At 41.7% G+C, this 71,876-nt stretch overlaps 3 protein-coding genes and 2 pseudogenes across 5 annotated transcripts in view; 2 read left to right on the top strand and 3 right to left on the bottom strand.

Moving 5' to 3' along the window:
* The window catches only part of LOC112392230 (zinc finger protein 585A), a 33,037-nt gene extending 30,829 nt beyond the window's left edge, over positions 1-2,208 (top strand). The window contains exon 6 of the mRNA XM_024733827.1: positions 2,182-2,208. Within this exon, the coding sequence (XP_024589595.1) occupies positions 2,182-2,198 (17 nt within the window). The 3' untranslated portion in view covers positions 2,199-2,208. The remainder of the gene's footprint in view (positions 1-2,181) is intronic.
* Positions 2,209-12,157: 9,949 nt separating this feature from the next.
* Positions 12,158-38,883, top strand: ZNF793 (zinc finger protein 793). Of its 3 annotated transcripts, none has more exons than XM_024733926.1 (7): positions 12,158-12,255; positions 13,582-13,723; positions 20,815-20,936; positions 25,597-25,642; positions 31,971-32,100; positions 32,621-32,716; positions 35,923-38,883. In XM_024733926.1, exons 4-7 carry the CDS (start codon positions 25,628-25,630, stop codon positions 36,903-36,905), a joined length of 1,224 nt encoding a protein of 407 aa, XP_024589694.1. In that variant the 5' UTR covers positions 12,158-12,255; positions 13,582-13,723; positions 20,815-20,936; positions 25,597-25,627; the 3' UTR covers positions 36,906-38,883. The 3 variants fall into 3 exon arrangements, with proteins under 3 accessions (XP_024589694.1, XP_024589693.1, XP_024589695.1); XM_024733925.1 differs by having other exon boundaries at positions 12,189-12,328; XM_024733927.1 differs by lacking the exon at positions 12,158-12,255 and adding an exon at positions 12,344-12,513.
* A 12,957-nt stretch (positions 38,884-51,840) lies between these two features.
* On the bottom strand, positions 51,841-54,294 carry LOC112392231 (heterogeneous nuclear ribonucleoprotein U-like protein 1 pseudogene; annotated as a pseudogene).
* A 5,124-nt stretch (positions 54,295-59,418) lies between these two features.
* The window catches only part of ZNF829 (zinc finger protein 829), an 18,377-nt gene continuing 5,919 nt past the window's right edge, over positions 59,419-71,876 (bottom strand). The window contains exons 4-5 of the mRNA XM_024733924.1: positions 71,610-71,705; positions 59,419-61,634 (exon numbers count right to left, since the gene is read on the bottom strand). Coding sequence (XP_024589692.1) covers positions 60,655-61,634; positions 71,610-71,705 — 1,076 coding nt within the window. The 3' untranslated portion in view covers positions 59,419-60,654. The remainder of the gene's footprint in view (positions 61,635-71,609; positions 71,706-71,876) is intronic.
* LOC112392332 (cytochrome b5 type B pseudogene) lies at positions 67,396-68,084 on the bottom strand (annotated as a pseudogene).

Raw genomic sequence — 71,876 nt, 5'->3', positions numbered from 1 at the left:
TACATCCTCTCTCTCCTCCCCAGCTTGTCAGAATTGAAGCCCACCCTCCAACAGCCCATATGTGGGATGTAAGCCAGATTGCAGCTGGCTTCACAATGATAAGCACTATTGTTGCTATGCACCCAGTCCCCTATGCTCTGGGCGTGTGCTAGGTGCAGACAAAGGCTGTGACCTGTGTCTTCCAATGGTCCAGCGGATAGATGGAAGGATAAATGATGGATAAATGGAAAGATAGATGAATCGATGGATGTCCTGGGATGTCAGTAACCTGAGGAGAAGGCCAGCACACCTTCCCTTCTTCCCACCATATCTTCCTTCTGTCCTCTCTCTCCTCCCTACTGACAACCCACCTTGCCACAGTTGAACCCGCCCTCCAACTGCGCAAAATGGACCAAGCGCCGCTGGCTTCACAATGACATTGCCACTGCAATGCGAAGCTCCGATAAGCTCCGATGGAGCGAGAGCGCCGTTTGACGGTTGGCAGGGTTAGTGTTCCGTGCTCTTTTTTTTTTTTTTTTTCCTGTGCTCTTTTAAAGGCCCCTGGCCTGCGTCTGCCAGTTGTCCAGTGCATAGATGGAGGGATAAATGGATGGATCGATGAATAGAAAGATGGATCGTTGGGCTCCCGAGAGTGGAGGAAAGCCCTGCTTTCCAAGGCTTTCCAGGTTTACCAAGTAGGATTAAAAGGGGTGGAAGAGGTTGGGGCTGGAGAGGAAGAATGGCAGGGATGAGGGGCTTTCAACAGATGCCTGGAAGGCACTGCGAGAGGCAGGGACCCTTGCCCCGTGTGGCGCCAAGACGTGGGCCTTTTCTGTCCATGTCTAGGAGAGATGCAGCTCTTGAGGGTCAATTAATTTTCGGGCGACAAGGACCAACACTTCAAGCGGGGACTAGGGATCCTCATCGCTTTCTGCCGCAACAGATTTCATTCGCCCCACCCCCACGCCCCGTTCCTTCCATTTGACACCATAACCGCGCACTCCAGTCCGGATCTGGGTCCACAGAGCGTCTCACCACCAAGTCCAGCCACCACCCTACCTCCCACCGCCTCCCCTCTGTCCTCTCCCTGCTAGCCTCTGCAAATGAGTTGTTGAAACTCAAGGGTCTTCATCTCTGTCTGCCGATGAGATTGCATCTCCCCTTCTTTTTTCATTTGACTCCATTACTACCCACTTAGATTCAGATTTGGGTCCACAGAGCCTCTCATCACAAGGTCCAGGCGCCACCGTGGCATCGGCGTCGTGGAAGATGACGGCACAGACTCAGAGATCTGAGATGTCGGTAACCTAAGGAGAGGAAGGCTGGCACACCCTCCCTACTTCCCACCACGTCCCCTCTGTCCTCTCACCCTTACCCTCTGACAAACCAGCTTGCAAGTGGTGAAGCCCGTTCTCCCACTGCGCATGCGCGGGACATGAGCGTGGCTGGCTTCACAATGACAAGCAGTTGCTATCGAACTGGTCCACTAGGCTCTGGGGGAGCGTGAGCGCCTTTTGGCTGTTGGCAGGTGCAGGGGAAGGTTGTGTCCGTGCTCTGTTAAGAGCCTGTGGCCTATGCCTTCTAGTGGTCCAGCAGATAGATGGAAGGATAAATGGATGGATGGATAAATGGAAAGATGGATGGATGAATAGATGGATGGACTGTTGAGGCTCCCGGCCAGGCCAGGCTTACCAAGCAGGATGAAAGGGGATGGGGGAGAGATGCTGAGGGGTGGGGGAGAAGGAACGGCTGGGAGGAGGGGCTTTCAACAGATTCCTGGAAGGTACTGGGAAAGGCAGGGACTCCTGCCCCGTGTGGCACAAGGGCATAGGCCTCCTCTGCGTATGTCTAGGGGAGGTACCGCTCTCAGGGTCAATAGATTTTTGGGCGACAGGGGTCATCACTTCGAGCGGGGACATGGGGACCTTTTTTTGCCGTGCTCAGTACTAGATTTCATGACAACTCCCCCCACACACACATTTCCGCCCATCTGACAGCATTCCCTGGATTTGGGTCTACACAGCATCTCGCCACCAGGTGCAGCTGCCATTGTGGCGGTGGCGGTGCCAGCGCAGGCCGTGTCAAAGATGGCGACATAGATACAGAGATCTGGGATGTCGGTAACGTGGGAAGAGGAAGGCTGGCATACATTCCCTACCTCCCACCAACTCCTCTCATTTCTCCTGTCTCCTCTCGCCTCAGACTACCCAGATTGCTAGAGTTGAAGGCCGCCTTCCAACCGCTGGTGCCGAGGACTGAAACACAACAAGGCCAGTTGCTATGCGACGGGTTGGCTAGGCTCTGGGAGAGCGCCACCGTGGCTTCGTGGAACAGACTCAGAGATCTCGGCAATTGGCAGGCCTAGGCGAAGGCTGTGTCTGGTGCTCTATGAAGGGCCTGTGGCCTATGTCTTCCAGTGGTCCAGGGCACGGATGGATGGATAAATGGAAAGGTGGATGGATCGACGGATGGATGAATAGATCGATGGATTTTTGGGCCTCCTGAGAGTGGAGGAAAGCCAGGTCTGGCTTATCAAGCAGGATTAAAAGAGTGGCGGAATGAAGTTAGGGGGCTGGGGAGGAAGAATGGCGGGGAGAAGGGGCTTTCAACAGATTCCTAGAAGGCACTGGGAGAGGCAGAGTCCCGCGCCCCATTTGGTGCTAGGGCATGGGCATCCTCTGCCCACGTCTAGTGGAGGGAACCACTCTCGAGGCCAACGGATTTTCAGGCTACACGACCATAATTTTGAGCAGGGACTTGGGGATCTTTATCGCCGCCCCCCACACCAGATTTCATCCTCCCTCTCCCCAACCCCAATTGACTCCATTATCATTCATCTAGATCCAGAATTAGGTAGACTTTGCGTCTCGCCACCAGGTCCAGCAGCTACCGCGGTGGCGGCGGTGTCAAAGATGGCAGCGCATACTCAGAGATCCGGGATATTGGTAACCCAAGGAGAGAAAGGCTGGCACACCCTCCCTACCTCCTATCATCTCCCGTATGTCCTCTCCCTCTTACTCTCTGACAACCCGGCTTGCCAGGGTTGAAGCCCGCCCTCCCACTGCGCATGCGCGGGACACGATGACAGCTAGCTTCGGAAGGACAGGCACAGTTGTCATTGGAAGGGTAAGCTAGGCTGTCGGGAAGCCGGCGCGCCGTTAGGCTGTTGACAGGGCCAGGTGAAGGCTGTGGCCTGTGCTTTCTCAAGGGCCTGTGGCCTGTGTCTTCTAGTGGTCCAGCGGATAGATGGAAGGATATGGATGGATAGAAAAATGGATGGATAAATGGATAGTTGGCTGGATGAATAGATTTTATGGATTGTTGGGGCCCCAGAGAGCGGAGGAAAGCCCGGCCAGGCTAGGCTTACCAAGCAGGATTAAAGGGGGTGGGAGAGAGAGGTTGGGGGAGGGGCTGGGGTGGAAGAATGGCGGGGAGAAGGGGCTTTTAACAGATTCCTAGAAGGCACTGCGAAAGGCAGGACATGGGCTTCCTCTGCCCATGGGGACGTGCTGCCTTTGAGGTCGATGGATTTTCGCCTTACAAGACCATCACTTTTGCACTAATGTCTTTTTAAATTTCTGATCCAGGATCCACTTTGCATTCAGCTGTTATTTCTCCTTAGCCTTTTGCCATCTTCCACATTTCCTCAATCTCTCCTTATCTTTCATGACCTTTATGCATGTTTATTTTGTGTAAGTTGTAGAAAAAATAAAATGAAATTATAATAGAATTCTTTATTGTCATTTAAATCATTTTTTCTCACCAACATATATTTGTTTCTTCTGGGACATGCTATTGTCATATACGTCTCTGTTGACATGCTGTCTTTATACAGAATTAATTTTTGTTTCGATGCAAAATCCCATTTCAGCTTGCTTCACATATCAATACAATGGGATGAAGCCATGAATTCATGGTTCTTCTTGGCCTTTTTATTCCTGTTGTCCAGTGATTTCATTTTCAATACGACCATTTTTCATTCTTAGATATATCCAATTGTGTTTAACTCTTTGCTTTTTCTTATTAGCACTTTATCTCATGGCTTCTACTATTTTTCATTAAGCCCATCTTAGGGAATTCCCTGGCAGTCCAGTGGTTAAGACTGGGTGCTTTCAGTGACGGGTTCAATACCTGGTAGGGGAACTAAGACGTGGCAACGCAAAAAAAAAAAGTCCAATGCAATGGACTTGGTGCAATGTTTGCTCCTTTGAAGGCCATTCTTATTTTTCTGGAAGCTTCTACGATCTTGTTTTTTGCCTTTAGCAAATTTCCTTTTTACGATCCTAGTTAGGATTTTTTGTTGTTGCTAGTCCTCTTGGGGTTCTAAGTGCATCTTAAAATTGTGCCTTGTTGTCATCTGTCAATTTTGGAATCTCCAAAAGTCTGAACTTTCTCTGTCTTTTTACCTTCTAGTATCCCAATTTCACAAATGTGAGACTTTTACAAGGTACTGTATACCTTGTGCTTGTATTAGGTCTTAATTCTCTATCATTTTCTCCTCATACTCTATTCTGGAATTCATGTCATCTCTTCCACTTGGCTAACATTTTCCTCCCCCATGTCTAATCTCTGTTCAACCTATCTGTTGAGTCCTTTCTTTCAGTTATTTGAATGCCATGAAAATCCCCATTTGGATAATTTTCCTTCTATAACAGCTTTCTTTGCCAAAACTCAAATTGTCTATATCTTTTTATATATTAGGTATAGTTACTTTTGTATCCAGGCTGTATGCTTTAAATTAGCTTTATTGTGGTATGACTTGCATAAAATAAAAATAAGTAAATACACTCATTTTAAGTATGAAGTGTGATGATTTTGGACAAACATAACTGGAAGTGGGGTATGGCCATAATAAAAACCTAAAATGTGGGAGTGGGCAGGCTTTAAGGATCTTTCTTTTTCATTTTGTTAACATACTTAATAACTGTCAATTTAATTATTATAACCATTTTAAAGATGCTGAAACTATGGCACAGAAAATTTAAGAAGATTCCCATGTGCTCAAATAGTTTGTTTTTTTAAAAAAATATTTATTTAGGGCTTCCCTGGTGGCGCAGTTGTTGAGAGTCCGCCTGCCGATGCAGGGGACACAGGTTCGTGTCCCGGTCCGGGAAGATCCCACATGCTGTGGAGCGGCTGGGCCCGTGAGCCATGGCCGCTGAGCCTGTGCTCCGCAACAGGAGAGGCCACAACAGTGAGAGGCCCGCGTACCGAAAAAAAAAAAAAATTTATTCATTTTGGCTGCGCCGGATTTTAGTTGCAGCACACAGGGTCTTCATGTGGCACGTGGGATCTTTAGTTACGGCACATGGGATCTTTATTTGCAGCATGCAGGCTTCTTAGTTGCGGCATGCACGTGGGATCTAGTTCCCTAACCAGGGATCGAACCCACGCCCCCTGCATTGGGAGCATGGAGTCTTACCCACTGGACCACGAGGGAAGCCCCTCAAATAGTTTCTTATTTACTGTTTCCTGGGCCCTTGGCCATATGGATGGAACCTGAGAGTGGCCTCTAGTTGCTGAGAGTGGCTCCTGGCTAACAGCCAGCAAGGAAACAGAGATCTCTGTCCTGCAACCATAAGGACTAAACTCTGTCTACAACAAGAATGAGTTTGGAAGTGGGTTTTCTCTCAGACCCTTCAAAATGGGAACTCAGCCTGGCCACCACCTTGATTTCAGCTTTTTTTTTTTTTTTTTTTTTTGCGGTCGGTACGCGGGCCTCTCACTGTTGCGGCCTCTCCCGTTGCGGAGCACAGGCGCCGGACGCGCAGGCTCAGCGGCCATGGCTCACGGGCCCAGCCGCTCCGCGGCATGTGGGATCTTCCGGGACTGGGGCATGAACCTGTGTCCCCTGCATCGGCAGGCGGACTCTTAACCACTGCGCCACCAGGGAAGCCCCTGATTTCAGCCTTTTGATACCCAGAGCAGAGAACCAAGCATGCCATGCCAGACTTCTGACCTACAGAATTGTGAGCTAATATATGGATATGCTCTTGAGCTGTTAAGTTTTTGGTCTGTTACGCAACAATAAAAAATGAATACAGCTTTTGGTGGTGGCTTGCCTTCCAGTTAATTAATTATGCCTTGGCTCCCATTTGATCAAAGAGATCACATTTTTCATTGGTTTGGTCCAATCAGTTATCATCTAAATGTTCCCTAAGATAATTTTGTTTCAGAATCATGTAAGTAATTTCAGTTTTAAAATTTTTATTTTTTTATTTAAGTATAGTTGATTTACAATGTATTAGTTTCAGGTGTACATCAAAGTAATTCAGTTTTTCATATATATATATATATATATATGTACGTATACACACACAGAGACATATACACTCATACATATAGATAGATAGATGTTCTTTTTCAGATTCCTTTCCCATATATGTTATTGCAAGATATTGAATATATTTCCCTGTGCTATACAGTAGATCCTTGTTTATCTATTTTATATATAGTAGTGTATACCTGTTAACCCCAAACTTCTAATTTATCCCTCCCCCCCTTCCCCTTTGGTAACCATAAGATTGTTTTCTATGTCTGTGTGTTGTTTCTGTTTTATAAATACGTTTATTTGTATCATTTTTTTAGATTCTGCATATAAGTGATATCATATGATATTTGTCTTTCTCTATCTGACTTACTTCATTTAGCATTGTAATAGGGGCAGGCCGGGCACACAGCCTAGAGTAGATGGAACTGCTTATACTGACTATTGTTTCTGCAGGCTCTCACTCATGTGGTTCTGTTCCCTTGCATGACTGATTGTCTGTGACAGCTTGCTGGTCACTGTCCCTGAGAACATTATGTGTGGAGGCATAGGTGTAATATAGGTATGCCCTCCTTCAGAGTGTATTCTCATTTGCCCTGCAAAATACTACCCATCAAGGTACAAGCCCACCTCAAATCAAGTTCATAGTGTGAAGTTCCTGAATTGACTGATTCAGGTTGTGAGTCCATAATGTCCCATATCTGATAAACTTCACAAAGGATAAAAAAAGAAAAAAAGAAACTTACCCCAGGAAAAGCAAGCCAGAATTGCTGAGAGTGGATCCCGATCATTAGAATTTTTAAAATCTGGGTGAATTTAAGATGTAGCTAGAATTGACAGCCCCTGGACTTGGGAGATGTGCAGGGTAAAGGAACCAAGTCATAAAAGAGAAACATATTTAAACTTAAATATTATGTCTAAACATGAGCTTTAGCTGTGGTCACTGGTACATGGCACTGACCATAAGCAAAAGACCAGAATCTACTGTTTTTTTCTTTTTACCTTTTAATATAGAAAAGAAAAAAAAAAGCAAACATACACAAAAATAGAGAGAAAAGATTAATCACCATGTATTCATTACCCAGATCCAACAATTATCAGCATTTCCCCAATTTTGTGTTAAAAATTATCAAAGGAAACTATCCTGTGTGCCTTTTCAAAGTCATGCTAGAGCATGGTCTAACAAACCCACCCAAAGTCTAACAAATCATTTTAGAGAAAAGTTCCCTAAACTCAGCACTGTTCACATTTTGGACCAGATAACTCTTTGTTGTGCAAGGTCGTCCTCTGTATGGTGGAAAGCATCCCTGGCCTCTATGCACCACGTGACAGTAGCACTTCCCCTCCCACTAAGTCATCTCCAGAGATTGCCTAATGTGCCCTGGGGATTAAAACTGCACCAGTTTGAGAACCCACTGCTCTAGCAGAACGTAACTTTGTTTGATGGGCTTTTTACTACTAATTAGGATGCAGACTATATAGATAAATGTTAACTTGGAGACAACTGGTACATTTCATATATTTGTCTGTTATAGATGCAAACTGATTCTGTGAAGAGAAGATAACCTTAAAGGTTATGGTTTTACTGCCGTGTAGGACGTTATTTTGTATCTAACATTGCAGTCTTATTCCAAGATTCTTTACTCCACTGACTAAATACCTATTTACTTTGAACCAAATTTCCAATCCTGCTAGTTCCCTCATTAGTAAGTTAAGTATATCTCTGAATACCTGTAAGAACTCTAATTTTCAACTTTTTGAAAATTATACTTTGAGACTTGTATCGCCAGTTACCACCAGCACCACCACCCCTGGCTCCAGACAGCACAGGATGGGGTGCAGCCTCAGCTCATGCCAGGCTACTCTCAAGATCTATCTTGATCCAGGGGACAGTCACATCCATCACATCCTATTTAGATCTGGAACAGTCTTCACTCATGCAAGGGCAAAGCCCTGTTCCTACTCAGGTCAGGGCACAGTCCTTTCTGCTTCAGAACAGGGAAGAGCTATGCCTCCTTTTAGGCCACATTTGGGGCCCGGTATCCCTTTAAATGATGACAGTGTAGAGGGCCACCACATCTGGTTCAACAGGCTGAGATCTATTAGCTGAGGGAATAAATAAGAGCTGATGGTCAGTGCAGGCTGGGTTAGCCCAGAGCCTTTAATTTGCCAAACCACAAATCCTTGGAGGCTCCTTCCTCTAATTCCTCTGCTTAGAGGGGGCACTGCCATAAGCCATAAGTGTTCATGATGGTCTTGCCAGGGTCTCATCTTTCCACAGACTACAGTAAAGTGCTGTCAGTTCTTCTTCCATGCCTCTCTCTTTTCCCTAGACCACACGATCACTCAATACCCTGAACACTCTTTTTCTTCAAAAATTTAAGGTACAGTTTACATATGATAAATGCACAAATCATAAGTGTTTACTTTGATGAGTCTTGACAACTCTTGAAACCACCACCCAAAACAATATATAGAACATTTTCATCACCCCAGGAAATTCTCTTCAGAGAATTCAACAGTCACTAGAGTCAACTGCGTTCTGATTTATAACTCAACAGATTTGTTTTGCCTGTTCTTGAGCTTCACATAAATTGAATCCTACAGTGTATACTCGTTTGTAAACACTCTCCTTTTACCCATTTTCTCTTTCCTTGTGTACTCCGCCCCCCACCAGACCTCAACATCTTGAGTATCCTTTATTTTTATTGGAGACCTCAGTCTTCTCTTTGTTCCCTAATTCAGTGCCTTAAATATACTGAAGTAAAAAATTTAACAATAATGGTAATGATCCTTTACCTTCGTATAAAATAGACATACCTGGCTCAGAGTCCTTCTTTTTTACTTTCTAGCTGAGTGATTATGGATTGGTCACCTCACCTCTATAGTGCATTTTCTTTAGGATGGTGATGATAACATTGTTCTCATAGTGTTTGTGGACGTTTTTAAGGTTGTTCCTTAAATATTTCTAGCTCTCCCCATTCCAAGCTTATGGTAAGATTGTATTTCTATCATGTGGTTGGGTGACTACTCAGTGAGCAGTGAGAGGAAATGATATGTGTCATTTCTGAAGCAGAGCATTTAATTCCCAGCATAAGACATTCCAAGGCTCTCTTTCCTTCTGCCTTTATGACTGGTGCTAGAATGAGGGTAGCCCTTGAAGTGAGAAGGCCAGCAACAGGCCAGGCATGTAACGGGCACTCTCTAAATGGTCGTTTTTGTTAATTACTATAATCACTTCAAAGCACTGTCACATAAACCACTTGTATTAATTCAAGTGAAGCAAGACTCTTAAACTCTTCGCTAAATTTTAAGTATGTAGCAGAGCCATAGGCCTTTAATTTCTCTATCATGCAGGAGAAGAGGAAATTGCTAATAATCCCCTCTGATTTGATAGAACAATCTCACAAGTTTAGGAACTTGTTTAAGGAATCCAGAGATGTCAATTATAGCATTTTTACCACAGCATCTAAGTTACCGATTGCTGCATAACAAGTTACTCCCAAACTCAGCAGCTAAAAACAAATATTTAATAGCTTACACATTATATGAAGGTCAAGGATCTGCTAGCTGGGTGGTTCTGAGTCCCTCATGTGGTTGCAGTCATCTCAAGGTTTAACTAGGGTACAGGATCTGCTTTCAAGATGACCCCTTGATACAAGAATGCATCAGTTCCTCCCTGGCTGTTGGCAGGAGATCTCAGTTCCTTGCTACATGGGCCTCTTCATAGGCTATCTCAGTGTCCTCAATGACATGGCAACTAACTTCTCCAGAGTAAGTTATTTGAGAGAAAGGGCATGAGCACCTCCAAGACAGAAGCTGAGGTGTCACTTACAACTTAATCTCAGCAGTTACATCACTCCTACTGTATACTATTAGTCTCACAAATCTGCCTTGGTACAACGTGGAAGGGGACTACACAAGGGTGTGACTACCAGGAGGTAGGAATTGTTGAGAGCTATTTTACAGGTCAGCTATTATACCACTTGGTAAGACCACCAAATAGAATTTCTTTTTTTAAAGCTATTTTCATAGGACAAGGCAATCATTTCCAGAGATGTTCCAAAACAATGCCTGTGATGTGCAGAGCACTGCTTTGGATGCATTAAAAACAGGACTCTGGTGAATGCTGTCTCTACCCCACCACTTTGCCTGGGCACTCACCATGCCCATATGCTGATGGCTGGCTTCTTCCCAACTACAGACTCTACCTCAGATCTGCCCATGAGGCAGGCTGAAAATGCTACAGCTTTAAGGCCCTTACAATAGCCCTCAACAATGAGGAAACAGACATGACATGTAACTATCTCAGCTTCATCAGCCCTTGAGTGGGACAGTTTGGAGGTGGTTTCTACACAATCTCCCAGAGTTCCCCACAGGACTGAGCCACCATTGCTCACAGGGGTACTCTGGCTCATGGATGCACTCTGTGTTGGTTTCCATCCCTCCCCTGTCTCACTTACCCATCCTCTACCTGTCAAATAAACTGCTGGCACTCACACCAATATTTCAAGTCGTCTTCTGGAGCATGAAAATAAAGGAAATCCTCACTCAAATGGAGTAGGGCGGCCTGAAAGGGGAGCTCTCAGGCAGTACCACTCCATGTCAATTACAGGAAAAACTGACCCCAACAGAAGAATCAACAGGAAAGAATCATCAATCACAGGCCTCAGCAAGAAGAGATGTGCATTGCATCTCCTACAAGAAATCCACTACCCCAGCAACTCAGCCAATGAGAAACTCTCATCACTCTGAACTTTCACTTTTCTCCAAAGGACTTTTCTTCAAAACAACCCCTCCCAACTACCTCCTTTTTCTCTATAAAATAACTGTTCCTGGGGCTTCCCTGGTGGCGCAGTGGTTGAGAATCTGCCTGCTGATGCAGGGGACACGGGTTCGAGCCCTGGTCTGGGAAGATCCCACATGCCGCGGAGCAACTGGGCCCGTGAGCCACAAGTACTGAGCCTGCGCGTCTGGAGCTTGTGCTCCACAACAAGAGAGGCTGCGATAGTGAGTGGCCCCCGCTCGCCACAACTAGAGAAAGCCCGCGAAAAGAAACGAAGACCCAACACAGCCAAAAATAAATAAATAAAAATTTACAAAAAATCAGAGTGTGTTAAATAGTACAATTAAATCTTAAAAAAAAAAACAAAAAAACTGTTCCTCTCCTTTGTTTGGTGGACTTGCCTATGATTTTTGCTGTAGCTTGCTCGTCCGGAATTGCAATTCTCTGCTATTCCAGCAGAGATAAACCCATTTTCTGGTATTTCATTTTTAATGTCAAAAAGCGTCAAGCCACCTAAGATAAAGACTCGGCTTTCAACGTATTCTTTCAATAGCCGGCTAAGAACCTCCTACTTGCCCTCTCTTGCAGCTCCGCCCGCTCCGTAAAGTATCGCGCGGGCCTCAGCCTCCCCAACAGAAGAGCCTCTCTTCTTCGCTGTTCTCCAAATCCTAGAGCTGGCCCAGAAAAAGTGTCACCTTGCTTTACAGACGTTCCTCCTGAGAGATGGCCGCGCCCATTGCACGTGAAAAGCGGTATAAATGGACGCGGCCATCTTACCTCACTGCCTGCGCAGCTGGAGACAAAGAAAACTCAATTTCCAGGTCAGAGAGCCTCTATATTGGTCTCAGGAGGTTTGGGCTTCTGAGACGCTAAAAGCAGCAGTGACGTCTATGTTTAGGGACCCCGGAACACTTGCTTTTCCCCGCCCTAAAATAGCCTAATCGTCTAACAAATGGCCTAGTCATTCGCCGTACGGCACAGATTCAAACATGGCCGCCCCCAGAAAGAGGTTGTCAAGCAGGCGCGGCCATCATACCTGCCATTAAAATTCAGAAACCCAGAATCCTGTTCTCTGGAAGATTGCCAGGTGGCGACCGACAGCCTCAAAGTTGCGACTGAGTCTGCGCACGGCCACTCCGGATGGGAAATGCTCATACCGCGGAGAGGCGGCGTGGTGCGGCAGTTTCAGGTTATGGGCGCGGATGCGGGGAAAATGGGAAAGGTCAGTGTGAGAAACAGTCCAAATTCAGGACCTGTGTAGGAGAGCGACCAGACGGCTACGGTGGCCCAACTGGGTCAGTCATGGGAACCCGTAAGGCTCAGAGACTGAGGGTACTGAAGGGTTAAGTGATTGGGCGTCCGAGCCTCTTGGGGGAGGGAGTCTGTGGTGGCGGGTTTGTGTGAGTCAGTGTCAGTGTCTGCGAAGAAGATGGATTGGGAGTATATGGGAATCAATAAACGAGGGTTCTTGATTGAGAGAGTGCGTGGGGGTCAGTTTATGGTGGTCTTCAAGGGTCTGAGGCCAAGTGGGTTTCTTCGAAGACACTAATTTGAACGGCGTTAGGGCTCAGTGATCAGAAGCCTGAGGAGTCAGTGATTGGAGGTTCTAAGTTCTGTTTGGGTACCTGGAACTGGTGATTGTGGAAACTTCGAGGTTCAGTTCTGAGGGTGGTCAGTGAGGATCAGGGTTTGGAGAAATCTTTAGGCCATCAGTGATGAAGACTTCCTTTAGATCATCGATGGGGGTATCTGAGGGCATCAGTGACTGGACTTTTGTATATCAGGGAATGGGGAATAGAGGGATCAATGGGGGGGAGGTGTCAGTGACTGGGACTGTTAGTAATTGTGGGGGGAGGTAGGACAGTGGGAGTCCGCGATTGATCCCCAGTCTTTGGGATAGCATTGGAGATCAGTGTGGGTTCGCCATCACGGATCTGTGTAATTCATTGTTTCACTGTTCGGCGATCAGAATGGATCAGTGAGTTTTGTAGTCACTGACTAAGTGGCCTTTGATGGTCAAGTTTGGCATTCCGGGATATCTGTGACTACAAGGACCTCTGGGAGTTAATAGATTGGAGACACCGCGTGTGTCTGTGATTGGGAGGCTTAATGGGTGTTGGTGTTGAGGCTTGCAAAATGCAGACGTTGGGGATGGGAGAGTCAAGGATTTGAGGCTGCAGCCTTGCACAGTGGGAACACACTTCACCCAGGTGACATGCCCCAGCTGATGAGCAACCAGTTCCGTTCAGTTCGTTAGGGTGAAAGCCCACTTCAAAACTCTTTTTGAAACCTCCCTCTCTGGGAATCCCCTGGCGGTCCAGTGGTTAGGACTGTGTGCTTTCACTACTGAGGGCCCAGGTTCAATCCCTGGTCGGAGAACTAAGATCCTGCAAGCCACGGGGAGCAACAACAACAAAAAAAGAAACCTTCGTCTCCCTTTTTTACTGTTCCCCACATGAATGAAAGTGCTTTGAAAAGATCAAGTGTTAGAATTCTCTAAAGTAACATCTTGTTAAAAATGCATATTTCTCCTAATATTTCCTTTAAGGTTCTTTCTGGAAAATGTAATGACACGTCCATCTGTGACAGCATCCCAAGAGTCAGCCTGGTTTCTGGAAATCTATTCTGACTCCATGGCAGCTAGGATGGATGTAACTTTGCCTGTGGTTAGAAAACAAAGGGTTTACTGAGTAAGTATCTAAACTGATGTAAAAGATTTTGCTGAAGGAGCAAACCTTGAGAGCATTCGGAAAATACTTTTATCTAGGCTTAACTTAAAAATAATGTTCCCACCACACACACACACACATACACACACACAGACACACACACACACACACAAAGAAAGAAAAAAAAAGTTATTATGTGAGATGATGGAGATGTTAACTAACCCTGTTGTGGTAATCATTTTGCAATGTATACATGTATCATATCAGGGCATTGTACACCTTAAACTTACACAGTGTTACATGTCAATTATATCTCTATAAGGCTAGGGAAAAAAAGATGAATTATGGAAGGAAAAGAAACTGGATCTAGAAGTTACTGTGTTCTAAGAATTTCTTTGCTTCGTTCTTTGTATTTTAGGCATGGTATGTTTGACCTCCGTGAATCTGTGCCATATAAAATCCTGGTAGAACAATTCAATAACTGTAAATCCACAATAACAAGCGCAAAAACAAAAGTTAAAGCTACTTTTAGAAACTGTTCTTCACTGAAATTAAAGTCAAACTAATCGTGATTAAGATGGACTGAGACAAAATTACAAATGAAATGCAAATATGATTTTGACCATTAGCTTATTAAAAGGGTGAAATGCTTAAACAGTATTTTAATTGTTTTTATAAATATTACGTTCAATCCTTATGTAGTCTTTAGACAAAACACAATGAGTATATCACCTTAAGGAGCAAAGGAAGTTGAGAGTAAGGCAGGTAACATCTTTCAGAAGCCATACATGTCAAGCTTTCATTTTTAGAGCAGACAGTCTCTGATTTTTCCTTCCACAGAATCAAAGATACAGACCACATATGCAAGGGTAAGGAGTTAGGGCATTTTCTTTTTCTTGTAGCTCTTTTCCTTCATCACCTACACTGTGCTCAATGCCAGGTGTGGGAGCAAATACTTTTTCTTTTTTAAGTTTTTAACATAAATCTTTTATTGAGATATAAAATGCATAGAAAAATATACATACAGCTCAATGAATTGTCACAAAGAGAACACCCCTGGGTGTTCAGATCACAAAACAATGTTCTAGCACCCTGAAATTCCATGATACCCCCTCCCAGTTACTACCCTGCCACGGGGAACCATTATCCTAATCTAACATTACAGATTAATTTTGTCTGTTCTTGAACTCTAATTAAATGGAATATCTATACCTGATGGGGTGGCAGTATGTGACTCTATGTGAAACATTTTTTTAAGTTTGAATACAGATTGTTTCATTTTATTTATGCAAGAAACATTTTTCCAGATCGTTTCCAGATCTGGACACAGATACACAGACAGTCAAATGTTCTTATGTTAAGGCTACAGCTCAGTGAATTTTTACATTGCAGAGAACTGTGTAAACACAACGTAGGTCACGATATACATCATTTCTAGCATGCCGAAGCCTTCCTTATCAGTCAATGCCCACTGCTGCCCCTGGGTCTAATTCAATGGATTAATTTTGCCTGTTTTTGAACTTGACTTAAATGGAATCATAGAAATAATCTGAAGCCAAAACATTCATACAATGTGGAAGTTTTGTCTGAAATTCTGAAACCAGACACACACCAGGACAAAATTCTCTTCTATAGCCCTGGCTTGGCCATTTGAGATTGCCTGTTTTCTGTTATTCCCTCTGGAATCCAAAAACATAAACATTTAAGTGAACCCTGCAGTTTGGGGTGAATTTGGAGTCAGGATCCTGTTAATGAAGTTAACAAGTTAAGGCTGATTCTTCTTTGTAGGTAATTTGGAACGGGACCTCAGAGCCCCCTGGTCAAAATCTCTTAGCCTTTGGAGACTGACCGTTGGCTGCAGAGACTGAATAAGGCAGCTTGAAAAAGAGCCTGCAGGGAATCCCTGGTGGTTCAGTGGACGGGACTCGGCACTTTCACTGCCGTGGCCCGGGTTTGATCCCTGGTCAGGGAACTAAGATACTGCAAGCAGCGGGGCATGGCCAAAAAAAAAAAAAGCCTCCATGTGGTTGCCTGCCTCCATTTGACAGTAAGTTGTAGACATGATAGCCCTTTTTACCCCTAATGTGAATTTCCTGAGTACAAGAACATTTTCTTATGTGACCACAATATAATTATCAAAAGCACGGACGTTAACATTGCAACACTATTATTATTAAAAAAAATTTTTTTCACATCTTTATTGGAGTATAAATGCTTTACAATGTTGTGTTAGTTTCTGCTGTACAACAAAGTGAACCAGGTATATGTATACAAATATCCCCATATCCCCTCCCTCTCAAGCCTCCCTCCCACCCTCCCTATCCCACCCCTCTAGGTGGTCACAAAGCACAAAGCTGATCTCCCTGTGCTATGCAGCAGCTTCCCACTAGTCATCCATTTTACATTTGATTGTGTATATACATCAGTGCTACTCTCTTACTTCATCCCAACTTCCCCTTCCCCTTTTGTGCCCTCAAGTCTGTTCTCTACATCTGCATCTTTATTCCTGCCCTGCCACTAGGTTCATCAGTCCTGCTTTTTAAAATTCCATATATATGCGTTAGCATACGGTATTTGTTTCTGACTTACTTCACTCTGTATGACAGATTCTAGGTCCATCCACCTCACTCCAAATAACTTTATTTCGTTCCTTTTTATGGCTGAGTAATATTCCATTGTATATATGTACCACATTGTCTTTATCCAGTCATCTGTTGACGGACATTTAGGTTGCTTCCATGACCTGGCTATTATAAATAGTGCTGCAGTGAACATTGTGGTACATGTCTCTTTTTGAATTATGGTTTTCTCAGGGTATATGCCCAGTAGTGGGATTGCTGGGTCATATGGTCATTCTGTTTTTAGTTTTTTAAGGAACCTCCATGCTGTTCTCCATAGTGACTGTACCAGTTTACATTCCCACCAACAGTACAGGAGGGTCCCCTTTTCTCCACACCCTCTCCAGCATTTATTGTTTGTAGATTTTTTGCTGATGGCCATTCTGATACCTTGTTGTGGTTTTGATTTGCATTTCTCTAATGATTAGTGATATTGAACATCTTTTCATGCGTTTGTTGGCCATCTGTATGTCGTCTTTGGAGAAATGTCTATTTAGGTCTTCTGCCCATTTTTGGATTGGGTTGTTTGTTTTTGTGATATTGAGCTGCATGAGCTGCTTGTACATTTTGGAGATTAATCCTTTGTCAGCTCCTTCATTTGCAAATATTTTTTCCCTTTCTGAGGGTTGTCTTTTCTTCTTTTTTTTTAATTTTTTTATTTTTTTGCGGTACGCAGGCCTCTCACTGTTGTGGCCTCTCCCACTGCGGAGCACAGGCTCCAGACGCGCAGGCTCAGCGGCCATGGCTCACGGGCCCAGCCGCTCCGCGGCATGTGGGATCTTCCCGGACCGGGGCATGAACCCGTGTCCCCTGCATCGGCAGGCGGACTCCCAACCACTGCGCCACCAGGGAAGCCCCCTGTCTTTTCTTGTTTATGGTTTCCCTTGCTGTGCAAAAGCTTTTAAGTTTCATTAGGTCCCATTTGAAACAGTATTATTATTGTTATCATAGTAGCATCAAGTGAAAAAAACTCAAAAACGAAACACACAACATAAGAGCTGTGAGTTGAGTTTTATTCAGTGTCTTACTGAGAACTATAGCCCAGGAGACAACCTCTCAGCCCTGAGGAATTGCTACGAAGAGGCAGGGGAGAAGCCAGTATGTATATGATTTTTTTTGACTGGGAAATACATGTAGTCAAGCATAAAAAGATTATTGCTAGTCACAAAGAATAGACATCTCAAGTTAATGATTTTAGTTCTTTTCTGTGTATGGAAGAATTTGGGGTCATTGAAATTCTTAGATATGCATCTTAACTATCGAGGTGCCCTTCTATCCAAAGCACAGAGTGCCTCCTGTCTTTTCCATTCTCAATTTCCCTCAGGGCACACTGTCAGTAGGCACCCACAGTGGCTGATGACTTGATACTTGTAGAACTGGAATGGTGAGCAACATTTTTTGTTTACAGCTGTCTCATCCACAGACCTTATTTAGATTTCTTTAACTGTCCCAATAATGTCCTTTATAACAATTATGTTTTTCTGGTCCAGGAATCTAATCCAGGATTACATGTTGCATTCAGTTGTCATGTCTCTTTAGAGTCCTTTAATTGGGAATATTTTCTCAGTCACTTTTTGCCTCTTTTGACCTTGATGTTTTGAGGAGTACAAGCTAGTTATTTTTATAGGATGTCCTTCAATCGAGTTTTTCTGATTTTCCTTATGAAATATGTACATTTCTGATTGCTAGTTGGAGTTATGGTGTGTCCTCAATGTCCCATATCAGGAGATGCATGATGTTGGTTTGTCATATTGCTGGTAATGTTAACTTTGATCATTTGGTTAAGGTTATCCACTGTAACCTTAATAGTGGGTTGTCTACCATAAAATTATGTTAATAAGTATCTTATGGGGGCATTTTTTGAGACCATGTAAATAACCTCAAACTTTCATTCACTAGTGTTAATATTATCCTTTAATGATTGTTGCCTGAGTCAATCACTACTGTTATGGTTGCCAAACGATGATTTTCTAATTGTATCATTCTCTTATATTGATTAGCTGGAGCTTTCCCTTATCCCCCATGTATTTATCAGTATAAATATAATAGTGCATCCTAGTTACATATAAAACAGGAGCTACACATTAGAAACTTACAAGCTGTTTACACTGTTGAGTTAGATCATGAGCCAGAGCTCAAACCTTCTAAATCTCAAAGAAAGCATCTTGGGAGATTGACTAGTTTACAGAGAAAGAGTTGTCAGATCATGTGATAAATAACCCACATAGACAGGAAACCTCTAGGGTCCCACTCTGGCCAGATAGATTTCTAAAGTGCTGTCACAGTGAGGGATTTGGGAGCTAGAGAAGGAAAAGAAACGGACTGTCAGAAATGTAGCAGAACTGTCAAAACCTGATGAAATGATCCATACATATTGTAAAACCCAAGTCATGGTTTTGTTGATCCTGTGACAGTATATCATATTGTATTTTTAAAAACTCATGGTGGAAAAGGTCAGATGAGATTATGTGGGATAGTTTCTTCAATTGAGTTATACCAAACTGTGGGTAGTTTTCTGTGGTTTTATTTTCTGTCTTGATTAAATGTTTAATCAAAGAAGTGAGAAGATATATATGAAAAATGGAAGGAATCAATAGATACAAATGGAGAAATTAATGAGTTGGAAAAGAAGAAAGGGAAAACTGATAAATCTGATTTTTTAAAAATCAAAAATATAGATTAAACCACTAGCAAACCTTATCAAGTCAAGAGGAAATTAACAGATATACAAATAGTGCAAAAAAGGAGAACAACCATATCATTAAGAAATATTTTTGTAAAACTTTACATTAATATATTTTCAAGGCTGGCATGCAAAGAATGATTTTCTAGGAATATATGGATATACGAAAATTCCATACAAAGAGAAGGAGAACTAAAAGCTGTGCAAATTTGAAATACTCAGAAAGGTACCTGTACACCACCTCCTGCCATTCCCTATTTCTCTTCTCAAGAAAGCAAGACAAGGCTTAGATAGTTCAGTTGGTGTTTGAGATTTGAAGTAGCTTCCAAGTAACTTATAATTCTTCAAATAGTTAAATTCTCCAAGGGAATTTATAAAGGAGGAGAATGCTACCACATGTTTTTATAAAGTCATCATTGTTGCTGTCAACAAAAAATTAATCAGTTGATCTAAGAAAGAAATGGAAAACTTTATTCAAGCCAAATTTAAGGACTATAACCTGGGAGGAGCATCTCAGAAAGCTCTGAGAAGTCAAGGCACAGTTATATAAATGTTTTGAGACAGAGGGCGTACAGTAAATGATATATTATTGACAGTTTACACAATCTAGATCTAAGCATCATCGTGGCCCCTTACAAGATCAAGAAGGAATGTTATCTTTTAAGGAGTTGTCTGGTTGATGCTAGGAGAATGTTGCTCTTTATGGTTGAGCAGGTGTTTCTGCCCATGGCGGAGGTTTGGTTGATGCGTAACCCAGATACACAATGCACAACAGCAGAGAGAGGAAGCCAAAAGTCAGAGAAAAATTTTTATGTTTGAATTTTTCCTTGACAGAAAATATGGATTTTATTTCACATTGCACTGATTGTAAGACTAGAAGAGGTGGTATTGCATAAGAATACTATAGACCAACTTTGTGAATATATATGCAAAATCTTTTTTAAAAAATTAACAGTATATTCAGATGATAATGGATTCTGACTGAGAGGAAATTCATTCTAAAGATTTAAGGAAAGTTCAATGTTTTTTTTTAAATTTAATTTTATTTTTTATACAGCAGGTTCTTATTAGTTATCTATTTTATACATATTAGTGTATACATGTCAATCCCAATCTGCCAATTCATCACACCACCACCACTCCCCCACCCCCGCCACTTTCCCCCCTTGGTGTCCATACCTTTGTTCTCTATATCTGTGTCTCTATTTCTGCCCTGAAAACGTACAGATTGCCAACAAACACATGAAAGAATGCTCAACTTCATTAATCATTAGAGAAATGCAAGTCAAAACTACAATGAGATATCATCTCACACTGATCAGAATGGCCATCATCAAAAAATCTAGAAACTCCTGGGTTTGGTTTGGTTTTTTTTCTCAGTTCCCTGACCGGGGATTGAATCCGGCCCTCAGCTGTGAAAGCCCGGAATCCTAACCACTAGGCCACCAGGGAACTCCCATGGGTTTTGTTAAAGGAGGTAACTTTTGGAAAGCCCCTAAGGATGGGCTTTTTAAAATTACCATTTATCATTCCTGTTTTCACAGATGAGGAAAATGAGGCCCAGTGAAGTGAATTGTCTGGACTAGATCCCTTCAGTCAGTTAAAGGAATCACTGGCTTCAGACTTCTGTCTGAGTAACTCTCAGGCTCAAGTTCTTTCCAGAAGTTCCCCCTGCCCCAAACCCGGAGCATAGCCATCATTCAGATATGTCTACTGCCCAGTCTTCTGCAGGCTTCTTCCTCTTAGGTCTCAGAAAGTATTTGGGGAGGGTCTGTTTGATGACTCTCACCATGGGCTCTGCTTATCTTCAGGTTTCCTGAGTGCCCTGTACACCTTTGGGTCCCACCACCTCGCTGGACAGCAGGGCTCTCCGTGGGGCCCACAGGACCTTGGACACGTCTACAGGAAGCCCTGTCAGCAGCTGCAGCTGAGGGTGAGTTACTGTTTTTTAAAAATATTTATTTATTATTTGCCACACCACAGACATGCAGGATCTTAGTTCCCTGACCAGGGATTGAACCCTCGCCCCCTGCGTTGGAAGTATGGAGTCTTAACCACTGGAACCCCAGGGAAGTCCCAGAGGATGAGTTACTGTTGAGAAATAGAGCCGTGAGAGCCTAGCAGACCAGGTAAAAGACTCTCTGGTCCAGGAGATGGGAATTTGGGACAAAAATCCCCTTCTGAAGGAGTCACCTAGGATCCAGACCTCTTGCCAGAGCAAAGATTCCTACGTAACAGGAAATATCATCATCCCTGAGCCAGAAGTTTAGCAAGACTCAAACTGTTGTCTCTCCTTCCAGGGAACCTCCATGGCTACATGGTGGGAGAAGGGTTGGCCCCAAGATTCAGAGAGACGGGCAGAAGTGAAAGGGGAGGCAGGGAAGGCCATGTTCTCTCATGTGATAGGTATGTTCTCTCAGGGGAAGGGGACATTTGTCCAGCCCAGTGCATTCTGCCATCTTGTAGTGTGGCATGTGGCCAACCCACTCCCTTATTTTTTTCTGGCCCTGTCTGGACTCTTAGCTGCATAGCCATGGAGACCAGGCTGAGGCTGAGTAGCCAAGTCCAGGCAAGTGAGGGAGGGAGTGTAGTGGCCCAAAGCTGGATTAACTGCCCCAAGCCTTTCCTGACAGCTCAATTCCTAATGGAGAGTTCAGTTCTCTCAGAGAACCCCATCCCCTTTTCGAACCCTCCTGTGACTTCCCTCATAATGAAAAAAGGCAGTGGGAAAATGAATGAAATATGTAAACAATGAAATGCATATGTGTTACAGTTACAGATTAGAGTAAGAAACATCTGCCACCCAAATCGAGCCACTAATAATATTTTATTGTATTTCATACCAAAAGTTTTTCTACATATATATTTCTTAAATAACGGGATTGTGGGGTTTTTTTTGTTTTTTAAAACTTGAGATGTAACTTACATAGAGAATAACGTGTAGCTTTATGAATTTTTCCATATATGCACCCTCATGTACTCACAGCCCAGATCATGACAGAGAATATTTCCAGCTCCTCAAAGGCTTCCCCACTTCTCCCAAGCAGCGCCTGCCCAAAGCCATCACTTAGGTCAGGGTTGCCTGTTTCTGAACTTCATATAAATGAAATTGAAACAAGTTGATCATACCTTGTTTTTTAACTGCTTTTTTGACTTACAGGTATAACTTGATTAATATATTATTTAAGCAAAGAAGTATCTGTATCTAATATTCAAGAAAATCACTTTTTATTTCTTCTGTAGGAGAGACAGGAATCTAAATAGTTCATCTTAATACCATTGAGACAAATTTGTTATATTTGTGAACAGGGTGTTCCTTAACAAAAGACACATAAGGGAGCTCTCTGGGTGATGGAAATGTTCCATATCCTGATTGTGTGGTGATTACATGAGTGAATAATTTGTCAAAACTTATCGAACTGTACAGTTAGAATGGGTTCATTTATTATGTGTAAATTATACCTCAGTAAAGAAAAAACATTTTTTAAGACACAGTAAGCTCATTGCTCAGTCTCTTCCACTGCTGATACGATAGTTAAATGACACTTTCACACTAACCATGCTTTATGACTTATGCTTTATGACCTGTACAGTGTTTCAGTGCATTTAATGGATATTTATTGTCCATTAAGAGAAAAGTAAAACATTAACTCACTTAGCACTGTAGTGTTAGGAATTTTTCCATATATGTACCGTCATGTACCCACCACCCAGATCATGATAGAGAATATTTCCTGCCCTTTAGAATTATTCTCTTTTTCAAAAGATGATATGTCAGTAGTTCATGAGAAAGAACTTCTGTAAAACAAAGCAAGGAAAATATATTCATTTGGAAACAATTTTTTCCCTTAAAACTAGTGTCTTCTGCCAATCACTAAACTAATTGGAAGCTGTTCACTTTCCTTAAAAGGAGAAACTCATAATTTTATTCACATTCTTTCAGAGGTTCAGAAGGGCTTCTAGAATTTCCTCCTCTCAGAGAATCTTTACTTTTTCTTAGTAACAACTTGAACAATTCCTCATCAACACTATTGGAATATATAAGTAATGCAAACAACAATTTTTACCAACATTATTAAGATATTGTATAAAATTCTTCCTAGCTTTTGAATAATTTAGTAGGTCTGGACCTTAGGTGACCTTGAGGCCTCAGTCTTCATCCTGAGGTAGTTTGACCCAATGAACCCTCTGTATTATTAACATTTGGCATGCCTAGGCTATTTTACCAAGAAAGTTTACCTCCACTTGTCCGATTAGGACGAGTATTATCTCAGTTCGAGGATGATAATATTATAGGAATTTCACCTTCAGTGCTAAGCTCACCATGTGGGCAAGCTTAATATTTAGGGACACTGAAGTCCTTTTATACTTATGTGACATTTGGAATAAATCATTTTTAAATTCTCAGGCTTACTTGACACATAAAAGTATAAAATTAAGTAAAGTCTGTTCTTCCAGCCGTGGCCAGTTCTTCTCAGTCTCCTCTGGTTAATTTTCTTTATCTCAGAATTGACCAACTGTAAGAATAGAGAAGTCACTGATTAGTGTCGGAGGGATTATTCATGATTACGTAAAGAAACCTCAGGACAGTCATTTGCTAGACGTGCTTTTACAGGAGAGAACATCAGGATAGTCAAATGGTGTGAATGTCACTATACTCAGGAAAAGCTCTTCTCTGTCCTGTAGGAAAATTAGTCTCTTCTTTTTGCAAAGGAGAGATACTAGTTGCTCTGTTTTAAAGGTTGTCCTCCTAGACTGTTTCTCAGTGGGCAAAGCCTGGATCTGGGGGGAATCAGCTGTGGGGTTGACAAAGTTGGAGTTGTCAGCCATCAGGGCCGCAACTCAAGAATGCCAATCAGGAGACAAACTCTTGTAGCCCCACAGTGGTGGGATGGTTTTCCTGCCCTCAAAGGCGTGAATCAGTTCTGGTGGATGTATATTTCGTCTGAGCCTGGCCTTTTGCTTTTTGCCTTTCTTTTCCTTTTCTCTTTTACTGAGGTATAAAATACATAGAGCAAAATGTACAAATCATAAATATACAACTTGATGAATTTTTAAAATACATATACACACTCATTTAACCACCACTTAGATCAACATTTCCATCACCTTAGAGCTGGGGTTGGCAAACTCTAGCCCTCTAGCCAAATATGGCCTGCCATCTGTGTTTTTAATTAGTTTTATTGGAATACAGCCACACTCATTCATTTACATATTATTGTCTATGGCTGCTTTTGTGCTACAACAGCAGAATTGAGTAGTTGTGGAAAACTCCATATGACCCCCAAAGCCTAAAATATTTACTGTCTGGTCCTTTAAATGAAAAGTTTGCTGACCTACCTTAGAAGGCTGCTTTCTGCCCCATCTCAGTGACTCATTCCCTTCCCGCATTCTGACTCTGTCACCATATTATTCGTTTTACCCATTCTGGAACTTTCTAGAAATGGAATTATACAGTATATTCTCTCCTATGTTTGACATCTTTCATTTGGCATAATGCCTGTGAGATTTATGCATGTTGTTGCATGGATGTCAGCAGTTCATTCCTTTTTATTATTGAATAGTATTTCATTGTATGGATGCATCACAATTTATCTCGTTCTCCTGGGCAGTTTCTAGTTTTGATTCACTATGATCAAAGCTGCTATGAACATTCTTACATTAATACAAGTGTTAGTTGAACAATATTCATGTATTTCTCTAGTATTTCTCTAGTATATATCCAGGAATGGAACTGTGTTCAGCTTCAGTAGATATGGCCAAATGGTTTTCCAAAATGGTTGAACCAAATTACAGTCCCCTCAGTCATGTGTGAGAGCTCTTGTTGCTTCTGGATGTGGATTTTCAATTCCAGGCTGTAGATTATTGGCAAAGTATATTCAGGCCTATTTATAAGGTTTCTCACTACTGTGAGTGAAAAACTTAGAACATTCTTAATCAATGTTTGGTACAAGTTTAGTTCCATATTTCCTAATACGGTGGATGTTTGTTCTCATCTGTTAAAAATTATTTTTCAGAGAATTCCCTGGGGTCCAGTGGTTGGGACTCAGCGCTTTCACTGCAGTGGCCCAGGTTCAATCCCTGGTCAGAGAACTAAGGTCTGGCAAGCTGCACAATGCCCCCGAAAAAAAAATTATTTTTTAATGACAATACTTAATAAACTCCTGGGTGAATAACAAGGTTTAGCCTTTCAGTAATTATTTGTACCATACTTTAAGTAACTATTAGTTTTATTAATGTTACACAGTTATTTTACTTTGCTTTGAGTTTTTTATGTAATATTTTCATTACAGATATAGAAGCCCCTTTTCCAGAATATACTTGAGGCCAGTTATTTAAGTTTTAAGGATTTTGTTTTTTAATAACTTTCAGTTCTTACTTGGTAGCAACTTTCGTTTCCTGGTAAGTCTCTTCTGTGCATCCACATTCTGAATTGAATGGCAACATTTTTTTCTTCTACCCCAGTGATCTAAAGCATGGGTTTTTGTCCAAGATTTACAGGGAATTTGCAAGTTCTAAAACAAGCTTGGTCCCTCACAGCTCTGTTCTCTTTCTCCATCCTCCTCCCCAACCCTCCATCTCTGTCTTCACAGGCCGCAGATCTTTTTCCAAGAACAACAGAAAATGATTGAGTACCAGGTAAGTGTGACATTAACGAGCCAACTTTCGGGACTTCCTTGGTGGTCCAGTGGTTAAGACTCCATGCTTCCAATGCAGGGGGTGCGGGTTCGATCCCTGGTCGGGGAACTAAGATCCCACATGCCGCACGGCGTGGCCAAAAAACAAAAAAATGAGCCTACTTTCCCTTCTTGGGGAAACTGTTCTAGAAAAAAATATATGCATTTCAACCACATATGCCTTGTCATAGGCTGGGTTCTCAGGAAAACAAACTTGGGGATGGAAATTTGCACACAGAAGTTTACTAGGGAGGCTCTTGGAACACCTGTAAGTCAGTGAAGGAAGCAAGGTGGGCAGAGGGAGTTGTTGAACAGAGACATCAGCTGATCTTATAAGATGCTCTGGAGCTGAGATGGTCCTCAGTGTTGTCCTGAATGGAGGCAAGGAGGCCTTTGTATTCTGAAATCAACCAGTCATTGGTTGTAGGCTGCCCCAGGGAGGGGACATAAACTTGGGTGGGGTCGCTCCCTTTGGCCAAGGGAAATTCTCTAAAGGTTTCACGCCGACAACAGCCAGCCATCTCCTAGCAGCTGGGAGAAGAACCTCGGTACTGCAGGGAGATTTGGGTGGAATACCACAGCCTCTCTATACACATAGACACAATGGCCAGATACTTATTACACATACTACTCTACCCTTTTTTCCCAATTAAAATATCCTAAAGATTGTACCATATTAGTACTAAGAACCATGCCTTTTTTAAAAAAATAATGTACATAATGCTCCATCATATGCATGGAATACTTAACCTATCCCCCATATTATGGACATTTTGGTAGTTTCCAAATTTGATATTTTAAGCAATGATGCAAGGAACATTCTTTGTTGGAATACAGATGTACAAGGGGAGAGTCCAGTGAGAGTCAACTGTTGACTTCCTGGTAGCCCAGCAAAAAGGCAAACACAAACACAGCCCATGACTTGCATTGGCTAGAAGGAAGAAGTGTATTGTTATTTCCAAGAGAAAACTAGCTTTCCAGGGCACTTCTTTTTTAAGAAGTGTCTTAGACATTGATGTTCCTGTGGGTTTGAACCTTCTCTGGGGCCTCTGGGGGTGGTTTCGTCCACTCTTAGGTTGATGCTGGTGCGTCTGCAAGTGACTCCCACATCTGTACCTAAGCTGAGGCCTCCTCTGAGAGCTTCAGACCCCTTTGCCCAACATCTGCACCTGGCTGCCCCAGAGCACTTCAGATTTAACGTGTACAAAGTTGAACTCTTGATTTCTGTCTCCTCTTCCCTGTTTCTCATCTCAGGAGATGGTACCATCCCACCAGGCAAGCCAAGGCCCTGAGATTTTCCCTTGACTTCTCCCCACCTTCCACCTCTCACACTCAGTCACCAAGTCTTGCTGATTTTACAGCCTCAGTGTTTCTTCCATCTCTCTCCTCTTCATCCCTGTGTTTGGTGAAAAAGACATGGCCTTTTAGGTGCAGGATTACGTCTTTTCTGCTTTGCTCTGTTCTATTCCCTCACATTCTGTTTCATCCTATCCTATCCCACTCCACCCCATCCCATCCCATTCCAGTTAGCTCTTTTTGGGAAATACTGCCCAGAACCTGTCGCTGAGCCAGGTCCTGTGCTCTGTGATGAAGCCTGACTGCTGCTCATGCACTACCACAGTACGTTGTTCTGGCATCAGAGAGGGAGTCTAGTTGGTACCTCCTTTGCATGGGTCTTAGGGTCTCACGTGCCAGCTTCCATGGCCTCCACCCTGGTTTTGGTCCTGCCTTCAGATCCATCTGCCTGGGCCACTACTCAAGTGCTACTGTTGCAGGAAAAAAGAGTGGGGTACGAGAGGGTGGTCACATCCCAGGTCTCAGGTGAGTCCCTGGGTTCTTGGCTTCGCGCAGGAAAGAATTCAAGAGCAAGCCACAGTAAAGTGAAAGGAGGTTTATTCAGGGAGATACACACTCCACAGACAGAGTGTGGGCCATCTCAGGAGGCGAGAAGCACCAGGGTATGTACGGGGACTGTCAGTTTTTATAGGGGTGGGTAATCTCATAGGCTAGTAAGTGGGAGGATTATTCCAACTATTTTAGGGAAGGGGCAGAGATTACCAGGAATTGGGCCACCACCCACTTTTTGGCCTTTTATGGTCCACCTTGGAACTGTTGATGGCACCTATGGGTGTGTCATTTAGCTTGCTGTTGTATTACAATAAGCATATACTGAGGTATACTGAGGCTCAAGGTCTAGTGGAAGTCAGTCATCCACCATCTTGGACCTAGTTGGTTCTAACCAGTTTATGTCGTGTCCCCAGTGGCTGTCATTCTTTTAAAGGTTGTGCCCTGCCCCCTTCCTGTCTCACCACCTTAGGACCCAGCATTCTTCAAGGAAACCTACAGCCTCCTGAGAGTGGAGAGTGGCTGCTCTCAGCCCTTTCACCTCTGTGGGGCCCTATCAATGCTTCTTCCCTGCGGCCACTCCCAGAGACAGTGGGCCAGTGCCACTGGCACTGTGTGGTGCACTAGGGCTCTCCACCCCACTGACACCCAGGCACAGGTCCTGGGTGCCCCCCCCCACCTTTTTCTCTGTCCTTTAGAATTGTTTTCCCATTCTTAACAGATTTTTAAATAATGATTTACAATCTTTTTCTACTTAAAATAGGTGCTTTTATATTGTGCTGTCATATGCCAGGCACAGTTTATAAAGGCTTTACACATGTTAACTCATTTAAACCTCATAATATAATAACTAAGAGACACACACTATTATTATCTCCATTTAACAGATGAGAAAACTGAGGCACAGAGAGGTTAAAGAGCTTTCCCAGGGTCACTCATTTAGTGGCTGAGCCTGTATTTGAACTCGAGCAGTCCTGCCCCAAAGTTCATACTTTTAACTGATCTGCTCCATTGCCTCTTGCGTCTGTCAGTGACTGTAAAGCAGTGGACAGCAGTCCACAAAACCACCCTCACTTCTGACAGCAACTGTAAGTTGAGAGGTTCCCAAGACCCTCGGGTTTGATAATTCGCTAGGAAGACTCACAGAATATTATATTCACAGTTAGGGTTCATTACAGCAGACGTATATGGATTAGAATCAGCCGAGAAAAGAGACACTTGGGGCAGAGTCCAGGAGAGTTCCACACACAGGACTTCCATGTGTCCTCTCCCAGTGAGTGTGGGCAGTGCAAAATTCTCCAGCAACCGTGTGTGACAATAGAGTATTGCCAACCAGGGAAGCTCACCTAAGCCTTGGTGTCCAGAGTTTTCTTTGGGGGTTGGTAAACTAGACATGACTGACTGCTGACTTCAGTTTCCAGCCCCTCTGGAGGTTGAGCTGATTGATGTCTGTGAGCCAAAGCTTCCCCTCAAAATCATGTTGTTAGACTATCTGGTGTGGCCCAAGGTCCCCAGGTAAACAGAGACACTCTTACCTAGGAGGATGTTACAGGGGCTCAGAGATTAACTTCTAGGAACTGAGGGCAAAGGTCAGGCCTCTCCTTGGGCATGGTTAAATTCTCTACTATACAGTCACTTGAAGATAATATCTTAGGTACTAAAGAAAAACCTGTTTACTCACAGGAGTAGAAGAAGTTTTTTCCCCACACCAAACAATTCTCCAATTCTATGCAGACCCTACGAGTTAGGGGGTCAGTCTTACAAGACTGCCTCCCACTTCAGATGCCTATTTGATATCCCAGGTGGTCACCTGAACTTCTGAGTAGCCAGCTATAAATTGGGGGTTCCCATGACCCCCTCTTCAGTTTTGATAATTTGCTATAACTCACAGAACTCATGGAAACACTTTACTTACTATTACAGGTTTATTATAAAGGATATTATAGAGGATACAAATGAACAACCAGATAAAGAGGTACGTAGGGTAAGGTACAGAAGGGTCCTGAACACAGGAGCTTCTGTCCCCATGGAGTTTGGGGTGCACACCCTCCTGGCTGTGTTCACAAACCTGGAAGCTCTCCAGGGTTTTTATGGAGATTCCATTATTTAGGCATAATTGATTAAATGATTGGCCTTTGGTGATTAGCTCAATCTCAAATCCCTCTCCCCTCCCCAGAGATTGGGCAGTGTATGGCTACAGGTTCCAACCATCTAATACCTGGGTGGTTCCTCTGGCAACCAGCCCCCATCCTCAAAGAGTTGTATCATTAGTATAAACCCTGAGATGATTGACACGGGCTTGTTACTACTAATAAAAGACACTCCTATTATTACTTCTGTCGCTCTGGAAGTTACAAACATTTAAGAAGCTCTGCGCCAGGAATCAGGCAAGAAGATCATCCAGGGCTCAGACCTGTGTCCCCTGCATTGTTGGCAGGCGGATTCTTAACTACTGCGCCACCAGGGAAGCCCTATATTTCTTAATATATCACAATATCACAGATGCCTTCTTAGGTTAGTACCTGTGGGTCTTTCAGCAGCTATCTGGTTCCGGGGCACTGGGCTCTTTGGAGAATTTGTTCTCTGTGCCCTAAACCAGAGGACTGACTGCCCGGACAGTGTGATCTGAAGCTTGCCAGGCTTTGGAGCCTCCTTTCCAAACTTCCTCCTCTGGGTCTCCAGCTGGACTCTTCTGCCATTGGCCTCTTGTGTTTTAGTGTCCCTTGGGGCTCTGGCCTGAGTACCTGCTCATCCTGTCTCCTTGCTGAGAGAGACCACACTGTGTGACAACTTTAGCTACCACTTCTGTGCTGATGGCTCACACAGCTTTAGCTCCGTTCCTGTTCTTGTTCCTGACATGACTCATGTCCATCCTGCTGCCTGCCGAGTGTCTCCCCCTTTGTGTCCCCAACACACCACGTCCTCTTTGCTTTTGCAGTTTTTCTCAGCTGCGGTTGAGAATGGTGACCAGTGTCACCCAGTTGCCTTTGAGATACCACAAAGGTAAGGGTGTTACCCTTATACCTTCTTCACACCCCACAACCAGTTAAGGTACAGGTTCTGCTCTTCTTTACATTGGTTCTTCTCTATATCACTGTTTCCGTCTTACTTGTGAACATCATCTTCCACCTAGGTTAGTACAGAGTCTTTCCTTTCTTCTCGCTCCAGGTCACCCACCACATTTCTCTTTCCATCCATTCACTTTCAAACTATCTGTGAGTTCTGTAGCTCTTGTAGGCAGTATTACTTTTTTTTGTTTTGCAGTATGCGGGCCTCTCACTGCCGTAGCCTCTCCCGTTGCGGAGCACAGGCTCCGGACGCGCAGGCTCAGCGGCCACGGCTCACGGGCCCAGCCGCTCCGCAGCATGTGGGATCTTCCCGGACCGGGGCACGAACCCGTGTCCCCTGCACCGGCAGGCAGACTCTCAACCACTGCGCCACCAGGGAAGCCCGGCAGTATTACTTTTTTATCCAGTCTAACAATCTCTGCCTTTTTGGAGTGTTTAATCATGTATTAAATAACCTTATAATTTAATATAGTTTAATGTAATTATTGGTAGGATTGGATCTATATCTTTTTAGCATTTAGTTTTCTATTTGTCCCATCTGCTTTTGCTTTGTTTCTTTTCTCTTGTGTGTGTGTTTTTGTGCGGATTAACTGAATAGTTTTTAGAATTTTATTTACTTCAATACACCTCTTTGCACTGAGTTTAGTGATTACTCTAGGGAACAATGTCCCTCCTTAACTTTTCACAGTCTGCTTAGAGTTACCATCGTACAGCTTGACACGGAATGTAAGAAGCTCACCACATGCCTTCTAGAGTGTGCTTTCTACACACCCCACTCCCTTGATAGATTTCTCATTGTCTTAAAGTCCATCATTTCATCACTCACAGGCCTCTGTACTCTCTCCTGTAACTGAGTGACTTGCCATCCTTAAAGTCACTGTTTGGCCCCCATGCCTTTGTTCATGCTGCTCCCTCTGCAAGGAAGGCAGTTTTTCCATCTCTGCAGAGAAGATTCAGCTGCACATATCCCTTAGCTCTGAAGCCTAACTAGACCCTGATAATTTTAGTGGACCATTCACTTCTCTGCATGCCATAGCCCAGATGTCCTGCTGTCACAGCTCTTACCCTTTCACCCTGAGGGCCTTACATATTGCTCTCCCTGCCAGGCTGTGAGCTCCTTGAGGTCAGGTGCCACCCATGACTGTGTCCCCAGCAACCAGGACTGGGTCAGACACAGTCTTCAGTCAATATGTGTTGACCCAAATATAAATGACAGTGGCTTCCAATCCCATCATATATAGTCCAAAGCCAGGAATATAAAAGGCATCCTAGATAAATGATCGTAATAAGCTCTGACCTATGAACATTATAAAAAGTCAGAACCATCCACCTCTGCCTACACTTTCCCCACATGACTCAATGTCATTTCATCTTCAGCAGAGACCTGTGTCATTCAAGGATGTGGTCGTGGGCTTCACTCAAGAGGAGTGGCATAGGCTGAATCCTGCTCAGAGGGCCCTATACCGGGATGTGATGCTGGAGACCTACAGCAACCTCGTCTCAGTGGGTAAGAACAGCTCTGCCACACAATCTAGATTATGCTTGAATGACCACCTTTCCTTTTTCAGTTGCTAAAAGTAACTGAAGTACCTAGAACCTCTGAAGTACCAAATACTTTCTATGTCTCAGACACTGTTTAAGCCACTTTTAAAATATTAGCTCATGTAATCCTCATAAGAGCCTTATATGGTAGGTACTGTTAGTACCACTATTTTACACATTTGGGAACTGAGGCAGAGAAGGTGAAGTAACTTGCCCAGTGTCACCCATGCAGTACATAGCACAGCCAGAGCGGGATTTGAACCCCAGCAGTCTGGCTGCACAGTGTGTATTCCTAACCCTTATACTGTGTGCTTCAGTGAGCTCGGCTTGAGTTTCAGTGGTCCTGGATTACTGCTTCCTTTTGAGTTCTGGACAAAGTGTATGTACAGTCTCCTCCCAAGTACAGTGTCTGCTGTGTAGCCTTTAATGCTGCCTGAGAAGACCAAGGAGCTCAGTCCAAGGCCTGGATCATTTCCCTGGAACAGGTTATGAAGGCACCAAACCATATGTGATCCTCAGGCTGGAGCAGGAAGAAGCACCATGGATTTGTGAGGCATCATGCTCGGGCTGCCACTGTCGGGGTAAGTATGACAAATCCAGCAAAAGACATACTAAGGGAGGCTGGCACCTTTGGGATTTTGTTCAGGGTCCAGCTTTTAAAAGGCTTAGAGCTTTGAAAGCTGCTGGAGACATTTCTCTGAGAGCTTCAGCCTTCTTGGTAACCCTTCAGCCTCCATGCATCCCACCTCCCTGTGTGCTTGCTCCATCTCCTTTTCTCCAGAATCCTTGGCCTCTCTCCTGAGGTTATCAGTACACTTTCTCTTTCACATTCAGGCATTCTTACAAATAAGCTTCTGTGATTCTCTTTTTCTTGCCGATTCCTTCCTATTCTCTATTCTAACAGTTTTTGGGTAAAATGCCCCAGACCTGCCTGCCATACTCAGAGTCTCACTTCCTATCCTTTCCTTAATCCCTTAAGTTATCCCTGAGTCGCTTAATTTCCTAAGTCACAGACGGGGAAGCAGTGAATTCCAGGAAGTGAACAGGGACAGTTGGGCAGTGAAGGAGACGCCTGAGTTTGGACTGTCTTAACCACTTCTATTTAATTTTCAGAATAACTGCCCCTCTCCCATCAGCTGTATAAAATATCTCAACAATAATCCCTGGTATCCTGAGTGTTGGTAACCTACTCTTTAGAATGCCTCTGGACTTCTGCTTCTCCAATAGAGTCATGAGTTTAGCAAGAAGAGTCAGTGCCATCTGTTTCTGGATCTCTTTATGCCATTTGTACTTAGTGTTATAATCACATGATTGAATTAAATATTATATAAACCCCAAAAACATTCAAGTCATTTCATGCTTCTCCCCAAAATAATGTCTTTGAGATTACCACCATCCAGCTTTCACTGGTTGTAGTAGTAGCAGCAATATCATTAGAATTTCTGGCCAACACTCAGTGTGTGCTCACTTTGTGCCAGGTCTGTTCTCAGTCCTTTACATATATCAACTCATTCAACCCTTACAATACCTGTGAGGTGTTTATTACCAGCCTTTATTCCCCCATTTACAAATGAGCAAACAATCACAGAAAGGTTAAGAAACTTGTCTAAGAACATATAACAAAGTAAGGGACCAAATGGGGATTTGAACCCAGGTGGTCAGGCTCTAGAACCAGTATTTTTTTTTGTAATTTTTTGGCCATGCCACGCAGCATGTGGGATCTTAGTTCCCCGACCAGGGATCGAACCCGCTCCCCCTGCAGTGGAAGTGCAGAGTCTTAACCCTGGACTGCCAGGGAAGTCCCTAGAACCAGTATTCTTAACCATCACACTCTGGTGCCCTCTGAGGTGAATTTTGCTTCATGAAACTGCTCGTCAACCTTCCTGAAACCATTGTAACCTGGCTATCAATGACTTTTCTTTTCCCTCTTTCAAGAATTTTATATAATAACTGCCAAAAAATAGTATCCAGTCAGCCCTCCTTTCTAAGTTCTCTGTATCCTCTATTTCCCCGGCTGCAGCCCAGCCTTTTCCTTCCAAGGGACTACTGCATTTTCTGTTTTCCAAACTTGATTCTCTTCTCAATGGTGTAACTCCCTAAAGAAGTCATCCTTTCTGAGACCATATGATGCTCACAACCGGCCTCTTTGACATTTTGCCACCTTTTGTCCGCCTTGTACCACCTAGGCTCCCCTACCCCCCATTTTACCAGTCTGGATCATCTCCACAGTTATGTCCACTTATCCCTGTTTTTTGTCGAGCAAGAACTGAAGTCATCCTCTTTTTTACTTGCTACCTCCCCTCCACCCCACATGCACACAAGTGCATGCATATATATACCTCACCTTCTCATTCCAGAGTTTTGCTACCATGAGCTCATTTTGAAGCTTCTGTCTCTGTCACCCTAATTGTTCTACGCTTATGTGCTAGTTTTGTCGGTTTTCCTTTGAGAAATTACTTTAAATCTTCCTGTCTACTTTTCATTTCCCACTGACATCTCCTAAAATTGGACCCAAATTACCTCATGCCTGAATGTCTTTAAGTTAGGGGTTCTTAATCATTTTTGTGCCATGGAACTGTTAACCATTCTGGTAAAGCCTAATAGACCCCTTTTTTACATATTGGAAAAAAAAAAAACCCTTAAGATTACATGAGATACAAATTACTAAAATACAGTAATTACTAAAATAAAGCTAGAAAATGCAATATCAAAACATTAATGATGTTAATGATATTAATGATAATAGTAGATATACTTCCTTATTTATATATTAAATTATGAGATCTCCCATCAGGTCAAATAATTGTCATGATCTCAAAGTAGAGATGATTGTAAACATATTTTGAGAAATCTGTGACAACTATAGTGTGACATGAAAATACCTTATTCACAAACTAGGACAGTTACAGGAGCTAATACTACTGTGTTTTGTTGTTCACATTCATAATCAAAGGAAATGCTCAGTTGTAGTTAGGACAGATTTCTATATACCAAGTTAAGAGTTCCTGCTTTAAATTCTAGTTAGCTTCGTTGATTCCTTCTTTTATCTAGTTCATCTTAGAGCCCTTGCCATTTATATTATTACTAACTAGCTCAACATAAACTCTCTGACTGCTGTAACAGTGCTTGTCAAACTCTTAATATGATAACGAAGCATCTGGGCAACTTGTTAAAATACAGATTCTGATTCTGTAGGTTTGGGGGTGGGGCCCAAGATTCTGCATATCTGCCTACATATCAGTTCCCAGATGAGGCTGATGCTGACCATTGAGAACCACGCATTGGGTAACAAGGTGCTTTATGACATTTAAACCCCTTTCCTCTGTAACAGAGATCAGCAAACTTTGGCCTATAGGTCAGCCACCTAATTTTGTGCATAAAGTTTTACTGGAACACAGCTGCACCCTCCTTACATTTACATACTGGCTGTGTTCTCACCATACAATGGGAGAGTTAAGTAACTGTGACCGAGACCATATATCCCACAAAGCCTAAACTAGTCGCTGGTCCTTTAAGAACATGTTTGCCAACCACTGCTCTATAATATCTTCTCATCTTCAAAATTATTTCTCTCTATCATCTATGACATGTTTCATTACATTTGTGCCAGTTTCTGAATCTTCTATACTCGTATAATACTTTTCCCTGCATTGGTGCCTTTAGTTCTGATTCATGCTCTCTATTCATATACTGTGCACCCTTTAAATTTTTAGGGCATTTCTCAAATAGTTTTATTCCAGGTCATAATAACAGATTCATAAGGAAAGGTTTGCTGTACCTTCTCCAGAAAACATTTGGCAAGGTAACGTCCAGAAGAAAAGACGGCAAGACATGCTTTTGAGGCAAGGTACATTCATCAGCAAGAAAACGTTGCCCAAGGAAAGAAGCCATGAATATAATAAGTTTGGGAAAATATCACATCTGAGCACTGATCTTTTTCCTTCAATTCAAAACCCTAATAACTGGGACTCTTGTGGAAAGAGTGTGAACCATAATTTAGACTTGAATGGTTTTAAGAGAAACTATTCAAAAAAGCAAGATGAGTGCTATGGATATGGGAAATTATTACAACATACAAAGCATGATAGAAGACCTAATGGAGAAAAATTCTGGGAATGCAGTCACTGTGAGAAAGCTTTCAGCCATAACCCAGCACTTATGTATAAACCAGCAGTAACCAATTCTCTTGTGTACAAACGGAAGAGGGTTCCACCTACAGAGAAACCCCATGTTTGTACTGAGTGTGGGAAAGCCTTCTGCTACAAGTCTGAATTCATTAGGCATCAAAGAAGTCACACTGGGGAGAAGCCATATGGATGCACTGACTGTGGAAAAGCCTTTTCACATAAGTCAACCCTCATTAAACACCAGAGAATACACACTGGGATAAGACCCTTTGAGTGTTTTTTTTGTGGAAAAGCCTTCACCCAGAAGTCACACCGCAGAGAACATCAGAGGACACATACAGGAGAGAGACCCTTTGTGTGCAATGAATGTGGGAAGTCATTTGGTGAGAAGTCATACCTCAATGTACATCAAAAAATACACACAGGAGAAAGACCCTATCGTTGCAGAGAATGTGGAAAATCCTTCAGTCAAAAGTCATGCCTCAATAAACATTGGAGAACTCATACTGGAGAAAAACCCTATGGATGCAACGAATGTGGCAAAGCTTTCTACCAGAAGCCAAACCTCAGCAGACATCAGAAAGTTCATGCTAGGAAGAATGCTTATAGGAATGAAAACCTAAAAATTGTAGAAAAACCTTGAGCAAGAGATCCTATTTCATTATATGTGGAGGAATTCATCCTTAGGAGAAATCTCATTGATCTAATGACCAAGTGTTTTATCATAAGGCAAGTCATGCTCCAATTGTGACAGAAAATTTTATACTAAAGATTATAGAAAATATTTTATAAAACATAAACTTGTTCATTCTGGCTTATGAAAGTTTAAATGATAACAGAATACAAAATATATGTGAAGAAAATTAGAGGTATATTATGGTATGTCCCACAGTGAGCCACATAATAAGCACTATTTATATTTTAGAATTATAAATGTGAATTTAATAAATTATGAATATCAAGCACATATGTAGAATGCCATTCACCAAACTTTTTTACTCTAAATATCACCATTGTCTTTTGGTGTCTAACAATGCAAAAAACAATAATAGTAATAATAATAATATGGCCAACTATTTTTTAAAAAAGCTTTAACATATTAAACCAGCACATTTTCTCCACCTTTTCTAGCACAACTGGCTTTTTAATCAGGAAGAAAGTAAAATTGAACCAACAGCACAAGCCATACAAAAAAAAAAATTGGAGGCGGACTTAAGATTTAAAATTTTAAAATAACAATAAAATTCTTGAAAGAAAATGAAAGGAGACTACATGTACAATCTAGGAATTGGGGGAGATTAACTTTACCAACCCAGGACACTCAAAAGCTGTTAAAAAATAAATATTTGACTACATAAAAAGTGCAATCTTTTGCATGGCAAAAGATGCCATCAACAGTCAATAAACAACGATTTGGGGGAAAATATTTGCAGAGCCAGTCAGAGAAAGAGTGGTCTTCGTACTGACAGGAAAAAAATAACCCAATAGCAAAACATGGCAAAGAATGAATAGACAGTTGAGAGAAGAGCAAATTCAGGTGGCTGATGGGCTTATCAAAAAAATGGTTAGCCTCAGTAGTTGTTGGAGAATGCAGATTAAAGTTATAATGAGATAACAGTATGCAATCAAGCTGACGAAAAAGAGCAGGAATGCTTTTTGCTGTCAGGACAAAAGGTGTTCTTAAGACACTGCTGGTAGAAACATAAATTGTTACAGCTCTTTTGAAAAGCAATCTGACATCTATTATAACTTAAAATACTTATGCCACTTTGTGCAATCTTCTCTTAGAAGTAAAACCCCAATACATAAGGGACATGTACATTTATTGTGAATTGTTCCTAGTGGCAAAAAACACTAGAATCAAAATAAATGCCCATCAGCAGGGAAATTGGAAGAGGGAAGGAACTATAGTATATCCATTCCATAGGATGTTTATATAGCCATTAAGGTGGACAAGTTAAAACTATGCTAGTGGACCTGAATGGAATTCCACAATGTTTCCTTGAGAGAAAAAAGCAAGGTAGAAGTGTGTAAAATGACTCTGTTTTTGTAAATCAGTTACAAAATGCTTCTAGGTGCTTATGAGTGATAAACATGTATCATATATGTTTGTGTAAGATTTTATATGCATGGAGAAAAATATAGAAGAGTATACATTGGGTTCGGGGAAGGTGGGTGATGCAGGTGGATAATGGGGTAGTCAAGAGAAGGAAAATGAAAGCCCCAAAGAAAAATTATGTAAATAACTGAACCAAGTATGATATGTCAAATATGTGATTAAGAAATTTGAGGGGGAAGCTAGAACTCTACTAATTTGTGGAGATATTTGTGGTATATTGTTAAGTGAAAAGAGAACATTTCAGAATAATGTATATGAATCTATTTTTTTAATTAAAACACGTATATGTGTACTTATGCATGTGTGTGTTTATACGAACAAAGAGAACAGTGTGGAGGGACAGATATAAAACAAGATATTAACATTGGTTACCCTGGTGGGGAATGGAAATGTAAGTAGTTTTTAAATTTATATATCTTTGTATTGTTTTACTTGTTAACAAACATATATTACTTTTGTAATTTGAAAAACAAAATAAAGGGGGGAAGAGTGTTTTGAAATACATGGCCTTGCAAATGTTTTTATTTTCTGACAAGATGGCACTCTGGCCTGGTCTATTGCCTCTCCCCTAGCTCAGTCCTTGGGATATCACCAGAGTAAAAGAAAATGTGTAGATCTAAAGAGCAAAAGGCAATACTTTGAGAACCCCTCAAGTAAAGATTTTTTTGATTTTATTTTGAAATAATTTTTGACTTATAAAAAAGTTGCAAAACAGTTCCCAAATATTCTTCACACAGCTTCCCCTAATGTTAACATCTAATATAACCATAATACAATTATCAAAACCAGGAAATTAACATTGATATAATACTGGTAATTAAACTATAGCCCTTCCCACTGATGTCTTCATCTAGCCCAAGATCCAGTCCAGATCCCACGTTGCATTTACCTGTTATTTCTCCTTAGTCTCCTCCAGACTATGATAGCTCCCCAGTCTTTTCTTGTCTTTCATCACTTAGACACTTTTGAACAATACTGGCCAGTTATTTTGTAGAATTGGGGTTTGATTAACTGGGTTATGCATTAATATTACAGAAGTGATGCATCTTCAGTGCATCATATCAGAGGGTACATGATGGTGATAAATCTTATTGGTGATGTCAACCTTGATCATTTGGTCAAGGTGCTCAATGTCAGATTTCCCCACTCTAAATCTGCCATTTCTGCCTTTGTAGTTAATAAATATCTTGGGCAAGACACTTTGCAGAGAATTTTTTTTAAAAACATATTGGCCCCAGAGATTCTGTTTGATTAGCTCTGGCAGAGGGTTCAAGCATCCTCAGTAATTCTGATGGTCAGACAAGGGTGGAGCTGTGGTATGGATCACACACCTAATCGTTAGCCCTGAAACAAAGCATCCTCCTCACAGAACAGATAGTAATGAGAAAAAAGTATGACATCTGTTAACACTGGTCTCTAGCTTTGGTAACCTAAGTGTGTTAGTTACCTAGTGCTACCTAACAAATTATCACAAATTTAGTAGCTTAAGCCAACCCACATTTGTTATCTCACAGTTTCTGTCAGTCCAGACACAGCTTAGCTGGGTCCTCTGGTTCAAGTCTCACAAGGCTACAGTCATGGTGTTGCCAAGAACAGTGGTTTCATCTGATCCTCAGCAAGAGAAGGAGCTGCTTCCAAGATCACATGGTTGTTGGCAGAATTCAATTCCTTGTGAATTGCTGGACTGAGGGCCTCCATTTCATGCTGGCTGTGGGCCAGAGCTACCCTCAGTACCTTGTCACATGGGCATCTCCAAAGTCCAGCTCACAACACAGCAGCTTGCTTTCAATAAGGAGTCTGCTACCAATACAGAAGTTACACTCTTATGTAATAATATCATGCAAGTGACATCCTGTCACGTTTGCTGTATTCTGTTGGTTAGATGCAAGTCACAGTTCCCAGCCACATTCAAGGGGAAGAAATTACACACGGGGGATTCCTCTTTCCAGACTTCCAGGAGGTAGAAGTCATTGCAGGCCATCTTAGAACCTACCCACCTCACCAGGGAAATAGATTTGAAAAGTAGGAAGGAGTCAGGAAGGCTAGTGCTGGAGCAGAGATCTGAGTGAGCCACAGATTCTGGATGTGCTTGTTGGGAGTTCTTGAACTCTAAATAGAAGTGCATCCTTTACCCACAAGTGCATTCTAAGTGCTTACCGTGAACCAGGCACTGTTCTTGGCATTGGGGATACATCAGACAGAAAGGGAAACTGATAATTGTCAATGAGCAAAAAGTAAATAGGGAAAGGGTATATAAAATAGTAGGAGCGTTGGGACTTCCCTGGTGGTCCAGTGGTTAAGATTCCGCACTTCCACTGCAGGGGGCGCAGGTTTGATCCCTGGTCAGGGAACTAAGATCCTACATGCCATGTGGCGCAGCCAGAAAACCCAAAAACTAATTAAATAAATTAATTAAATAGTAGGAGTGTTACAGAGCCCAAGCTCACTCTGCTCACTGCAGGACAGGCCAGTAAATCAGGAGGTGAATTGTTCTGGCAAGGAATAACGACTTTAATTGGAAAGCTAGCAGACCAAGAAGATGGCAGACTAGAGTCTCAAAAAACCATCTTCCCTCAGTCCAAATTCGGTCTCCTTTTATACAGAGGAGGGGGAGGGGGAGAGGCCCACTGCGGTGCTGACTAATGGCTGAGCAGGACTGCTATAGGTCGTGCCTGCGCCTCCCCTATTACAGGAGGGGAGTGAAATTTTAGATACAGTAGCCGAGAAAGGCCTCCAAAGGGACCTCTGCATAAAGACCGGAAAGAAATGAGGGACCTAATAATGCACGTGTCCAAAAAAAAAAAAACTATTCCGGGCAGAGGGAACAGCAAATGCAAAGACCCTAAAATAGGCAGTGTGCCTGGAATGTTGGAGACTAGCAAGGAAGGTGTACTCTCTATTGCCGAAAAACAAACTGCCCCCAAAATTTACTGACTTAAACCAACAATAAACACTGTCTCACATAGTGACTATGGGTCAGGTTGGAAGCGCCGTTAGAGCTGCACTCCCCCTTACTGCGGCTTCTTTCCCCTTGCCCTGCCCTTTCCCAAACCTTTGTCCACCCAGGGCCTCTTTCCCAACCCCATCAAGCCAGAGCCCAAGTGCCTTTTGCACTTATTGGAAGGTACCCCCTTGCCATGGCCTCTTCTGTGTAGGGACCCAGAAGCAGAATGTAAGATGCCTGGCACCTCCTCCAAAATGGTGGCGCCTGGGATGCCCTACCTTAACGCTAATAAAAACTGGTTGCAGGGCGCTGCCATCTTTCTTATGAGCGACAACAGGTTGATTAAGAGGAGACGCTGGCTGTTGTATTGATGCAGAAGTGGCAGCGCCAGAGCTGGAGTCCCTGAAGAAAGGATGGGAGCAGGTCGGTATCAGTCGCCTATCCTCCCTACAAGCAAAAACTGGGCCGGAAACAGATTGGGGAATTGCCAGAAATATCCTTGATGATGGTTGCCCCCAGGGAGCCAATGGGCGCAGCTACCTGCTTCACCACCATAGACCCACCTGCAAAGACTGTACACAAATGTCTATAGCAGCTTTATTTGTTATAGCCCAAAATAGGAAATAATCCAGTGTCCATCAATAGATGAATGAATAAACAAAGTATGGCATACAATGGAATGCTACTCAGCAATAAAAAGGAATAACTATTCATACAACAATATGGATGTCTCAAACTAATTATGCTGAGTGAAAGAAGCCAGATTTTTTTTTTTTCCTCCGCAGGGCGCAGCTTGCAGGATCTTAGTTCCCTGACCAGGGATCGAACCTTTGCCCCCGGCAGTGGAAGTGCTGAGTCTTAACCACTAGACGGCCAGGGAAGTCCCAAAAAGCGTACATTCTGTATGATTCCGTTTATATGAAACTCTATATAGAAAGCAGATCAGTGGTTGTTTAGGGGATGGAGTTTTGCCCAGTGTGGGAGGGAGAGTTACAAAGTAGCACAAGTAACCTTTTGGGGTGATGGGTATGATCGAATATTGGTTGTGATGGTTTTACGTGTGTATGTATATGTTGAAACTTACTACGCTGTACACTTTAAATATGTGCAGCTTATTGTATGTCAATAACATCTCAATAAGTAACAGGGTAAGAAATAAATCTTTAAAACAATTATTTTACAATGAAATAAACAATTATTTTAATATTTTATTTTAATTTTTAATATCTATATATTTGAATATTCGAAAGTATTCATGCATTTTACATACCTTAATTTGTGTAAAAAACCTGATCTTCAAAAAAAGTCCTATCACACATGTGAAGCATGTGCAAATCGTCCCCCTGAATTTATTTAAAAACCATGTCTGCTTTCAAACTCTAAGTATAACCTATTACTGGCATATTTTAATGGTCTGAGAGGCTTTTTCATCAGGAGCCATCCTGATGTGGGACTTCAGATGCACTGTTTTTTCAGATATGTCAGGTAGGTGGGAAGGAGAGAGTTGGGGGAGGACCAGTTACATAATTTGTGGACCTAGGGCAAAATGAAAACGTGGGGCTTCTTGTTCAAAAATTACCACAAATTTCAAGACAGCAACAGCAGAGTGTTAAACCAAGTGTGGGACCTTCTGAGTGTGGGGCTGTCTGCAGCTATACAGGTTGCATGCCCATGAAGCCAGCCCTGGGTAGAGGGGAGTGTCCTGGGTAATCTGTTAAGACCTGAGTGAGTTGCCTTGCCATGGCAGTCACTGTGCGTGTTGATGCTTAAAATTCCCTGGGTCTCTTGGTGCAGGAGCAATGGAAGCGGAGGTCCTCCATTGGAAGTCAGTAAAAATGTCTTACACAAGAGTCAGTTCCTCAGAAGTTACCCCAAGATCATTCCGTTTGTAACCTCCTTCACGTTCTCTTCCCCGTTACCCCTCTAACTTTGTATTACGAAAACTTTCAAATATACAGAAAAGTTGGAAGAATTGTCGAGTGAACACTCCTATACCACTATTAACATTTTACCCTATTTGCTTTTTTATCTTTCCATCTATCCATTCATCAGTCCCTCTCAATTTTTCATTCATTTCCAAGTAAGCTGAAGAAATCGGAATATTTTATAAGTGTACGTTTGCTGAATTTAAACAAATGCATGCACTTGTATAACCCAAACCCTTCTGCAAAGCCCTTTTAATCTCAAGAAACTTTTACCTCCTGGTTCTTTATTCACTTTCTCTGTCCTTTCTCCTCAAAACCTTGTTTCCTCTTCTTTCTAACAGACTTTACAAATCTGTTAAACCCAGAACCAGAAGGAACTCAACAGCTAATCCCCCTTTCTCCCTAGGAAGTGTTCATCATCTCTGAAACAGCAGATTTAGTGCTTTAGAGCTTGGTGAAGAGCCAGACAGTATTTTCAGCTTTGCAGGCCTGGCCCTACAGTCTGTCACAACTACTCAACTCTGCCCTTGTAGTGTAAAACCAACCACAGACATTACATAAACAAATGAGCATGGCTGTGTTCTAATAACCCTATTTACAGACACTGAAATTTGTGTTTCATGTAATTTTCTCATATCACAAAATATTTATTCTTTTTTATTTTATCTTAACTACTTAAAATTATGAAATCTTGGACTTCTCTGGCCGTGCAGTGGTTAAGACTCTGCAATTCCACTGCAGGGGGCATGGGTTCAGTCCCTGGTCAGGGAACTAAGATCCCACATGCTGCCAGTGTGGCCAAAAAAGTAAATAAATAAAATAAAATTATGAAATCTATTCTTAGCCATAAAAAACAAATGGACTTCCCTGATGGTCCAGTGGTTAAGACTCCATGCTCCCAATGCCGGGGTCCCGGGGTTGATCCCTGGTCAGGGAACTAGATCCTGCGTGCCGCAACAAAAGATCCCGTGTGCCACAACTAAGAACCAGCACAGCCAAGTAAATAAGTAATATTAAAACAAAACAAAACCAAGCAGCAGGCTGATTTAGTCTGTGGGCTGTAATTTATTAATTCCTGCTTTAGAACCTCACTGTTCCTAAGGTGTCCTCAGACTAGCCCTATGGCAGCTTATTTGAAAAAGATTCTCTGGTCCAACCCCAGACCTCCTGAATCAGAACCTGTATTTTCACTGATTCCTGGATGATTCTTGTTCACATGAAAATTTGAGAAGCACTACCCCATAGCTTGGGTTTGGAGACCAGAATGCAAGAGGTTGAATTCATCCGCTCTTACTGGATGAGTGACTGATGGTAAGTTACCATAATTGCAGGTTTAAAAATAGAATTCTACTTATTAGTAATTATGAGACAAATTAACAATTACTGATACAGATTGTGTACCTAAAAAGTTCTGAAGGAAAAAACCCTAGCCCAATATGGGAAAATGAAAGAGTTGTGAAATGAATGTTATATCTGCTTGTTCACTTTATATGTGGAATAAACTCTTAGAAGATATATACTGGCAAAAACTCCTAAATATTTATGTACTTTAAAAAGAGAAACAAACCTGATCTTACTAACAATTTAAAATATTATAGTGGTACAATTTGGTTTTAATGTGATACTGAATAGAGATAAAGTATAGTGAATGCTGAGGTGTGCCACCCATCTCTCTCCCTTTCAGGGCCAAAGCACCCATCCCCCTAGCTGCTGGGATTGTCGGCTGCTGACAACTCACAGCTGAGTCCCTCTTCAGCAATTGCAAAGGTACAAACACCCAACCTCCTTGCTGTTTTTCGGGAAATCACCGAGAGCCATCTTAGTTTTAAACCACACCTGAATATCCATTTGGTGTCAAGGAACCCAGGATCCGACACAGATCAACAGGATATAGAAAGGACATCAGCAAAAGCAAAACTACTGCAGTAGTGAAGACGCTCTTGTCTGAAAGCTAAAGAAACCAACTCTGGCTACCTTCAGCAGAAAAGGCAGTTAACCAGAATACTAGGGTAAGGAGTGGGTTGAAGAAAACCCTGGACAACAAGAATTATCTAATAATCAGCTAGGGCTGTTTGGGGAATGCTTGAACCTTCTATATTGTGGCAGCTCCCAGGCTAGGCATGTCTCCCTTCCAGATTTCAGACTGCCAGGAGAGGGAAGGTGACTGGCTGAGCTTGGGGTGAGGGCAGCTCTGGCAGGGTCGGGAAGTAGGGGAAAGGGGAGGTGGTGGACAAGACGTAGTCAAGACTACTTATAGGGTGACCAACTGTCCTGGTTTTCCCAGGACTATCCCGGTTTTAGCACTGAAACACCTGCTTCCCAGGAAACCCCTTCTCAGGACGTGCAAAGTCCCAGTTTTTGCAATGGGTGCAAAGGTTGTGGGTAAAGTAGAAAACTGATATGGTGGCCCCCAAATAGGAACTGCTGAAAGCAACAGATTTTAGTGTCAAATGATACAGCAGAGATTTTTTTGCCTTCCATACTGCCCCTGACTGCTGATGTTGATAACCATGATTGGTAGTTCACAATAAGGAATCATTCATTGATGCATCACTCTGAGTAACGCAACTTAAGTGTATTGTAATTAGGAGCCGTAACTGGTTTTGCCTGTGCCTGTGGATTAACTCATGCTTTGTATCAAGTAGTGCTAGTTTTAACTTCTGACAATTGTGAATACTGTGATAATGTTTTCTAAGATTTTAGTTAATGAAAAGAATGGTTACGATACCAACACCAGCATAACCCAGACCAAAAAAAGTTTAAGTGAATGTGTTTTTTTTTTTTTTTTTTTTTTGCGGTACGTGGGCCTCTCACTGCCGTGGCCTCTCCCATTGCGGAGCACAGGCGCCGGACGCGCAGGCTCAGCAGCCACGGCTTACGGGCCCAGTCGCTCCGCGGCATGTGGGATTCTCCCAGACCGGGGCACGAACCCGCCTCCCCTGCATCGGCAGGGAGACTCTCAACTACTGCGCCACCAGGGAAGCCCAAATGTGTTCTTTTAATGACAAATGGAAGGACACATGGATTAGGGAGATAAATAACCAAAACAGAGAATACTGAACAATATGGAGAAAATTCAGGATTGAGTATTCGGGAGAAAGGTATGTAAAAGTACACACGATGGCAATCTCACAAGTCTGGGAAAAGACAGGTAAGTACTTTTAACTTTGTCAAGGTTTTTCAGCTCCCCCAAAGACACCAATAAAAATAGTGGTGGTGAATTGGCTTAGGTATACCAAACACACATCATCATCATTCCTTTGACTGCTCTGTGAAACCAGGTACAGTTCAGTACAGTTAATTTTTCGAACTCAGAGCTTGCAGCTAAAACATCCCATGGGCAAGCTAAAGGGGAAATTTTGACAAGATATGTTGGTCCCTTACAGTCTAAAGCCTATTTTGTCAGATCTTGCCAGCCATCATGATCAGCTTTCTACAGTTTATCAAGTGGTGTGTGGAGTCATGGTAACAAAAATTTCCCCCTAGTTCTTAGGTACTCGAAAAATGGAGTTTCAAATCATCATCTTGATTTCTATGAAGATTTTAATGAAACCACACCCACACAAACATAAAACGAAAGGGTGTTGATATCTTGTTCAATTAATAACTAGATTTTGTTCATCTATCTGCACATTTGGCAGACAATGTAGATGTAATTTTCGTAAATTCCATTCAGTCCCTAAACTTTTCACCGAAGAAAATAAAAAGATATTAGGGACTTCCCTGGCGGTCCAGTGGTTAAGACTTCACCTTCCGATGCAGGTGGTGTGGGTTTGATCCCTGGTCGGGGAGCTAAGATCCCACATGCCTCGTGGCCAAAAAACCAAAACGGAAAATAGAAGCAATATTGTAACAAATTCAATAAAGGCTTTAAAACTGGTCCACATCAAAAAATCTTTATAAAAAAAGAAAATTAAAAGATTTTATCTGCAACACTGCAAAAAAGGGGATGTGATTTGCTTATCTGAATACTGAGGCTTTCATAATGAAAGGTTTTGGTTATTTCTCGATTTCTTCAAAACATGCAGAAGCACTTGGTAAGATTTTAAGCTTTAAAGAAATGGACGGAGATGGCCTCCTTAGACATATGTGTACCAGATTGCTATTGATGCTAACCATAGAAAAGATGTTAAAATGTCTTACTGTAAAATTATATTTTCCAAGTGTGGGGCAAGCATGTCCTTCTCTAATTTGGAGAATGAGGATGAGAAAGGAGAAAATGATTATAGTAAAACAAAAGTTATATGCTGTTTCTCCAGAAGTGTTTGATGATCTGGTTAAATAGAACTTTCTCAATTTCTTGACTGAAACTGTTAACTTCAACTTCACAAGTTCAAATTACCTTTCTCATTTTCCCTGAGAGGGGTTAACTTAAAGTGACATTCAAACACTGAAGTGCTTAAAAATTGTGGACATTTTAGACATGGATAGCCTCTGATGAATTTATAGATCCAAGACCCAGCAAACAGCTGCTTTACTAGCATAGCCTTTTAGATACAAAGTGGATAGACATTTTTAGAGAGCTGGAAATGAATTCATCCAAATCTAAAAACCTGCTGTTGCTAGTAGATAAAATCATTAAATATCCCACGCTCATATGCTTTTGTTTAGGAGATATTTGGCTTGCTGTCATCAAATTGGGGTGACACCAGGAATTAGCATAACGTGGGCTTGATAGGAGCAGAGCTCCAAGTCAAAGTAAATTTTGTATGTAGTCAGTTTTACCACTACTGTTCATACAAGAAAAGAAGTATGTCTTGAAGGCCACAGGCAGTTCAGAGAAACATTGACAAAGAAAACAGAGTAAAAACATCCCACTATATCATGAGACAGAAATATTTCCTTTTTAAAATTAAATATAGGTATTATCTTTTTCATTAGGTCTATTGCATTTATGTTCTCCTTTTAAAGTCTTAAACTTGGGGCTTCCCTGGTGGCGCAGTGGTTGAGAGTCCGCCTGCTGATGCAGGGGACATGGGTTTGTTCCCGGCTCCGGGAAGATCCCACATGCCGCGGAGGGGCTGGGCACGTGAGCCATGGCCGCTGAGCCTGCACGTCCGGAGCCTGTGCTCCGCAACGGGATTATATACTGTAGACTATACATTAACATAGCCCACAGATTTTAAATATCCAATGGAGAGTTTTTAAAAAGTTAAACTGTTGTATCAGAGGAAAAAAAGAAACATAAAATATTGGGGTTTCTTCCTTGCATAAAGTATGTTTAATTTGTTCTACTATTAATTACTACTAATTATCACAATTAACTGATTCTATTGTTTTACTCAGACCATTTCATGATTTGCCCCTGCACCGCTCACCCTATCTCTCTCCATCCCTTTATACGGTCTTTTCATTAGAGCACTCACCTGTGTTTTAAAAGTTTAACGTTGTCTATTGCTCAACTAGAACATAAGCTATTGAGACCCATCTGTCCTGTTCACTGCTGTGTGCCACACTTCTAGAAGTGTCCAGCACTCAGCAGGAACTCAGGCAGTATTTCCTGAATGAATTAAGTGATGTGCACAAGGCCACGTTCTGAGCCACAGGAGAAGCCAAGAGTTAACAAGCTCAAGCTCTAGTCCTTTTTCTTGGTATAAATAGGTGTCATGAATCATGCACTCATTTTGTACTCAGAGGAGGTAAGATTTAGTTGTAAAGGGTAGAGTAAAATGATATATAGTTGGGATTTAAAAAGAGCTGCTTACAAGCTCTGGGATCCCAGGGCAGGCCTCAGTTTTTTGTTTTTTGTTTTTGCGGTACACGGGCCTCTCACTGTGTGGTCTCTCCCGTTGTGGAGCACAGGCTCCGGACGCACAGGCTCAGCGGCCATGGCTCACGGGCCCAGCTGCTCTGCAGCATGTGGGATCTTCCCGGACCGGGGCATGAACCCGTGTCCCCTGCATCGGCAGGCGGACTCTCAACCACTCCGCCACCAGGGAAGCCCAGGCCTCAGTTTTATGGCATGTAAAATGGGGACAATAGACGCCTCCAGAGCTGGTGCCCCAGGATGTAACATGGAAGCATCAACCCCTGTCTTATTTATTTATTTATATATATTTTTTAATTTTTAATTTTTAATTTTTATTTTTTGGCTGCATTGGGTCTTTGTTGCTGCACGTGGGCTTTCTCTAGTTGCTGCGAGCAGGGACTACTCTTCATTGCGGTGCATGGGCTTCTCATTGCGGTGGCTTCTCTTGTTGCAGAGCACAGGCTTTAGGTGCACGGGCCTCAGCAGTTGTGGCATGTGGGCTCAGTAGTTGTGGCTCACAGGCTCCCGGGCTTAGTTGCTCTGTGGTATGTGGGATCTTCCTGGACCAGGGCTCGAACGAGTGTCCCCTGCATTGGCAGGTGGATTCTTAGCCACTGCACCACCAGGGAAGCCCTCCTCTTTTCTAATATATATATTCAATGCTATAAATTTCCTTCTAAGATCTGCTTTCACTGTATCCCACAAATTTTGATAAGCTGTATTTTCATTTTTATTTATTTTAAGATATTTTAATATTTCTGAGATTTCTTTGACTTGTGTGATATTTAGAAGTGTGTTGTTTAATCTCTAGGTATTTCGGGGTTTTTCAGCTATCTTTCTGTTGTTAATTTCTAGTTCAGTTCCACTGTGGTGTGAGAGCATACATTTTATGGTTTGTTTTTTTAAGTTTGTTAAGGTATGTTTTAAGGCCACAGATGCTTGCTGTGTTTATCTTGGTGAGTGTTCCTTGTAAAATTGAGAAGAATGTTTATTCTGTTGTTGGAAGCAGTAGTCTATAGGTGTCAATTATATCCAGTTGATTGATGGGGCTAGAAGTCAACTGTGTCCTTACCGATTTTCCATTATTAAAAAAAGGGTGTTGAAGGAATCCAATTATAATAGTGGATTTATTTATTTCTCCTTGTAGTTCTAAGAGTTTTTCCCTCACATATTTGGATGGTCCATTGTTAGGTACATATAAAGATTACTACTGTTTTGTTACACCTGTATCATTATGTAATGGCCCTCTTTATCCTTGATAATTTTCCCTGAAGTCAGCTTCCTCTAAAATTACTACAGCTGCTCCAGCTTTTTTTTTTTTAATACATGGTCTTCTCAGTCCCTCCCCTCCCCCTGACTCAATTTTGAATGAAGACGTGGATTTTGAAAGCTTAACACCTTGTACTCTTTCTTGGCGTCACTTTGACATTGTTTTGTTTTTGTTTATTTTGCGGTACGCGGGCCTCTCACTGCTGTGGCCTCTCCCGTTGCGGAGCACAGGCTCCGGACGCGCAGGCTCAGCGGCCATGGCTCACGGGCCCAGCCGCTCCGCGGCATGTGGGATCCCCCTGGACCGGGGCACGAACCTGCGTCCCCTGCATTGCCAGGCGGACTCTCAACCACTGCGCCACCAGGGAAGCCCCCAGCTTTCTTTTGGTTAGTGTTAGCATGCTATACTTTTCTCTATTTTTTTTTTTTTAATCAGGGTTGAAACCTTGCTTCCTTCCTGCTAGGAAGTGCCATGTCATTTATTGAAACAAAACAAGACAGAGCAAACACATTTCTTAATAAGTGCAGTTTGTTAAAGTCCTGTTAAAACATATGGGTCAAGGGGAAGTAAAAATAATCAGAGGATCACTGTAGGAAAAACCTTTAGGTCTGGCACCTGGGAGACCTCTGGAGAGGAGGCAGTGAGAAACTTCATGTTCTGAAAGGAAGGAGCCCCCCAACTCCCTTCTTCCCTCTCACCCGATTAATCCCACCAGAAACTACCAAGATGCCCGGATAAAAGGTTTCAAGTTCAATAGTCACACTCTCTCCAAATACAAAAGGCAGGTACAATTCAACTGAACACAGAAGGTTTTGTGCAAAGTTATGGGAAACTGAGACACTGTATAAAAAGTTAGGTTAAAGATTATTCTGTGGTTTTGTTTTGTGTGTGTTTTGTTTTGAGGGTGTGGCTCTTCCTCGGTCACCTGAACTCAGCAAAGAAATGGTTATCCTGATGGAATATCAACAGCCGACCCACAGTAAAAAGGGACAAATTCTAAAAATTAAAAAAAAAAGCATAATTACCAAAAAACATCTGTCACTTCCTCCTGCTGCGTTTTGCTTTTTTAAACTTGTGTGTTTTTAAGTTTTTGATTTTTTTTTAAATCCTGAAAAGTAGACAGTAAAACAGCTCCTGGAAGAATTTAAAACCAACTGCATGAGAATCTGGGAAGCTGAGGGGCTGGAGCAGGGCTGGGACCAGAGGACAGGAAGGGCCCCCCCCCCACAGCCCTGTAGCTTCACTGTATGACCAAGGGAAGGGGCGTCTTTAGTCTTTGAGCCATGGCCGCTGAGCCTGCGCGTCCAGAGCCTGTGCTCTGCAACGGGAGAGGCCACAGCAGTGAGAGGCCCGCATACTGCAAAAAAATAAAAAATAAAAATTGAAAGGTCATTGTTGCCTGTTTGAATCCAGAGGAAAATGCCGGCCCTGTGTGGGGTAAGAGCCCCTTGGAGGGGAGGCAGCCCTGGGAGGACCCATCCCCCAGCACCACATGACACGGTGGGGTGGACAAGGGGGGCCAAGGTGGGCGCTGGTGGAGGAAGCCAGCAGGGGCCTCCAGGACACACTGGCTATTGTGTGCTTGTGCCCCCCTGTGTGTTCCCGGAGTAGCTCCTGTAGTCACAGTTCCAGTAGTACGGCGGCCACTGGCCCTGGTTCTGATTGTACTGGTTCCACTCCTGGGCATACTGTTGGTACTGGTTATAGCTGGGCTGAGGGTAGGTCTGTGCGGTGGGGGGCGGCGGAGGGGTGTAAGGGGCTGGGTTGTAGCCGCCGTAGCTCCCATAGTTGTAGGCAGGTGGTGGCGGAGGTGGAGATGGTGTAGCTGTGTAGCCCTGGCCGTAAGCTCCCTTGTAGGGAGGTGGCTGGCTGTAACTCGGCTGTGGAGGGCTGTGGCTGCTGACAGTAGGGGTGCTGGTAATTGGCGCTTGAGCCAGGGATGTTGCTGTTCTTAGCGTAGCTGCCAGCCCCTGGAAGGTTCTGAGCAGGGCTGTAGCTGGGTGGCGGCAGTGGCTGTGGTGGCGGTGGCTGCTGTGGTGGCGGCTGTTGCTGGGGAGCCCGGTTGTAGCTGCCTCGGGTGTTGGAGTTGTTGTTATCCCGGCTGTTGTTACCCCAGCGGTTCTGGTTGTAGCCACCACCTCCACTGAGGTTGAAACCTCCTCGGTAGCTGCCTCCTCCGCTGCCTCCTCCCCGATTCTGGAAGCCTCCTCGGTTGCCCCCAGGGGGACCTCGGTTGTCATAGCGCTGGAAACCGCCGCCACCCCCAGAGCCCCGGAAGCTGCCACCGCCTCGGTTGTCAAAGCGCTTTTCAGGGTGTGGCCCAGCCTTGCGGCCTTCCTCATTGTATTGCCTCACCAGCTTGTCTGCTTCCTCTCGCTGCAGCTCAATGAACAGCACCTCGTCCAGGAAGTCCCCAACATCTGGCAACATGAAGTTGGCTTTCATTTCTAAGACGGCGTGATCTGGGACATCCTTTGCTTCTTCGTCGTTTTGCTTTATCGTTCGGTCTTTTAGGTCCTCATCAGTGGGACAAATAGCAATAGCTTTGCGCTGGAAGCCTTCGTATGGTCTCATTTTTCGTCTCTGGGCTGACCCATAAACATTTGTCTGATCTAGGATATAGCTGCGTTTCTTTCGGGCAGCGGTCTGCATGAGGGGGTTGAAGCACTGGGTGGCCTGCTGGATCAGGACGTCCCAGCAGCCGGCGTAGTTCCTCTGACGGCGTAGGCCCATCACCTGCATCTTACCCATGATGGCATTGGTACCCAGGATGTTGTACTTCTTGGAGGGGTTGGAGGCTGCCTGTTTGATGGCCCATGTGGTCTTACCGGTGGCAGGCAGGCCCACCATCATAAGAATCTCACACTCTGCCTTGCTCTTTGGTCCGACAGTGCCCCGGATTCGCTCACTCAGGGGAAGGTGCTGGATGAAGGTGAAGCCTGGCAGGACGGAACAGTAGGGCTCTGCCCTCTGCCCGAAGTTGAACTCCACTGCACAATTCTTCACCAGGACATGAGGGTAGAGGGCCTGACCCCCTAAGGCTTCCTTCTGGATTCGGAAGGCAATGCCCATCCACTTCCCATTTTTGGTGAAGGAAAGTTCCACGTCATTTCCACATTCAAAGTCCTCAAAGCAGCCAATCACATCATTCTCTGCAAACTTGTCTCTGTAGTTTTCAAACCGGCTGCTGGTGGACTTCTTCCCAGTGCCTCCAGAGCCATAGGAGAAAGGCTCTTTGCCTAGCTGAGTGCTGCAGGAGTCCAGGGACCAACCAATACGGACAACGTGTGGGTCGGGCTCTGTAGATGGAAGGTGCTTCACAGAGACTTCCTCATTGATCTTTATCTCAAAGCACACACGGCCCCTTCTGACCCCATAGCTGGCACGGGCTGCTGACCACAGGTATGCAAAACCTTCAGTTGTGAGTGGGCAGCCACTACTCCGGTCTCAGGCCACCTTGAAGTGGAGGTCGCAGTTATATGTGTCGATGGCAGCAAGGGTGTTGTCAAAGTCATCTTCATCCTCTTCAGCGGGAGGCTGAGGAAAGCAGCCCCTCCTATCCTCCCGGTGCTCGAAACACCCCCGTCCTCGGTTTTCTTCATAAGGCCTCTTGCGACTCTGGAACTGCTGTCTGTCTGGTTTGGGTTGAGATGCTTCGGGCGGGAGGAAGCTGGTGGGTGCTTCTTGCTTCATCTCTGTCTTCACTTCTGCTGGGCGATAGGCCTGCTGCTGCTGGTCCATTTCCAGCGTTCTCCTCTCGTAGCCTGACTCGTTCTCTTTCTTGATGACCTGCATCTCATAAAATTGGTTCTGCATGGTAATATTGTCCATGACATCTCCTCGTTGTTGTGCCCGGGTTGCCCCAGTTCGTTGTCGGCCTCGAGCTCCCGCTCGTCGTCGGGCTCCTCGGCCTCCAGCGCCGCCTGCAGCCGCTCAGCAAGCTCGGCCTTGAGGCCGCGAGTGTCCAGGCCGTGGCGCTGCTGCTCCTCGTGAAGTTCGTTCACCTTCAGACGGCGTACATCCATGGCCTGGGCCCCCGGGGCGGCCCACAAGCCCAGCCCGGCCTCCCAGGGCTCAGTCCCCCTTAAACCTTTCCTGTCAGGAGGCAAAGGGGGAAAGGGGAGGCCCCCACTCCACTCTCTCTATTTTTTAAAATTTATTTTTTATTTTTGGCTGTGTTGGGTCTTTGTTGCTGTGTGTGGGCTTTCTCTGGCTGTGGCGAGCGGGGGCCACTCTTCGTTGCGGTGTGCAGGATTCTCACTGCAGTGGCTTCTCTTGTTGTGGAGCGCGGGCTCTAGGCGCCTGGGCTTCAGTAGTTGTGGCACGTGGGCTCAGTAGCTCTGGCACGTGAGCTCTAGAGCGCAGGCTCAGTAGCTGTGATGCACTGGCTTAGTTGCTCCGTGGCACGTGGGATCTTTCCAGGCCAGGGCTCAAACCCGTGTCCCCTGCATTGGCAGGTGGATTCTTAACCACTGCACCACCAGAGAAACCCCCCTTTTCTCTATTTTTAATTTTATCTTTGATATGTAAAGTGGTTATTGATATAATTGGATTAATACCTATCATATTTTTTACTGTTTTCTATTAATTGTCTCTGTTGTTGTTTTCTTTGAAACCTAGACTTCATGTTCTGGGTAAAAGGAACACTGGTAAGACCTTTAGTGATGTGGTGATAAGGTGTAGGGGGAGGGGTTATGTTCTATAGTCCTGTGATTAAGCTTCAGTCTTGGTGAAACTGCCACTGGACTGTGAACTTTACCAGTGCCTCTCAGTCTACCTCCGTCCCTCAGGTGGGACAGGATGGCTAGAGTGGGCTGGAGCTGAGCATTTCTTTTCCCTCAGGTTGGTTAGACACTAATGAAACCTCAGTAGGTTATCGGCTCTGGTACAATAGTTTCTCTTTGCGGCATGCCTTATTAAGAACAGAATGCTTAGAGAATATTTTAAAATAGCGACTTTCCCCCTCTCTCTGCCAGAAACACAATGGAGATTTTTCTCCAGTCTTAGTGAGGACTTAGTGAGGACTTGATTGGGCTCCTGGAGGTAAAGCTCATAAAAGTGCAGGGGCTTCTTAAAGACTCAGACCCCCTTGGTGCATTTAACTCTCAGATTTGTCCACACTGAGCCTCCTGCAATTTTTCCATTACAGTTTAGGTTTTCCATCTTCTGTACTGGTTCCCACAGAGGTTTCTGCTAATGTACCTATGCTCTGGTAAGTTGTGATTCTCTGTATCCACCTGTCTGTGGACAGCAGTTTACCCTGTGACCTTAATTCTCTGATGGATCTATGGAAGAGTTGATTTTCAGTTCATTCTGCTTTTTACTTGTTATAATGGATTGATGACTTCCAAGCTCATTATGGACTAGAAACTGGAAGTCTTATCTCTAGTTGATTTTTTGTAGTGACACGTTTTGATTCCCTCCTCATTTCCTCTTTTGTGTATTCTATAAATATTTTCTTTGTGGTTACCAGAGGGGTTACATATAACATCCTAAAGTTATAACAATCTATTTAAAATTGATACCAACTTCAATTGCATACTAAAGCTCTATTCTTTTACAGTTGGCTCCTTCTCTTTATGTTATTGATATCACAAACTAAATCTTTATATATTGTGTATACTTTAACCTAGATTTACAATTATTTTATGCAAAATTACATTAATACTGATTTTATATTTATCCATGTATTTACCTTTATCAGCGATCTTAATACTTTTGATGGCCTACAGTTGTATCCAGCATCCTGTAGTGCCTGATATTAGGGAGATGGAAAATACTCCATCCCCAAATTCCTAGCTTACCTGTAATGATTTCTTTAATTTCATCCTTTGATTCATGATTTTAGCCAAAAAACAAAATAAAAACCCAAACAGTTCCCAAACATATACACTTACCAAAAATGTTATGAGCGATTAGGAGCAAATAGGATTTCATGTTCAAATTAGTTGGATCATACTTGGATAAACCACTTAAGTGGGAGTTCTGTCTCTTTTTTTTAACTGCACAGTTAATATGTTGCTGTGCCTTATAGGATGTGGGATTATAAGGCTATTGCTAAGATGCAGACATAGTATGTGGAGGTAACTCCTAAAGTCACTCATTATATCCACATTCATTTTATTATAGAATGTAACATACTGTTTTGTTTTTAACAAAATATTTTGCAAAGTGCATGGCAATGGTGAGATGCATTAAACTATAGGTGACTGGTGTTTTCTGGATCGCTAAATATTTGGAATGTGGACAGAATGGTAATGATGATAGCAGTGACATCACAGCAGATAGGGTAACAACTCACTTTGAGATCAGGTTGCATGTATGTTGACATATGTAAAATGGTGAATATATAAGAATATATTAAAAATCCAATTCTAGGGACTTCTCCGGTGGTACGGTGGTTAAGAATCCGCCTGCCAATGAAGGGGACACCGGTTCGTGCCCCGGTCCAGGAGGATCCCACATGCCGCGGAGCGGCTAGGCCCGTGAGCCATGGCCGCTGAGCCTGCGCGTCCGGAGCCTGTGCTCCGCAACGGGAGAGGCTACGGCAGTGAGAGGCCCGCGTACCGCAATAAAAAAAAAAAAAAAAAAAAATTTTAGGCTTTGCAAACCACTTAGTCTGTCACAGGTACTCAACTCTGTTTTAGTGTGAATGCAGCCAAAGACAATATGTAAGTGAATACATGTGGCTATGTATTAAAAACTTTACTTATGAACAATGAAATGAGTTTCATATAATTTTACAATATATTATTTTTCTTTTCATTTTATTTCAACCACTTAAAAATGTAAAAACCATTCTTAGCTTGCGGGCCATATGAAAACAGGCAATGATCTGAATTAGTCTACTGACCCCTTAGAGTTTGATGGTAAATTTTTGTTTGTTTGTTTTTTGCGGTACGCGGGCCTCTCACTGTTGTGGCCTCTCCCGTTGCAGAGCACAGGCTCTGGACGCGCAGGCTCAGCGGCCATGGCTCACGGGCCTAGCCGCTCCGCGGCATGTGGGATCTTCCCGGACCGGGGCACAAACCCGTGTCCCCTGCATCGGCAGGTGGACTCTCAACCACTGCGCCACCAGGGAAGCCCTGATGGTAAGTTTTTATCGAAAGTATTTGATTTCTGAGTTTAGGTAATGGATTCAGATTATGATGAGTATCTGTATTCTTTTAATAGACTGCTAAAATAAATTTTCATGTTTGCAGACTTAGTACTATATGACACTCAAATTATTATATTTTTTACATCAGGATTATGTGAAACTCACAGAACAAGCTTTTTATCTCATTTGATTTGTAAATTCCTTGAATATTTGATAGATTTTGCCCATAAAATGATCTGGCTTGGTGATCTCTTTAAGTAGAGATTACATCAAAATATTATTTCTGCGTTGTTTGGGTCTATTAAGGGTTTACATCTTTTGGAGTTAATTCTGTCATTACATTTTCCTACAAATATCACATATTTTGCTTGATTTCCAGTTATTAGTAAATACATTAATCTCTAAACATCATCATGTCCATATATAATTTATGTATTCATCTGTCTTCTAATTTTTCCATCAGAATTAGCAATGCTTGTATCTATATATATTTTTTCTGACAAAGAAATAATTTTACTTTTTCCTTGAAGTATTTTTGCCTTTTATTTTTTACTGATACCTTTTCTTCTATATTTGGATTTAGTTTGCTTTTATTTTTCTAGCATTTTGTCTTGTACATTTAGTTCACTTATTAATAATTTTTTTTCTTTTGGCTGTTACATGGAGCTTGTGGGATCTTAGTTCCCTGACCAAGGATTGAACCCCAGCCCTCAGCAGTAAGAGCGTGGACTCCTAACCACTGGACTGCCAGAGAATTCCCTATTAATAATTTCTTCATGTTTTAATATCCACATGCCTATTAGGCTATACATTTTAATCTAAATACAGATCTGTCTGCCTGTCAACCCTCAACATTTTTCTACATAATGTGCTTATTTTCATATATACATAATTCAGGGATTGATTTCCTTCTTAACTAATATTTGGAGGGGTGTTATCAATATTCAGATATTGTTGGCTATCATATTTTTTTTCCCATTCTGGAAAAGAATGTGACCTACATGTGTTCTGCTTTGAGGGGGAAGTGATTATTGATATTTCATGTTTTGCTCTTTTTTGACAGATGTGTTTTCAACTACTATAAATAGGTTTTTTTGATGGGTATGAAATTGTGCAGCATGAAATATGAGGTGTGAATGTAGGCTTATTCACCCATTCTTTGTCTTTGAGTTTACTTAGGATTTTAATTTTCTTTTTAAACTTCATGCTGAATAAGGAGTGTTGGTGAGATTCTTTTCTACAAACATTATACCCACTGGTCTTTTTTCATTATAAATTCTTTGATATAAATTGAGGTGTGAACATGATGAAACATGGTAAAAGTCCTTTCCACTAATAATAACAGTGAAAATATTACTGCTAACGTTGGATAACTATCAGCTAATTACTATATATTAGTAAGAGTCCCAACCATTTTACACTTAACTCATTTATCCTTACAGCAATCCAAGACACACATCATCAGTATATATTTATACAAAAAAAATTATAAAGCAGCACTTTTTCTACAAGCATTTACTTATTTGGTTGCATGTGCATGCATGTAAAAAAGTTTTTTTAAAAGGTCTCAAAGGATAGGGCTTCCCTGGTGGCTCAGTGGTTAAGAATCCACCTGCCAATGCAGGGGACATGGGTTTGAGCCCTGGTCCAGGAAGATCCCACATGCCGTGGAGCAAATAAACCCGTGCGCCACAACTACTGAAGCCCATGCACCTGAAGCCCATGTTCCGCAACAAGAGAAGCCACTGCAATGAGAAGCCCGCATTCCGCAATGAAGAGTAGACTCCGCTCACTGCAACCAGAGAAAAAGCCCGCATGCAGCAAAAAAGGCCCAACACAGCCAAAAAAAAAATAAAATTTTAAAAAAAGTCTCAAAGGATAAAAACAAATCTGTAATAGTGATTATGAGGGAATTGGGAGTTATTGGCAATTTTTTATAGGAAGAAAATGTTCATCAGTTATTTCAGCACTGATATTTAATGTTTTTAAGTTTCAAACAAAAAAAGTACTAAAGTTGCATTTAGAAGGCAACTTTTATAACTGCAAAGTTTAAACAGGCACCAAAATGTTTCTTGGTAGTTATTTAGCAAAATGACAGTCAATCACAGAAAAGATTATTATGATACCATTAAAAGGAATGATACATAAACATCTATACTTGCTGAAATAGTAGCATGATAAAAGCAGGTTATGGTACAGCATGCATGTCACAATTACACTAAGTAAAGCCTGTAAGGATATGTTGTGATAATTTGAAGTAGTCATCTCTGTTTGGTAGGCTTACAAATAATCTTTATTTTTTTCTTGGTGTCCTTTTTTTTTTTTACAATAAGAAAATATTAATTTTACAAAAGGAAAAAAGAATACAGCTGCCTTCAAAAACCCTGTTATAATTCCACCATGAATTCAAAGATAGATAGCCTATGTAACACAATTTACAGTGTAATTTGGTAGGCCACAGATACAGAAAAGACGGCCCTAAAACATAAGTTAATACAAACTATATAATCAAAGCAGAGAATAAATGGGAAGGAATTATGGAATAAGTAGTTTTGGGATAGAATCTTTTTGGGGGGAAAAGGGAGTTTAATTTAGACCTTGAATTCACATTTTAAAATACATTTGATTAACTTTATGTATAAAATTACAAATACTTTAGAAAAAATAGTGTTAACAGAGTGTAACGGGTTGAAATATGCTGAGGTCCTAACACCTGGTATCTGTGAATGTGATCTTACATGGAAATAAGGTCTTTGCACATATAATCAAGTTAAGATGAGGTCCTTAGGGTGATCCCTAATGCAATATGACCAGTGTCCATATGAGAGAAGAGACACAGAGAGAACACAGTGTGGAGATGGAGGCAGAGATTGGACAATGCGTCTACAAGCCAAGGTATGTCAAAAATCACTGTTACAAGAAGCTAGGAGAAGGGCACGGAACAGATTCTTCCTCAGAGCCCCAGAAGGAACCAACCTTGCCAACAACTTTGTGGTTTTCAAGGCTCAAAAACGGAGAGAATAAGTTTCTGTTGTTTTAAGCCACCTAGTTTTGTGGTACTTGGTACTTTGTTATAGTAGCCCTAGAAAACTACTACAGAGAGGAACTTTGATCATGCATTATCTCGGATTTTTTATTTTTTGCATTACCTGTTTTAAAATATATTATTATAAAGGTTATCAAAAGGGTCTATCATTTATCCAATATGAATTCCTTCATGGTGGGTGAGGTCACAGTGACTACCAAAGGCCTTTCCACACTCCTTACAGTCATAAGGGCCTATCATTTATCCAATATGAATTCCTTCATGGCGGATGAGGTCAGAGCGACTACCAAAGGCTTTTCCACATTCCTTGCAGTCATAAGGTTTCTCACCAGTGTGAATTCTTTGATGTCGAGTAAGGTTTGAGCCTTTATTAAAAGCCTTTCCACATTCATTACATTCATATGGTTTTTCATCTGTATGAATTCTCTGATGTTGAATAAGTTCTGAGCTCTGAATAAAGGCCTTTCCACATTCTTTACATTCATAGAGTTTCTTGCCGGCATGAATTCTGTGATGGTTAGTAAGTGTTGAGGCACTACTAAAGGCCTTCTCACATTCCTTACACTTATAAGGTTTCTCACCAGTATGCATCCTGTGGTGCTGAATAAGCCTTGAATGTTGAGTAAAGGCTTTCCCACATTCCTTACATTCATAAGGTTTCTCACCGGTATGAATTCTCAGATGTGGAAAAAGTTGTGAACTCTTAGTAAAGGCTTTTCCACATACTTTACATTCATAGGGTTTTTCACCAGTGTGAATTCTCTGATGATCATTAAGGTTTGAGCAATAATTAAAGGCTTTTCCACATTCCTTACATTCATAGGGTTTCTCACCAGTGTGAATCCTCTGATGTTGAGAAAAATATGAACTACAACTAAAAGCCTTGCCACATTCTTTACACTCATAGGGTTTTTCACCAGTGTGAATCCTCTGATGTCGAGCAACAAGTGAGCCACGACTAAAGGATTTCCCACACTCCTTACATTCATAGTTTTTTTCAGCAGAATGAATTCTCTGATGTTGAACAAAGTGTGAGTTTTGATTAAAGGCCTTTCCACATATTTTACATTCACAGGGCTTCTCTTCATTAATAGTTTTTTGATGTGGAATAAGAAACGTGGGCTGAATAAAAGTGGGTATGTCTTCATGGGTAAACATCACTTGACTAAAATGTCTCTTCTTTAGAGAGAGTAACTTGGTCTCACACATGGATTCCAGATCTGGAAGAAAATAAAAAGGCATATGCTCATTTTTCCTATGCTGGGAAAGGTTAAACTTCTGAAAAAGAAATGCAAAGATTAAGCTGAAAATATTCGGGAAAGTAAATGCTTAGACAGTTCCCAAATATGGCTAGGCAATTTGTAAAATTGATAAGAAAAGCACAGACATTAAGGAGAAGCAACAGAGGAAGTTGAAGTGGGTTAATTAGGGAAGTAGATGACTCTATAATCCTGGTGTGGATCAGAATCACCTGCAACTTCAATGAATCCACACTATTCAGGGCCATCTTCCACATTAAACAGTGATTCTAATCATATATACATTTATATAAGCATATACTCATACACAGAGCGTCATACTATATGTTTTGTTATTTGTGGATAACTGTCATACCTATAGGACTACTGAGGAATAAATGTATTGAAATGTATAAGTGGGGGTGGGAGAGGGTCAGCAGCTCTAAGCAAAGGGTATGTTGTTGGCAAATTCACACTGGGGGACAGCCCTCAACAAGTCTAGGGTGCTGAATGAAACTGGTGAGAATGGAGGACACGTAAATTTCTTCTGTGAATAGAGCCTCATGTATGTAGGGGATTCACTGAAAATAGTTTGCCTTGGAATTCTGTGATGCTGATGCTGGGAAAGAGAAATGGAATCTTCAAGTCATGGCAGTTACTAAGAAGGGAGGAACCTTGAGTGTTAGAAAGAAGAGAGTAAGAATGAAACATTCTCTGTGAGAAAACAGGAACTCCATGTCAACATTTTCTGCCGCTCGGCATATGTCTGCTAATTACCATGAAAACACTGTAAGTATTGATTTGGGGCTTACAAATAAATCTTAGGGAATAAGTGAATTCATAAATAATCTGTGAGTAATGAGGGTCAACTGTATTTTTAATAAAAGGGGGGCATAATTTCTGTTAAAAATGGCACAGTATATGTAAATTTACCAATTCTTGTTCACGAATCCACAGGAAAATTATAATAAAAGCTTAACAAGGGGAAAGGAAAACCCCACTAGGACAAAAGATACTGGAGAAGAAACAGTAGCAATAAAACTTGGAAACTGGGGCTTCCCTGGTGGCGCAGTGGTTGAGAGTCCGCCTGCTGATGCAGGGGACACGGGTTCGTGCCCCAGTCCAGGAAGATCCCACATGCCGTGGAGCGGCTGGGCCCGTGAGCCATGGCTGCTGAGCCTGCGCGTCCGGAGCCTGTGCTTCACAACGGAAGAGGCCACAACAGTGAGAGGCCCGCATACCACAAAAAAAAAAAAAAAAACTTGGAAACTGGAAAGCCAATGGATGAGTGATAAGTGACTGCAGACTGGAGAATATCAAATTGAGCCAACAGTGGGTAAATTCCACAGTACTGATTCATGGTGCAAATCCCTACAAATGCACAAGAACTGGAGGCATCAGGCACTTCTAATAGTGGAGTGCAGAGAACAGTAAAAGCTGAAGGATGAATTCAAAGGCTGTATCTCCTCCCCATCCCACAGGACAGGATGATTATAGTTGTTCATTCTCACAGAAAACTAGAAATCTAGAAAAATGGAACCAGAGAAAATCTGGACTCAGGAACGTCCAGCATAGCTGTGGGCATGGGTACTGAACTGAGAAGAAAGAATTAACAGAAAATATACATACTTGTGATACAAAAAATACATCTGGTCTTTGTTTCCAGTTCCTGGCAGAGCTTCAAAAACCACTGGAACTTCAAAAACCACTAGACTGTCTTTTGTTATTCACAAGTGACTTTTGATCATACCTGAATTTATGATAGGGAGGTGATTCACAATGGACCCTTAGTTTCAAGGGATGGGACTGGTCACCACTCCCCACATAATGACACCCCCAGTACAAAACTTGGCAAGGATTGGGGGAAGCTTCCTGGTTGGTGAACATATCTATGTACCAGAAGAGTACAATGTCAATAACACAAAGTGTGGGTAGTGAGAAGTAAAAGTGTTTTTGTATGTGATTGAAGTTAAATTGTTATCAACTTAAAACATACTGTTATATTTTTGAAAGCCCAATGATAACCACAAAGAAGATACCTTATAGAGATTACAGAAAAGAAAAATAAAAAGGATTCAAAGCATATCAATACAAAAAATCAAAGAAACAAAAGGAAGGCAGCAAGAGAGGAAAAGCGGGACAAAAGAACTACAAAAAGAACAGAAAACAACGAACAAAATGGCAATAGTAAATCCTTCAATAATAACTTTAAATGTAAATGGATTAAACTCTCAAATCAAAAGAGACTGGCTGAATGGAGAAAACAACAATATCCAATTATATGATGTCCTCCAGAGACCCACTTTAGATTTAAGAACACAGATAATGGCTGAAAGTGAAGGGATGGGAAAAGATAATCCATGCAAATGGTAACCTAAAGAGAGCAAGGGTGGCTATACTTACATCAGATAAAATAGACTTTAAGCTAAAACAGACTTTAAGCTAAAGCTGTCACAAAAAACAAACAAGGATATTATACAATGATAAAACGGTCAATTCACCAGGAAGCTATAACAATTATAAACATACCTGCACCCAATATAAGAGCACTTAAGTATATTAAGCAAACACTGTCAAAACTGAAGGGAGACATAGACAAAAATACAACAGCAGGACACTTCAACAGCCTACTTTCAATAATAGATAGAACAATCAGACAGTAAATCAAGAAAGAAAAGTGACTTGAACAATACCATAGGGCAAATGAACCTAAATGACATATATAGAATATTCCATTCAACAGCAGCAGAATATATTCTTATCAAGCATACATGGAACATTCCCTAGGATAGATGACATGTTAGTTCACAAAATAAGTCTTAAGAAATTTAAGATGGAAATCATATGAAGTATCTTTTCTGACTACAATGGAACAAAACTAGAAATCAACAGCAAAAGGAAAACTGGAAAATTAACAAATATGTGGAAATTAAAAACACACTTTTGAACAACCAATGGCCCAAAGAATTAGAAAATATCTTTAGACAAACAAAACCACTTATGGGATGCAGAAAAAGCAGTATGAAAATGGAATTTTATACTTCCTACATTGAAAAAGAAGAATTGCAAATATACAACCTAACTTTACATTTCAAGGAACAAACTAAACCCAAAGTTAGCAGAAGGAAGGAAATAATAAAGATTAGGGCAGAGATAAATGAAATAGAGAGTAGAAAAACAACAGAAAAGATCAATGGAACTAATAGTTGGTTTATTGAAAAGATAAATTGACAAACTTTTAGCTAGATTAAGAAAAAAAGAGAGGAGACTCAAATAAAATCAGAAATAAAAGAGACATTATAACTGATATAACAGAAATAAAAACTGTCATAAGAGAATACTATGAACAATTATACACCAAGAAACTGGATAAACTGAAGGAAACGAAAAAATTCCTAGAAACATACAACCTACCAAGACTGAATCATGAAGAAATAGAAAGTCATGAAGAAACAGAAAGTCTAAATAGAAAGTCTATAACTAGTAAGGAGACTGAATTAATAATAAAAAGCCTAGGCTCTTCTTTGTTGGGAGGTTCACTAGTGAATTCTACCACACATTATGCCAATCCTTCTCAAACTCTTCCAAAAAAACTGAAGAGCAGGGAAGACTTCCAAACTCATTTTATGAAGCCAGAATTACCCTCAGACCAAACCCAGACAAGGAAGTCACAGAAAAGAAAATTACAGGCCAACATCCCTGATGAATATAAATGCAAAAATTCTCAACAGCACACTAAAAGGATCATACATCATGACCAACTACGATTTATCTGTAGGATGCAAAGATGGTTCAACATACAAAAATCAATGTGATATACCACATTAACAGAATAAAGGATAAAAATCACACAATCATCTCAATAGATAAGAAGCATTTCATAAAATTCAACATCCTTTCATGATTAAAAACTCTCAACAAACTTAGAAGTAAAATTGTCCCTATTTGAAAATGACATAGAAAAAACCCTAAAGGCTCCACATAAAAACTGTCAGAATTAGACAAATTTAGTTTTCAGTTGCAGGATACAAAACTATAGTGTTTCTATACACTAACAATAAACAATCTGAAAGGAAATCAGGAAAACAATTCCATTTATAATAGCATCAAAAGGAATTAAATACTTAGGAATAAACTTAACTAGGGAGATGAAAGACTTGTACAGTGAAAACCATAAAACATTGAAGAAATTAAAGATGACACTAAATGGAAAGTGATCAAGTGCTTGTGGACTGGAAGAGTTCATACTGTTAAAATTTAATCTACAGATTCAACGCAATCCCTATAAAAATCCCAAAGGCATTTTTTACAGAAATATTAATAGAAAAAAAATTGGAAGAGCTAAAAATAATCTTTAGGAAGTGTAAGAAAGCTAATGGTATCACACTTTCTGATTTCAAAGTATAAAACAAAGCTACAGCAGTTAAAACAGTATGGTACTGGCATAAAGACAATCACATAAACCAATGAAACAGAATATGCTAAGCATGTTTTAAAGATTTATTTAACTCATTAATGAGAGGGCCAGAGGAATGATCAAGCTAGTTCCAATTATCTAGGAGAGACTGAGTTCATATGGTACCCTAAAGAATGCAGGAATAACATCACTAAGTTGGATACAAAAACGAGTTACTGTGTTATAGGATAATAAAACCATATCCTTCAGCTACCTTTTCCACCAGACGAATCATTCGCAACTTATCAATCTTTTTAAATTTAACATCTAATTTTAAGAGAACCTGGTCCCTAATGAGTAGTAAATAGTAAGTGAAACAATGATACATTTCCCAAGATAATTAATCCTCAAATGGACCTGATAGATGATACACTGGTATGACATTTGAAAGACATGAAGTATTTATCCTTTTGCATTATTTTCAATTTTAGATATATACCCCAAAGTGGGGCATATGTATACCTGTTTAAGTAGTACCAGATGGCTGTAGAGAAAGGCAACACCACTGTATACTTTCACCAAAAGTGCATAAGAATTTCTTTGTCCCCACCCACAGTTGTCATTACCCAGCTTTCTACTTTCCTAGCCTAATAAGTGAAGTGATATTTCGTTATTGCCTTCATTTGCATTTCTAATTATTAATAAGTATGAACATCTGGTGGGCTTATTAGCATTTTAGTCTTGTTAACCTTTATTGGTATTTTTATTGGGGTCACTAACTTTTTCCTCTTAATTAGCAAGTATCTTCTAGTCTACTGTGCATTAAATTTATCTATTGTGTCCTTCATTTAGCAGAAATCCTTAATTCTGATGTATTTCCAGTTCATGTTTTTGCTGTATGGTTTGTACTTTTGGAGTTTTATTTATTTATTTTTAACAATATTTACTTAAAAGAAAAAGGGAAAAAGAAAAGCTTCAAAACCAGAGTGTGATGCCCTGTTAAGTATGTCTAATATGAATTCAAAGTACTGGAAAGCAATTTTACCAAAGGGCAATGTCACTAGGACATGTGGACTGTAATTACAAAAGAAATTTTGAAACATAAAGGTGCCCACGGAAAAGAATAAAGAGAGGGAACAACGGCAAGGACACAGAACAATGAGCAGGTGCTTTGAGAGTAAGGCTCTAAGAAATGACTTGGACATTGGCCCAGGGCTGAGGTGGATATCTGGCCAACAGTCTGGGTTCCGAAGGGTAAGAGTACAATTAGCAGGATTAGAGAAGGCACTGCTTCAACCTCCAAACAAGCCTCTAGTCCTCATTCCCAAGTGGATATGCTTTCCAGATTTAAACAAGGTCTCCTTGGGAGGATTAGCTCTCCGCTGTGTAGTAACGATACAGAATACCTAAGAGAATATGACCTATGATGGGGAAGATCCAATACGACCAACAGCTTTTGCACGTGTTGCTTTTTGGAGGGTGCTTGCTGCCACTTCCACGTTTCTTTGTTTTTAAAATATTTATTTATTTTGGCTGCACCAGGTCTTAGTTGCAGCACATGGGATCTTTAGTTATGGTATGCATGAGGGCTTCTTAGTTGCAGCACATGGACTCTTAGTTGAGGCATCCATGTGGGATCTAGTTCCCCAACCAGAGATTGAACCCGGGCTCCCTGCATTGGGAGCACAGAGTCTTACCCACTGGAGCACCAGGGAAGTCCCCCACTTCCAGGTTTAATGTAATTCAGAGGCAAATCACCAATATAGTACTGCTTGAGCACTTCTCTGGCCTCAGACAAGCGGCCTACATCTTCAAAGCTTTCAGTTGCATCTCCACGAGCTTGTTCCAGCAGAACCTCTTCTCCACCAGGAAGCTCGTTAAGAAGGCAGGTGACATCACAGACTTGCCCGTGGATCACCAGCCATATGTCCTTCAGGGAGTTGCGCTTTGCCACCTCCTCCAATCAGTAAAAGGTAACTGAGGTCTCGACCCCCTTGCCCTTTCCCATTGCTGCTGCTTGCTTCCACAGTCGCCATTGGGCCTAAGCTCTTCTCCACTGCTATCCAGGTTTCCGCTGACAACTTCCTTGAGGTAGACTTCGTGCTCCTACTTTTGGAGTTTAAGGTAAGTTATCTTTCTTTATCTATTTTTCACAAAGATTTTCTCTTTAAAAAGTTTAAATATTCAAAAATTTCCTTTTTAAATAGTTTTACCTTTCATGTTATATATTTAATACTATTTAATTAATTATAAAAAAGTGGAAAAAGAATAAACAGAGATCATGTGGAAAAGTATGGGGTCAAGGAAAGATAGAGAAGGGAGTGAGTAAGCAAGTTGGTAGGGAGGAAAAGCAATAAGAGAGACACAGGGAAATAAAAACAAAAAAAGCAAAAATACTCCAGAGGCTAAGTAAACCTTGGATCTGAAAAATAAGGTGATATTAGATATTAAAAAATACAAACCAAAGAAATAAAGACACTCGTACTGGCATTATACCATAACAAGACAGTAGAGTGCTGAGAAAGACTCATATATGCGAATTTATTATCCAATAAAGATGGCACCAGAAATCAATGAAGAAAGCTCAATTCTTTTACAGATGATAGAGAGGAAAATGATTCAATTTATGGAGGAAAAAAATTCTGGATCCCTGCTTATAAAATATTTAAGGCTAGCTGAGACCTATGGAGGGCAAGGAAGGAGATTCACAAACTCTTGCCTAGGTTCCTAGAGCTTTGTTGAATCCAGAATTCTCTCTCAATGGAGGCATGGTCTAATTCTATCACTATCTCGATAGGTTACATCTACTTCCAAGGATCCAACAATTAATTTCTATTGAATCAATACCACTTATGTATTTTTTGACTGTTTTATAACTTTTTTCTGAGCTTCCTATTTGTTCTTCTTGTTTGCTGAATTCTACTTTGTAGAAATTATTTACAGAAATGTTCTAGCTCCCACATTAAACAATGTATTTCTTAATAAGTCTACATATTTTTTAAACTATGTAGCACCTAGCAGACTACTTGCACAAATTAAAAAATCAAACTTTTTTAGAAGACTGTTCCAAAATGTTAATTCTCCAGAAACTGATGTATAACTTTATTTTAACCTTAATCAAAATGTCAGCAGTTATTTTTATGTGTGTGTGAATATTAATAAGCTGATTCTAAAATTTATATAAGGACTTCCCTGCTGGCACAGTGGTTAAGAATTTGCCTGCCAATGCAGGGGACATGGGTTTGAGCCCTGGTCTGGGAAGATCCCACATGCCGCAGAGATACTAAGCCCATGTGCCACAACTACTGAGCCTGCGCTCTACAGCCCGTAAGCCACAGATACTGAAGCCCGTGTACCTGGAGCCTGTGTTCTGCAACAAGAGAAGCCACCACAACGAGGAGCCCGTGCACAGCAACAAAGACACAACGCAGCCAAAAATTTAAAAATAAATTTATGAAAAATAGTTATAATAAAATAAATTAAATTTATATGAAAATTATCAAGAAGAAGCAGGAGAGCTTGCTCTGCCAAATAAGCCTTATTATAGACTACAGTACTTTTATAGTGTGATATTGGGACAAAGGTAGACAAGCCAATGGAACAGAATAAAGTTCAGAGATAGACTCACAGATATGGCAACACATGATTTATAACAAAGGTAGCATTATAGAGAAAGGGAAAAAGTCTTTTCAGTAAACATTGTCTGGTCAATTGGATATTTACATGGAAAAATAATGAAATTTGACCCCTACCTCATACTATAAACAAATATCAGCTCCAGGAAATTGGAGATCTAAATGTAAAAGGTAAAACAAAAAAGCTACTAGAATATAACACAGGAAGCATCTTCATGACTTTGGGGTAGGCAATGAGTCCTACACAGAACACAAAAAGCAACAACTATAAAGGAAAAGATAGATAAGCCTGACTACTTAAAATTAATAAAATCAAAAGACAGCACTAAAAGGATAAGAAAGTAAGCTATAAGGTGGTAGATGATATTTACAAAGACTCATATACAGAATATACAAAAAACTCCTTCAAATCACTAAGAAAAATTAAGACAACCTAATGAATAGAAGCAAGAAACTTAAACGGGCAAGTCACAGAACACACACACACACACACACACCGGCAGAATGTCTAAAATTAAAAGGTCTAGCAATATCAAGAACTGGCAAGGGCTTCCCTGGTGGCGCAGTGGTTAAGAATCCACCTGCTAATGCAGGGAACACAGGTTCGAGCCCTGTTCCGGAAGGATCCCACATGCCACGGAGCAACTAAGCCCGTGGGCCACAACTACTGAGCCTGCTCTCTGGAGCCTGAGAGCCACAACTGCTGAGGTCCACACACCTAGAGCCTGTGCTCCGCAACAAGAGAAGCCACTGCATTGAGAAGCCCGTGCACCGCAACAAAGAGTAGCCGCTGCTTGCAGCAACTAGAGAAAGCCCACACGCAGCAATGAAGACCCAACGCAGCCATAAATAAATAAATTAAAAAAAAAAAAAAAAAAAAAACTGGCAAGAATGCAGAGGAATAGCAACTTTCATACTGCTAGTGGAAGTATAAATTGGTATAACCACTTTGGAAAACTGGCATTATCTTTTAAAATTGAACCAACACATATCCTATTACCAGTAATTCCACTCCTGGGTATACACCCAAAAGAAATGTGTACACATATGCACCAAAGGAATGTTCACATAGCTAAAAACTGGAAAACAACCCAACGGTCAATAGTAGAAAGGACTTATTTATAATAATTAGCAATATATAATACACACTATAAAATATATTCATAGAATGGAATACAGCATAGCATTGAGAATGAACATCAGCTATATGCAATAACATGGGTGATGTGTCCCATAAACATAAAGTTGAGAAAAAACAAAGGCAAAAGTATAAATACTGTATGATTCCACCTATATTCAGCTCAGAAAAAGGCAAAATTATTTCACGGAGTTAGAAGTCAAGAGGAGGACAAAGAGGCTAGTGATTGGGAAAGGGCAGAAAGGATTCTAAGGTGCTAGTAATTTTCTATTACTTGTCTGAAGTGGTGGTTACATGGATGCATTCACTTGTAATTCTTCACACTATACAATCACTCATGTAGTTTCCATATGTATGTTATATCTGAATTTTTTTTAATGGAAAAAAAAATCAAATGTTTGATAAATGAAACAATGAACTACTATCCAGGACAACCCGGTTAATGAAGTTAACAAATACTTAGAAAGTCAATAAAATGAAAACCAGTATTGGAACACATACACACAACACACACACACTTCTTAGGGTGGGAATATCTACTGTTAATACAAGTCTAAATGCAGCAGATCCTATGAAGGAATGAAATCTAAAAGGTGGGTAGAATAACTCTTAGAAATGACAAAGGAAGGTACTTGCTACATTGGACTGGGAATAAAGTATAAGAGAAAAAAAGCAAGATACCTCTTTTATGGAAGAGGGCTTGGGTTTTTGAGGGGAGTTTTCTGATAACATCTTATATAGGTAATACCTCCTCAGGTTCTGCTCCTGCTCTATCACCTCTCACTTACCTGAACAAAGGCCTCTCGTCAGCTCTCTGTCAACCATCCAGGGCTCTTTTCCTTGTTCCAATAAGGAGATCACAGTTGGCTTAGAACTGGAAAGTCCTGATCACAAGAAAAGACATGGGACATGGTTATGCTGTTGGTGTCCCAGAAATCAGATCCGGTCCCTTGGTGATCAAGAAAGAGATGCCCCTATAGGGAAGGACCAGAGAAAGATGAAGATGAAGCTTCAGCCACAGCCCAGTGGAGCTGCCCATTTCCAACTCTTGCATT

Source organism: Neophocaena asiaeorientalis, unplaced genomic scaffold, assembly GCF_003031525.2.
Source record: "Neophocaena asiaeorientalis asiaeorientalis breed wild unplaced genomic scaffold, Neophocaena_asiaeorientalis_V1.1 scaffold280, whole genome shotgun sequence".
NCBI classification, from domain to species: Eukaryota; Metazoa; Chordata; class Mammalia; order Artiodactyla; family Phocoenidae; genus Neophocaena; species Neophocaena asiaeorientalis.
Note: the sequence above shows the minus strand (reverse complement) of the source record. Positions and strands in the feature narration are given on the sequence as shown.

What these genes read in the sequence shown, in the direction of transcription:
- ZNF793 (XM_024733926.1), top strand. An exon ending in CAGCAACCTCGTCTCAGTGG is followed by an intron (nt 32,101 to 32,620) that starts GTAAGAACAGCT and finishes TCCCTGGAACAG; the next exon opens with GTTATGAAGGCACCAAACCA. An exon ending in CTCGGGCTGCCACTGTCGGG is followed by an intron (nt 32,717 to 35,922) that starts GTAAGTATGACA and finishes TACCTTCTCCAG; the next exon opens with AAAACATTTGGCAAGGTAAC.